The 72,089-nt window shown below is 33.8% G+C and overlaps 3 protein-coding genes across 6 annotated transcripts; all 3 read right to left on the bottom strand.

The window, feature by feature from the left end:
• Positions 1-52,339: 52,339 nt before the first annotated feature.
• LOC112292452 (uncharacterized) lies at positions 52,340-57,570 on the bottom strand. Its single transcript, XM_024540951.3, has 13 exons — positions 57,492-57,570; positions 56,647-56,725; positions 56,336-56,456; positions 55,939-56,053; positions 55,636-55,738; positions 55,308-55,371; positions 55,092-55,182; positions 54,838-54,918; positions 54,473-54,550; positions 54,003-54,206; positions 53,609-53,716; positions 53,201-53,371; positions 52,340-52,904 (listed from the first exon to the last, which is right to left on the bottom strand). Exons 3-13 carry the CDS (start codon positions 56,446-56,448, stop codon positions 52,644-52,646), a joined length of 1,389 nt encoding a protein of 462 aa, XP_024396719.1. The 5' UTR covers positions 56,449-56,456; positions 56,647-56,725; positions 57,492-57,570; the 3' UTR covers positions 52,340-52,643.
• A 277-nt stretch (positions 57,571-57,847) lies between these two features.
• LOC112292451 (N-glycosylase/DNA lyase OGG1) lies at positions 57,848-60,441 on the bottom strand. The gene is made up of 3 exons (XM_024540950.3): positions 58,887-60,441; positions 58,536-58,743; positions 57,848-58,375 (listed from the first exon to the last, which is right to left on the bottom strand). Exons 1-3 carry the CDS (start codon positions 59,813-59,815, stop codon positions 58,163-58,165), a joined length of 1,350 nt encoding a protein of 449 aa, XP_024396718.1. The 5' UTR covers positions 59,816-60,441; the 3' UTR covers positions 57,848-58,162.
• A 1,307-nt stretch (positions 60,442-61,748) lies between these two features.
• LOC112292215 (beta-galactosidase 9) lies at positions 61,749-68,852 on the bottom strand. Of its 4 annotated transcripts, none has more exons than XR_016506596.1 (19): positions 68,558-68,852; positions 68,078-68,173; positions 67,658-67,770; positions 67,343-67,409; positions 67,036-67,128; positions 66,760-66,903; positions 66,278-66,366; positions 65,989-66,103; positions 65,787-65,871; positions 65,498-65,622; positions 65,001-65,162; positions 64,651-64,820; positions 64,380-64,486; positions 64,026-64,123; positions 63,540-63,650; positions 63,271-63,381; positions 62,793-62,985; positions 62,348-62,690; positions 61,749-62,032 (listed from the first exon to the last, which is right to left on the bottom strand). XR_016506596.1 is itself a non-coding variant. In XM_024540487.3 (19 exons), exons 1-19 carry the CDS (start codon positions 68,726-68,728, stop codon positions 61,922-61,924), a joined length of 2,514 nt encoding a protein of 837 aa, XP_024396255.1. In that variant the 5' UTR covers positions 68,729-68,849; the 3' UTR covers positions 61,749-61,921. The 4 variants fall into 4 exon arrangements, 2 of the variants coding, with proteins under 2 accessions (XP_024396255.1, XP_073395154.1); XR_016506597.1 differs by having other exon boundaries at positions 65,989-66,094; XM_024540487.3 differs by having other exon boundaries at positions 62,793-63,004; positions 65,989-66,094; positions 68,558-68,849.
• Positions 68,853-72,089: the final 3,237 nt, after the last annotated feature.

Below are 72,089 nucleotides of genomic sequence, written 5' to 3'. Positions count from 1 at the left end.
AAATGTAAACTATAATATTGAATTTAAATTATAAAATTACATGATTTCACATAAATAATAAAACCTTGCATAATTTATAAAATCTCTATCTATTGTGGTTACTAATTAGATGAGATATCACTATATATATATATATATATATATATATATATATATATGTATTTATTGAAGTGCATAATATCTTACTAGATAATTTAAGAATATTAAACTTTGTAAATACAATTAATTTGAGCTTAAAATATAATCTTGAAAGCAAGTTGGTACATATGAGAGCTAACAACTTTGCAAGAATGTTTTGTGTATCCTAGCAAGTTAAAATATTTAGATATGTGTAAGTTATTAGCTTAGGAAGAATTGCATCTCAAGCCCCTTGCAACTAGAAATAATATACAAGCACTTCTAATACTAACTTGAAAACAAGAATTTTTAGTTGATACAACCATTTTTTTTAATATTTTATCAATAAAACTACAAGAGATAAGGAATTAGAAAATATGAATATTGTCTATTTGATATCCATTGAAAAATCCATTCCATAGAGGCAATTAAGATCTTGCAACAATCTACCATTTAACAAAGTAGTCAATACATTATTGCAGCTTTATTAAACATCTTTATAGAAAACTAATCATGAATTTTTTCTCATTGAAAAAAACTTATGGTACACTATATAAATAGTAATGGTGATGATTCATAAGCTTTTCATATATATCAAAATTTGAAGCAATTACTTTTTATGTATTTGTACAAAATATTAAGACCAAAACAAATACCTTTGTTTATCTCTTATAAGACCAAAGTTGTCAATAAACTAGTTGGAGTTTTAAGTGAATGAATTATTCATAAAACATTAGAATGTATATAGTTGAATAAAATTAACATTGCAATAATTCTACTTATTTATGTTGTAAAAAGCAAAAAAAAATATTTTTATAATGCAAACTAAAGTTTTTGAATATTAGAATCAAGATTATATTCTTTATTTAATATATATAAATTATCAAAAATATAAAAAATTTAAAATCAAATTATAATTTAAAAATAAATTCTATTTTAACTAGTATTATTAATTAAATAAAGAATATTAATTAAGAAAGATACTATTATATATATATATATAAATATATGTAAATATTTTATAATAAAAAAATATTTTTAGCATATATAAAAATATTTTTAAAAAATTTGATAGAACCTATTTACATTATAATTTTCAAGGATAAGAATTCAATAAAAAAAAATAAATAAATGAGACCTTTTGAAAGCAAGATGAAAAAATAGAAATAAGAAAGTATGTATATTAAAAAGAAATTAAAATGGCTATGGCCAAAAGATAAGATAATTAGAGACTCTTGAAATTAAGCTAAAAGCATATATACTATCTAATTAAGAGCTATGTAACAACGTTTCATAGGACCTTTGATACATGTTCAATTTGTAAGACACATGTCTTAACTTGTAAAGCAAGTTTTTTATACATACACTACATGATCAGGTTGAATCTTAAGCTACCAATACATAGAATACATGGCTAATTTGTCGGCCAAATATTCAACCTATTAATCACCTTTCGACACATATAAAGATAAAAGTGCATCTATAAAGCTTCTAAGAATCTTATCTATAAAATATTATTATATTTATCTATTTTTAATTATTTCTACTTATTTATATTATCTATATAACTATTGGCATAAATATGTATATATGTAGACAAGTTCCACAAAGAGCAGTGATCACATGTTGATGAAGTCCAAGATGCAATAAATTATATTTGCCATATATTCTAATTTTTGTTCTCTTTAAAAGTAGTTGATAGATCTTTTTAGCCACCAATAATGTCTCATTCTAGGGTAGGAGGACCACCTTGTTATTTGATTATTGTTAAGGCCTTTATAACTTTTTTTAAACATCACATTTGTAATACCATTAAGAGCCGTTTCTATCTCTAATAAAATCACCAAACATTGAAAGTTCCTTCAAAGATCATGATATCAAACATGTTGTAATTCACCATCTATTTAAAAAACAATATGTCATGCTTGAAGGACTTTGTTTCTATTATGTCATCTTGAAGATTGTGACAATCGTAATTTTTTATCTAATAAGTCAAAAATAATAGTTCTTAAATAGAATTTTTTGGTTGTTGATTTTCTATCTTCTTAATACCACAAATTCACAAAAACTATAAACAAGGATAGAAAGTAGAATGCAATCTTTTTTGAACCATGTTTCTTTTATGGCAAAGATTTTTTTGACTCTATATTTCAAATAAATAATTTGTTAAATTATCTACAATAAAATTATCAATTTTTAAAAAGCCAAAAGCATCAAGTCATAGATAATAACCATAATTATGAAAGAAAAGTATTTGTTAATAAGAAAAATATACTATGTTATTATAAGCAAACTTTGCTAATGATGAAAGAGTTGTCTAATCATTGTATTGGTAGTTGATGGTATATTTCAAATACTACTTTGAAACATGATTTATAAACTTTATTTGTCCATTAATTTGAAGATAGAAAGCCAAAGATAGTTTTATGTCCACCTTTAAAATCTTAAAAAGGATTTTCTAAAACCTTGATACAAATTGAATCCTCCTATTTGATATAATATCTTTGGACAATCTATAATAACAATAGATGTTGTCAAGAAAAAATTTAGCTATTTTTTCATCTTTGATACATATTATACATGGTATAAAATGTGCTATCTTAATGAAATAATCTATTATTATAAATATAGAGTCATAAAAACTTGAGACTAAAAGATCCATGTTAAAATCCATAGAAAAAAAAGACCATAATTATTTATAAATAGATATGGCTTAAAAAAATCCATAAGATTAATGACGAGGAGTTTTTCATTTACAACAAATGACATATAATTATATAAAGTCTTTGACTGTCTTGCACATTTGAGGCCACCAAAAATCTCTAGATATTAGCTCTAAAATCTTATTGTATCTAAAATGTCATAGTACTAAAAAGTTGTAATGACCTTGGCATATAGTGTTATAGTTCTAAATTTTTCTAATATATAACAAATATAAAGTTCATGATCTTTTGTACCTTTAGAATAGATTAAAATATCATCTAGATAATAAAAAACAAAATCATCTAAAAACTCTTAAAAGACATCATTCAATAGATGTTGAAAAGCTATTGATACATTTGTAAGTAAAAAAAGCATGACATTGTATTCAAAAATACCAATATATGTTTCAAAATATAATTTTTCATTCATCTACTTTTTTGATACATACTAAATTGTATGCTCTTTATAGATTTATTTTAGTATAGATCTCACCTTGATTCAATTGATTAAAAAGTTTAAATATCAAGAGTAGAAGATACCTATTTTTGATGGTAATCTTGTTGAGCCGTAAATAATTGACACACATTTGCAATGATCCATCTTTTTTCTTCACAAACAAGATTGGTGTTCCTATTAGAGATTTTAAATGACATATAAATTTTTTGGCTAAATTCTCTTCTATACATTCTTTGAGTTCATTCAACTTATTTTGTAATAAACTATAAATTGGTCATAATGGCAATTGAATCTCCTCTTGAAGATCAATTGAGCAATGATAAGGACAATGTTTAGAAAGAATATTTATATTTCTTTTTCAAAGATATCTTGATATTTTGGATATTGGCTTAGAATGCCACTTAATATCTTTTTACCATTAAAAATAAATGTGGCATAAATAATACAAGTTGATCTTTCTATTATAGCATTTAAGAAAGCTTTTGCTTGTATAAATAAGAAATTAATTGCATTAGACTTTTTAATATGTACTTGGTTGACAAATTCTTAGTTTTACTTTGAAAAAAGTTAAAACTATGATTATTCCAATTTATTTGAGGGTTATACTTTTCTAACCATGATAAACATAAAATAAATAGATTAAAGAGAATTTTAATTATATTAAATATAAAAAAGCTATTATAACAACTAATTTCTATTTTCATAAAAAATATTTTATGAGTAATATCTCTAAAAGATAATAGACGACTATCTATGACTTCTCATGAATAGGTATAATTTTTTTTACTAAGAGTATGATATATCTTTTAACAAACTTTTTATTTAAAAATCAAGTTGAAGCTTTTGAATCAAACAAGGCAAAGGCTTTGTAATGTTTAGGTTCTAAACTAACATCTATTTAAAAGAATGAGAGATTTTTGAGGAAAACATAAGATCTTTACTAGATGTTACACAAGGTTCCAATCACATAATTTCTATTGTAGCTAAAGAAAGTTATTTTTTGACATATTTTTTCTTTTGATAGCCATACTTCTTACTTTGAAATTGTGTTGCTTCTTTAGACAATATTGAGCAATATGCTTAGGTTTTCCAAAATACAAGCACAATCTTTTTTGATGATATCAAGTCTTTTCTTGTTTAATAAGAGATTTAAAATGTACCATATTAATTTGCATGTCTTTTACTTCCAAATGTATATGTTAAGAAGGCAATGGTATTGCTATTGAATTATAAAGATGTTAAGGTTTACTTGTATAATTCTCAAATCAAAATTCAAGAAGTTGATTATCACACTTTACAACAAAGTCAATGGTTGTTAAGAATAAGAACTCAATAAAAGCAAATAAAAAAATGAAATTCTTTCAAAGAAATAGGACAAAGTAGAAATAAAAAAATATGTATATTAAAAAAAAACTTGAATGGCTATTGTCAAAAGACAAAAAAACTAAATACTCTTGAAACTAGATTAAAAGCAAGAAAGAAGTTGAAAAGAGTGAAGCAAACTTCACTCTTGCCTCTATATATACTATCTACCTAAGATCTATATGACAACGTTCTATAAGACCTCCAAAAATGTGTTGACTATACATGATACATATTTTAATTTGTAAGGTATATTTTCTATATGGACGCCATATAGTTAACTTATTCTGTAAGCTACCATTACATGTGGCACATGGTTAGCTGCTTGATCAAGTTTCTAACCTATCAATTAACTACAAACACAAGTAAAGTCAAAAAATCATTTAAGAAGTTTTTAAAAATCTTTTTTAGGAGATATTATGAAATTAATATATTTTTATATACTTCTATATATTTATATTATCTAGATACTAATTATAGTAGATATATATATATATATATATATATATATATATATATATATATATCTATGATATTACCTCCCCTTTTAAGGACAAGTCCCACAAGGAGCAATGATCACATATTGAAGAAGTCTAACATGCAGCAAATTATATTTGCCACATATTCTAAGTTTTGTTTCCTTCAAAGATAGTTAATAGGTCTCCTTAGCCATCAATAATATTCCATTGTAGAGCAAGAAGATCACCATGTTATTTAATCATTGTTGAAACTTTCATAATTTCTTTCAAATAAAAAAATTATAATACCATCATGAGTTATTCCTACATCCAATAAAATCACTAAACATTGAAAGTCTCTTCCCAAGTCATGATACCAAATGCATTGTATCTTGCCATCTATTCAAGAAAGAATATGTTGTCTTTAAAGGCCTTCATTTCTATTACATTGTCTTAAAGGTTGTAATAATCGTAATGTCTTATCCAATAAGTTAGCAAATGATGGTTCCTGAGTTGAATCTATTGGCTATTGATTCTCTATGTCTTTAACATCATAATTATATAGATACTATAAATAAGAATAGAAGGTAGAATATAATTTTTTTAAAATTTTGTTTCTTTTATAGCAAAGGTTTTTTATTCTTCATCTTGGTTTTGATAGATGTTGATAATAAAAAAATTTGACCTTCTCTGCTGTATTTATAATTTTTTTTACTTACTTCTATATACATTTGATAATATTATATTTATACCAATGAATAAGATATTTCAACCTATGTCACTACTCCTTTGAATCTAAGCCTTCTTCTACCTCAAGTTCTTAATTTTTATCCACTTCTATAGGAAATAATGGTATTTATCTTTTTCTTAGGATATTCATTGTCTTATATGGCTCTAAAAGAGACATGTATAATAAAAGATGGATTTTCATAGACTCTAATGGATGTAATCGATAAGCATTTAGATTCACTTATTCACAAATAAGAAATCATCTAAGTCTATGATAATTCAATTTTTCACAAAAATGAATTATTTTAATATTATAACAAAGTAACTATATCTTATCACCAACGTAGAAATGAGATTGTTCCTTATAATAAGCATCTGCATTGCCCTTTTGGGTGCACCTTCATTGTTGTATGTAGCTCAAATAAATGATTTGCCAAATCTTTTGCTATAAGATTATCTACTTTTGAAAGTCAAAAATATCAAGTTATGGATGATAACCATAATTAACAAAGAAAGGCATTTATTCTGTAGAAAAATGTACCATATTATTATAAGCAATATTTTCTAATGGCAAAAGAATTGTCCAATCATCTTCTTGGTAGTTAATGGTACACCTCAAATACTGCTTTAAAACTTGATTTACATCCTTTATTTATCCATCATTTTGAGAATGGAAAGCTAAAAATAGTTTTATATCTACTTTTAGAATCTTGAAAAGTATTCTTTAAAATCTTCATACAAATTGAATTTTCCTATTTGATATAATATCCTTTCGCAATCTATAATAAGAATAGATATTATCAAGGAAAAACTTAGCTATTTCTTCACATATGATAGCTTTTATACATGGTACAAAATGTATAATTTTGGTGAAAAAATCTACTATTACAAACATAGAATCATAAGAATTTGAAATTTGAAGATCGATGATAAAATCCATAGAAATAGAAGACCATGGTTGTTCTGGAATAGGTCATGGTTGAAGAAGTTCATAGGATAGATGAGGAGGAGTTTTTGACCTTGATCAAAGATCTTATGACTAGATAAAGTCTTTCATTGCCTTCTACATTTGTGGCCACCAAAAATCTTTGGATTTAAGTTCTAAAGTTTTAATGTATTTAAAATATCCGATTGTTGGAAAATCATGACATGATTGAAGAACACTTTGTTTGACAAGGATTGAATCAAAATTCAATGTTGATTTTATTGTTTAAAGATGAAAATACTTTGGCTTTAAGAAAATCATTCTTTGTTGATCAAAAGTTATGTCTCTTTCTTTTTGTACAAGATAAGAATGTTGAAAATGGGCGTTTGATAAAATTTATTATTTTTTGAATCAATAAGTGATCTTAAAACCAAATCTTAATATAAACATGCTCCAATGGTGTCACAATATAAAATAAATAATAGGTGAAAAGGATAAAGAAATTATTATATTATAAAAGATCTCACTTCAAATATTGTAGCAAATATCTTAAAAAATAGACAATAGTTTTAAAAAATAAAATGAAGATGTAAATACTATTTTTTATACAATAGGCTTTTATTTACTTTGTAAGGCCATAAATAAGACAAAATAAGATAGAATAGAAAACTAAAAGATATGAGCATATGTAAGAAGAAGTAAAAAGTTGGTTTCAACAAAAATTAATTCAAAAAGGCAAATTTTGATACATGGAGAAGATTGATTATCAACCTAGGTCAAAATCAAATCCTAAGATACAAAACTGGGCACCTATAGCAACTCTAGTATTTATTTGCAAGTCGAAGAGTGGTTTTTGAGAGCAAACTTGATAAGTTTTATATAAGCATTAATTTTGGGTGATTTGAGTGTATAATGACTTTATAAAAGCTTTGTAAAGTCATAGTTGTTTTGGATGATTTTAGAAATTGTGAAATAAAATGGATATTAGATTTTAGAAAATTTTGTGAGTTTGGTAGTAGATCTATGGCTTAAATTTTGAAGACTTATAAGAATAGTTGTTTGAAATATATATTATAAATTTAAGCTTGATCGAACTGTTGAATTGAAGGTTATTGAATTTTAAAAAGATTGAGGTCTCAAAAATTAGATTTTGAGAGGTAATTAGGATTTCTAATATTTTTAGCAATTCTTTAGTTGGATTGGAGTGAAATTTGTGTATAAAGATAATAGAATTAATTTTATATATACATGTAAAATTTTAAAATAATTAAATAATTTTAAAAGAAGATATTTGTATTTGAAGTTCAATATTTAGATTGGAGTAGGAGGCCGGTCAATATCCAAGTGGATTTTAGGGGTTTTAGGGTTTTAGGGTTTTAGGGTTTTTTTTTTTTTTTTTTTCCATTTGATAAGTGCAATAATCTTTAAATTTATTTCACTATTTTTTAATTAAGAGATTGAGAGGTGTATAAATTTTCAAGCAAGATCAATGCTTTAATCAATATATATTAGAGTTCTAATCTACCTTAGGATTTGGTTTAGGATTAAAGATTTGTTTAGAGTTTGGTTTAGGATTTAGAATTTTTTTAAGATTTGGTTTAGGATTTAGAATTTTTTTAGGATTTAATTTAGAATTTATGATTTATCTAAGATTTTAGTTAAGATTTAGAATTTATCTAGGAATTGGTTTCAGATTTGGCTAGAATTTAGTTTAGGATTTAGTATTTGTCTAGGATTTGAATTGAGGTTTAGGATTTGTTTAGAATTTGGTTTAGGATTTAGGATTTTTCTAGGATTTGATTTAAAATTTAGGATTTTTCTAAAATTTGATTTAGGCTTTAAAATTTATCTAGGATTTGGTTTAGGATTTAGAATTTATTTAAAATTTAAGTTTTGGCTTAGGGTTTGATTGAAGTCCATTAGGATTTTAATTTATATTAAATTAAGATTTTATTGAGATTTATTTAAGATATATTGATGATTATTCTAATATTTCTTTAGGATTTCTTTGAAATTCTTTTAAGGTTTATTGTAGATTTCTTTTGAACTCTTTTAAGATTTTTTATTATTTCTTTTGTAATTCTTTTAAGGTTTCTTTTGAATTTTATTAGAGCTTACTTAATATTATTAAGTATTTAATTAGATTTATTTAATATTCTATTAGAATTAAAATTTTGTTGTTTCGATTTTCATTCTACCTTCTATAACTAGGTGCCTAATATATTCTTAAGCTAGAGTTCATGTAATACGACAACAAACTTGGTGACAATTCAAAATACATTTTGATATAAAATATTAAAGATTCTTGTAGTCAAATTAAATAGTGATTAGATTAAAAGCTCCTTATAGATAATAGTACTATTCTTAAAACAAATCCACAATTACAAGAAGTTTTTTGTCATGAATCTTGTAGTTGATTTAGACTATTGAATTTTTTTTTGAATAAAAAGTTATTAGATGAATTTTATCATTTGTTCCCATTTGTGATAATACAATATCTAAAGAAAAGTTTGATGCCTCTATTTTTATTAAAAATAACTTAAAAAAGGTGATGTGATATAAGATTGGTGCAAAAATAAAAGTTGTCTTCAAAGCTTGAAATACTACTTCCGCTTCTTGATTCTATTGAAGTTTGTCTTTATAAGTCAAATGTATAAGTGGAGTTGCAACTTTAGAAAAGTTCTTGATAAAGATCTAGTAGTAGTTGGCAAATCTCAAAAAATATTGGATATCTTTTACTGTTTTTGAGAACTTCCAATCCATAATAATTTGAACTTTTTTAGGATCCATCATAAGTCCATCATTTGAAATGATGTATCCTAAGAAGTCGACCTGAGTAGAATAGAATATACACTTTTCTATCTTAGCATAGAATACTACATTTCTTAATTTTTGTAATACACAACAAACATAAAGTTTATGTTCTTTTGTATATTTAAAATAGATTAAGATGTCATGTAGGTAACAAATAGTAAATTCATCTAAATTTTTTAAAAAAACATCGTTCATTAAATATTGAAAAGTTTTCAATACATTTATAAGTTTAAAAGGCATGACATTGTATTTAAAATATCCATAGCTTGTTTGAAAAACAATCTTTCGTTCATCTCTTTTTTTGATGCATACCAGATTGTATGTTCTTTATAGGTCTATTTTTGTATAGATTGTAGCTTAATTCAATTAATTAAGAAGTCTTGATATCAAAAGTAATAGATATCTATTTTTGATGGTATTTTTATTGAATCTTTAATAATCAATACACATCCACAATGATCTATCTTTTTTCTTCATAAATAAAATTAAAGTTCTTGCTGAAGTTTTGAAATGGCGTATGAAATTCTCTGCCAAATTTTCTTCAATATACTGTTTGAGTTCAACTAATTCATTTTGTGATAAACTATATATTGGTCCAAATGGTGATCAAATTCTTTCTTGAAGGTCAATTGAGTAGTTATAGGGACAATATTTTAATAGAATATTTATATTCTTCTTTTCAAATATAACTTGAAATCTTGATATTGGCTTTAAATGCCACTTGAAGTCTTTCTACCATTAGAAACATGTACAATATAAATGATACAAAGTAATCATTCTTTTGTAGCATGCAAAAAAGCTCTTGCACCTACAAATACATGTTTAATTGCACTAAATTTATGACTTTCTACTTGATCAACTATACTCTTAGTTATACTTTCAGAAAAGTCAAGACTATGAAAGATTTAATCTATGTTTGGATTATATTTTTTTAGTTATGATAAATTTATAATAATTGGATTAGAAAGAGATCTAATAATATTAAATATTACAAAGCTACTATGACTATTATTTGTTACTTTTATGGGAAGAGTTTCATCAGTAATATTTTTTGAAGGTAATGGATGACCATCTATGACTCCTATGTGAATAGCTTTAGTTTTCTTTACTTAAAGTATGCTATGTCATTTATCAAATTCTTCATCTAAGAAATATATTGAGATTTTTGAATCTAATAAGGTAGAGGTTTTGTGATATTTAGGTCTTAAAGCAATATTTATTGTAAAACAAAGAAAGGATTTTGGAAAGAGAATAGGACTTTCATTATTTGATATACAAGATTATAATTACACGGTTCCAATTATAGCTAGAAAAACTTATATTTTGTCATAATATCTTTTTTGATGGATGTATTCTTCATTTTATGGTTGTATTGCTGTCAAGGACAAGAACTCGATGAAAAAGTAATTCACACAAGTGAGTCTTCATTCAAAGAAATATAAAAAAATATAAATAAAAAAGTATGTATATTGAAAGAGAAACTAGAATGGCTATTGCCGAAAGACAAGAAAACTAGAGACCCTTGAAACTAAACTAGAAGCAAGAAAGGAGTTGACAAGAGTGAAGAAGGCTTCATTCTTGTCTCTATATATACTATCTAACTAGAGGCTACGTGGCAACGTTCTATAGGACCTCCAATATGTGTTGACTTTGTAGGACACATGCCTTGACTTACAAGGCAAGTTTTTCTATGTGTGGGCCACATAGTTAACTTGGTCTTCAAGCTAACAACATGTGTGGCACATGGCCAACTTTTTGACCACGTTTCTAATCCAAAAAGTCAATTAAAGACACCTATGAAGTCAAAGCAACATCTATGAAGCTTCTAAGAAGCTTTTATATCAAATACTATAGAATTAACTTATTTTTACCTACTTTTACTTACTTCTACGTATTCATACATGTAATTATTGGCTTACATGCATATGTCCGTGACATTACTCACCCTTCTAGGGACGAGTTCTATGAGGAGCGATCATCATATATTGAGAAAATCTATGATGCGACAAATTGTATTCACCATATACTCTAATCTTTGTTCTCTTCGAACATGATTGATAGGACCTCTCAACCATCGGTAGTGTCCCATACTAAGGCAGAAAGACCACCCAGTTATTTGATCATTGTTGAGGCCTTTATAACTTCCTTCAAATAAAACATTTGGAACACCATTAGGAGTTCTTCCTACCTCTAGTAAAATCACCAAACATCGGAGTCCCTTCCCAAGTCGTGATATCAAACGCGTTGTATCTCGCCATCTATTCGAGGAAAAACATGTCATTTTTGAAGATCTTCATCTCGATTGTGTAGTCTTAAAGATTGTGATAATTGTAATGTCTTGTCTAGTAGATTAGCAAATGAAGGCTCTTGAGTCAAATCTGCTCGTTGTTGGTTCTCCATCTCCTGAGCGTCACAACTACAAAGAAGCTACGAACAAGAATTGAAAGTAGAATGTTATCTTGCTTAGATGTTGTCTCTTTTATAAAGAAGGTTTTCATCTTCATTTTGATAGATGTCGTCGATGAAAAGCCTCCATCACCTTTAGTGCATTTGTAAGATTCTTTACTGGCTCCCATGTGTGTTCACTAATATCATATCCGTGCTAATGGATAAGATATTCCAATTTATTTCAGCACCGCCTTGAATCTAAGACTTCTTCTACTTCAAACTCTTCATTATTGTCCACTTCTATAGGAGGAGGTGGAGCTTGTCGTCTTCTTGGTATGTCCATTATTTTATATGTTTCAAGAAGAGACACATGGAATACTGGATGGATTTTCATTGACTTTGATAGATGTAAACGATATGCAACTGGATTGATTTGTGTAGAAATAGAAAATGGTCCAAGCCTTTGATAATCCAACTTGTCACAAGGACGAGTGGTCTTGATATTATGATGAAGTAGCTATACTTTATCACCCAAATGGAATGGTGGTTGTTCCTTTCGATAGACATCTGCATTGACCTTTTATTGTTCTTGAGCCTCTTTTAACTGCGCCTTCATCGTTGGATGTAGCTCTGATAAATGAATCGCAAAATCTTTCTCAACAAGATTATCAACTTTTGAAAAGTCAAAAGTATCAAGTCGTGGATGATAACCATAATTAGTAAAGAAAGGTATTTGTTTTGTAGAAGAATGTACTGTATTATTGTAAGCAAACTGTGCCAATGGCAAAAGAGTTGTCCAATCATCTTGTTGATAGTTAATGATACATCTTAAATATTACTCCAAAACTTAATTAAAACTCTCCGTTTGTCCATCAGTTTGAGGATGGAATGCCGAAGATAATTTTATATCCACTTTTAGAATCTTGAAAAGAGTCCGCCAAAATCTTGATACAAATTGAGTTCTCCTATCTGATATAATATCCTTAGATAATCCATGATAGCGATAGATATTATCAAGAAAGAGCTTAGCTATTTCTTCACCTGTGATAGATTTTATACATGGTACAAAATGTACCATTTTGGTAAAATGATCTACTATCACGAATATAGAGTCATAAAAACCTGAGATTGGAAGAACTGTGATGAAGTCCATAGAAATAGAAGACTATACTTGTTCTGGAATGGATAATGGCTGAAGAAATCCAAAAGGTCGATGACGAGGAGTTTTTGATCTTGAGCAAACATCACATGATTGTACAAAATCTTTGACTTCTTTCCACATTTGAGGCTACCAAAAATCCCTAGATATCAGCTCCAAAGTCTTATTGTATCCAAAATGTCTTGTTGCTGGGAAGTCATGACGAGCTTGAAAAATACGTAAATGTGCTTCTCTTTGTGGAACATATAGGCATCTTTCAAAATAGAGTAGGTTGTTTTTGAACTCGAATTTAGAGAGATCATAAGATTTAGAAGAATTATTCTTAATATCATGAACAAGAGGGTCTGAAGACATACTTAACTAGACTTGCTTAAAAAAAATTAAATCAATAGTCAATGTTGATTTTATTGCTCAAAGATGAAATTACTCCGGCTTCAATAGAACTATTCTTTATTGCTCAAAAGCTACATCTCCTTCTTTTGGTACAAGATAAGAACATCTAGACAAGGCATCAGACAAACCTTGTTATTTTCTTTGCCAAAAAGTGATGATGAACTCGAATCTTGATAAAGACATGCTCCAACGAGCTTGACGACAATTTAATACGCATGTTGATATGAAATACTTGAAGTTCTTGTGATCCATATACACGGTGACTGGACTAGAAGTGCCTTCTAGATAATGACGCCATTTTTGAAAAGAATCTATAATTGCAAGAAGTTCTTTGTCATGGATCTCATAATTAATTTCTGCTGCTGAGAATTTTCTTGAATGAAAGGCTACTGGATGAAGTTTGTCATCTGTTCCCATTTGTTACAAAATCACACCTAGAGCAAAGTCTGATGCATTTGTTTCCATAAAGAACGCTTTGGAAAAATCAACACGATAGAAGATTGGTGCAGCAACAAATGCTATCTTCAAAGATTCAAAAGCAACTTTTGTTTCTTGATTCCATAGGATTTTGTCTTTATAAGTCAAACATGTAAGTGGAGCTACAACTCGAGAGAAGTCTTTGATGAAGATCCGATAGTAGTTGGCAAATCCCAAAAAGCATTGGACATCTCTTACCGTTTTTGGGATCTTCCAATCTATAATAGTTTGAATTTTCTTAGGATCCATCTTAAGTCCATCATTTGAAATGATGTAACCTAAGAAATTGACTTGAATAGTGTGGAGTACACATTTTTCTATCTTGGCATAGAGTCCTGCATCTCTAAATTTTTATAAAACATGACGAACATGAAGTTCATGTTCTTCTAGATTCTTACAATAAATCAAGATGTCATCTAGATAATAGACCACAAAATCGTCCAAAAACTTTCAAAAAATATCATTCATTAGATGTTGAAAAGCTATTGGTGTATTTGCAAGTCCAAAAGGCATGACGTTGTATTCAAAATGTCCATACCTAGTTTGAAACGTAGTCTTCCATTCATCTCCTTCTTTGATGCGTACTAGATTGTATGCTCCTCAGAGATCTATTTTTGTATAGATCTTAGCTTGATTCAACTGATCAAGAAGTGTAAATATTAAAGGTAGTGGATACCTATTGTTGATGGTAATCTTGTTGAATCCTCGATAATCAACACACATCCGCAATGATCCATCTTTTTTTTGTACAAACAGAATTGGAGCTCCTTCCGGAGATTTAGAATGGCATATGAAATTCTTGGCTAGATTTTCTTCAATATACTCTTTGAGTTCAGTCAACTCATTTTGTGATAAACTGTAGATTGATCAGAATGGCAATTGTGCTCCTTCTTGAAGGTCAATTGAGTAATCATAGGGACAATGTTCCGAGAGTGTATCCACATTATTTTTTCAAATACATCTTGAAATTCTTGATATTGGCTTGGAATGCCACTTGAAGTCTTTCCACCAGTAGAAATAGGTGTGGCATCAATAATATATGGTGATTCTTTCATAGCAGCATGCAAAAAAGCTTTTGTACCTTTAAACGCGGATTTAATTGAACTGGACTTATGACTCTCTACTTGATTAACTACTTGGTTAGTTATACTTTTAGAGAAAGTAAGAATTGAAGAAATCCAATCTATTTGAGGGTTGTATTTTTTTAACCACGATAAACCTAAAATGACTAGATTAGAGGGAGTTCTAATGATATTAAATACTACAAAGCTATTATGACCATTGATTATTATTTCTATAGGAAGGATTTCGTAAGTAATATCTCCAGAAGACAATGGACGACCATCTATAACTTCTACATGAACAGGTTTAGTTTTCTTTACTAAAGATATGCTATGTCTTTTAGTAAATTCTTCATCTAAGAAACACATCGAGGCTCCTGAATCTAACAAGGCAGAGGCTTTGTAATGTTTAGGTCCTAAAATAATATTTAATGTAAAAGAAGGAGAGGGCTCTGAGGAGAAAATAGGACCTTTATTAGATATTGTGCAAGGTTCCAGCTGCACGGTCCCTATGGTAGCTAGACAAACTCGTTTTCTGACATATTGTCTTCTTTCACAGCCATACTCCTCATTTTGTGGTTGCATCGTTTCTTTGGACAATGTTGAGCAATGTATTTTGATTCTCCATAATATAAACATAATCCTTCTTGACGACGACAAGTCTTTTTTTACTCAGTAAGAGGTTTGAAACGTACTGCATCAATTTACATATCCTCTACTTCCGAATGTATATGTTGAAGAGGTGTTGGTATTGCCATTGAATTATAGTAACGTTGAGGTCCACTTGTACGGTTCTTAGATCGAAATTCAAAAAAGTGTTAATCACACTTCATAGCAAAGTTAATTGCTTGACTCAATGTTTGAGGATCAGGTAAGTTGAGCATTAATTTTTTTTACCTCATATTGTAATCCGTAGAGAAATTGGCTAATAAGTGTAATATCATCCCATTTGATATCAGTTGCAAGTTGTTGAAATTATGAAGCATATTGTCAAGGACAAGAACTCGATGAAAAAAGTAATTCAGATAAGTGAGCCTTCACTCAAAGAAAGGTAACAAAATATAAATAAACAAGTATATATATTGAAAGAGAAATTAGAATGGCTATTGCCAAAAGACAAGAAAACTAGAGACCCTTGAAACTAAACTAGAAGCAAGAAAGGAGTTGACAAGAGTGAAGAAGGCTTCATTCTTGTCTCTATATATACTATCTAACTAGGGGCTACGTGGCGATGTTCTATAGGACCTCTAATATGTCTTGACTTTGTAGGACACATGCCTTGACTTATAAGGCAAGTTTTTCTATGTGTGGGCCACATAGTTAGCTTGGTCTTCAAGCTAACAACATATGTGGCACATGGCCAACTTATTGACCACGTTTCTAATCCAAAAAGCCAATTAAAGACACCTGTGAAGTCAAAGTAGCATCTATGAAGCTTTTAAGAAGCTTCCATATTAAATACTATAGAATTATCTTACTTTTATCTATTTAACTTACTTCTACCTATTTGTGTATGTAATTACTCACTTACATGAGTATGTCCGTGACACATACAACATTACTGATCGATTGCCTTGTCATAAAATATGGATCTTATTGGTTGCAATACGAATTACATCATATTCTCCATACATGGATCGAAACTCTGTCAGAAAAGCCTCTAGATTATCCTATATTGGTTCTCGTCGTTCAAGAAAAGATAAAAATCACGATAGTGCTGAACCTGAAAGAAGCGTATCAATGAATCTAACTTGCGATCCTGGAGTTGGATAGCTATGGGATTGAAGTTTAATCACAAGTTACACTTGATTGATAAATCCTCGAAATTTGGATCTGGTGCCATCAAACTTCTAGGGTAGGACAATTCTTGGTTCTCTAATACTGGAAGGACGTTCCACCATAGGAAAAAAGAAATGATTTGGTGCAGATATTGGAGCAACTCCAACCATTTCTATATCTTCACTTCCTGTGAATCTTGTTGTTCCTTGTGGTGGTAAATTGAATTGATGCATCGCAAGCATTAACTCTCTCAATCGTTCTTGCATTTGTGCCATTCCATTCTTCATTTCAACAAGTTCTGCCATGATAACTCTTAGAAAAAAAAAGATGTCTAATATTGCTCAAGACAAATAGAAGAGAGGACTTGAGAATAAAGAAAATACTAAAGACAATATCAGTTTAGAAGAGGGTAATCCGTAACTTCTAATATGCTTATATCTTATCAAGAAAAATGGGTAATCCACTCTTAATCAAGATTAGACAAAGCTCTGATATTGTAGATATACTCTTGTCAATCTGTCAAGGACAAAAACTCGATGAAAAAATAATTCACACAAGTGAGCCTTCACTCAAAGAAAGGTAACAAAATATAAATAAATAAGTATATATATTGAAAGAAAAACTGGAATGGCTATTGCCAAAAGATAAGAAAATTAGAGACCCTTGAAACTAGACTAGAAGCAAGAAAAGAGTTGTTAAGAGTGAAGAAGGCTTCACTCTTGTCTCTACATATACTATCTAACTAGGAACTACATGGTGATGTTCTATAGGACCTCCAATATGTGTTGACTTTGTAGGATACATGCCTTGACTTACAAGATAAGTTTTTCTATCTGTGGGCCACATAGTTAGCTTGGTCTTCAAGCTAACAACATGTGTGGCACATGGCCAACTTGTTGACTACGTTTTTAATCCAAAAAGTCATTTAAAGATACCTATGAAGTCAAAGCAGTGTCTATGAAGCTTCTAGAAAGCTTTCATATCAAATACTATAGAATTTACTTATTTTTATCTACTTTTACTTAGTTCTACCTATTTGTATATATAATTACTGGCTTACATGAGTATGTCTATGATAGCTGCTTCTTTGGATAATATTGAGCAATGTGCTTAGGTTCTCAATAATACAAGAATAATTCTTCCTGACAAAAATGACTCTTTACTTACTCAATAAGTGGTTTGAAATATATTGAATCAATTTACATATCTTCTACTTCCAAATGCATGTGTTGAAAAAATATTAATGTTATTATTGAATCATAATAATATTAAGATGTACTTGTGCAATTCTTAGATCAAAATTCAAAAAGTGGATTGTCACACCTCACAGCAAAATCAATTGCTTGACTCAATGTTTGAAGATTAGATAAGTTGAGTATCAATTTTTTTTACCTCATATTGTAATCTATAAAAAAATTGGCTAACAAGTACAATATTATTCTATTTAATATCAATTGCAAGTTGTCAAAATTGTGAAGTATATAATATTATTGATTAATTGTCTTGTTACAAAATATAGATCTTATTGATTGCAATACAAATTGTATCATATTCTATATACATAGATCAAAACTTTTCGAAAAAAGCCTCTAGATTTTCTAGTATTAGATCTCATCATTCAAAAAAAGAAAAAAATCATGATCGTGGTGAATCTGAAAAGAATGTACCAATGAATCTTGCCATTCTAGAGTTGGATAGCTTTGAGGTTGAAGTTAATTCACAAGTTGTGCTTGATTGATAAATCCTCAAAACTTTGACCTTGTGCCATCAAATTTGTCAAGTAGTGCAACCCTTGGTTTTCTAACATTGGAAGAGTACTCCACTAGAGGAGAAGAGACATGATTTGGTACAAATGTTGAAGTAGCTGTAGTCATCTCTATATCTTTGCTCCTTGCTATACTTCTTGCTCCAAGTGGTGGTAAATTGAATTGATGCATTGTAAGCATTAACTCCTTCAATTACTGTTACATTTGTGCCATTGCACTTTTTATTTCAAGAAGCTCTGTCATAATAATACTTAAAGAATAAAAGATGTCTAATAATTTTCAAGGCAAATAGAAGAAAAGACTTGAAAATAAAGAAAAAATACTAAGAATAATATCAATTTAGAAGAGGATAATCTGCAACTCTTAATATGCTTAAGTCTTATAAAAAAAAAGAATAATCTATTTTTAATAAAAAAAAGATAAAATTCTCATATTATAAGTATATACTTGTCAATTTGTCAAAGATAAAAACTTGATGAAAGTAAATAAATGAATAAAATTCTCTCAAAGAAATATGATAAAGTAGAATTAAAGAAGTATGTATATTAAAAATAAAATTAAAATGACTATTTTTAAAAGACAAAAAAATTAGATACACTTGAAACTACATTAGAAGCACGAAAGGAATTAACAAGAGTGAATCAAGCTTCACTCTTACCTCTATATATACTATCTACTTAAGATCTATGTGGCAACATTCTATAAAACCTCCAAAAATGTGTTGACTTTGCATGACACGTATCTTAACTTGCAAGGTATATTTTTTATATGGATGCCATATAATTAGCTTATTTTGCAAGCTACCAACACATATGGCATGTAGTTAGCTTGTTGATCAAGTTTCTAATCTATAAATTAATTATAAATTCATACAAAGTCAAAATAGCATCCAAAAAGCTTCTAAGAATCTTTTTTAGGAGGTATTATGAAATTAATCTATTTTTACTTACTTCTACCTATTCATATTATCAAGATAATAATTGTAATAGATATATATTTGTGATAATTGCTTAATTCAATATTTAAGGATTAGATAAGTTGAGTATCAATTTTTTTAGCTTCTATTGTAATTCATAAAGAAATTGGTTAATGATGGCAATATCATTCCTCTTGACATCAATTACAAGTTGTCAAAACTTTAAAGCATATAACATTAGAGATTGATTGTTTTATTACAAGATATAAAATTTATTGATTGTAATACAAATTACATCATATTTCCTATACATGAATCAAATCTCGACAAAAATGGCATTTAAATTATCTAATATTGGATCTTGCTATTTAAAAAAAAATAAAATCATGATAATATAGAACTTAAAAGTAATATTCCAATAAACCTAACTTATGATCTTGGAGTTGGATAGTTTTGGAATTGAAGTTCAATTACCACTTGTACTTGATTAATAAATCTTCAAAACTTTGATCTTGTGCCATTAAACTTTTCAAATAAGATAATTTTTGATTTTTTTATGCTAGAACAATGTTCCACTATAAAAAAATTATATAATTTGATGCAGATGTTAAAGCAGCTCCAATCATCTCTATATCTTCTAATTAATCATGTTGCTTTTTGTTGTGATAAATTGAGTTGATATATTACAAGTATTAATTCTCTCAATTGCTCTTGCATTTGTGCCATTGTATTCTTTATTTTAACAATCTTTGCCATACTAATACTAAGTAAATAAAGATGTCTAATATTACTTAAAATAAGTAAAAAAAAGACTTAAAAATAAAAAAAAAATTCTAATAATAATATCAATTTAAAAGAAAGTAATCATTAACTTCTAATATACTTATGACTCATGAAGAAAAAATAATTTTTTACTCTTAATTAAAAAAAGATAAAGCTCTAATATTATAAGTATACTTAAAATAGAATCAGATATTCTAAGGTCTAAAACCTTATCAAATCTATAATAATAAAGACCTCAATACAATATAAGATTAAAGACACTAGAAAAAATTTGAAAGTAACTAAATAGAAAGAAACATGAAAGATATGACTCAGTGAAAGAGAATAGAACTAGATAGAATGAAACAAAATCAAATAGAATAGAACAAGAAAACCAAACTTTATTGAGAGAAAGAGTCTAAAGCCATACTTGACAAAATGTCCTAAATGGCCTTAGTTAGTCCTATTTATACTTTGTTCAAGTATCTTGGATTTTTTTAGAATATTCTTAATGGTAGATCCAATCAAGATAATTACTTTTCTAGAAGATTCTAGAGGTGGTCTCCACCATGATAACTATTGTCATACTATAATTACTTATAATATATAAAAATTAATTAAAACATATACTATATTTGTAAATCTTGATGTAGATTAGAATGGTTAGTAAGTAAATTTAAAGAGAATTAATATAAGAAAATTTATTTAGAGATTTATCTATTTTGATTATAGTATTTATATTATGTAGGATTTAGATATTTAGTATAAAGCTTAAGAGAAGGTTGGAGTCAAAAGATGAAAGTTTAAACTATTAAGAGGCTTATTAGAAAGGATGAAAATAAAGTATGGTTGGATGAAGGCAAGGAGTGATGATCTTCATCTCTAGTGGTCAAATGTCATGCCCAATAGACTTCAAGGAGACTGCCCGAGGCCTTATTAGAGATTAAGATTTTTTTGAGGTCATTTGAGCTTTAGAGGCTAAGATCAACAATTTTAGGTTTTTGGATATGATTTGAGGGCAAATTTTGTATGATTTGGAGTCTTTATGAAGGAGTTATAGGTGCTCAAAGTTCAATTTCATATCTATTGTCACTCTTTAGGACATAATATATGCTTACGGAGAGAAACAAAGGATTGGTGACTAGGATTGAAGAAAACACTTTCTCAGTTACATATTTCATATACTATTTGATGAATTCTAAGTCTAGATGAAGGAGTTATAGGGCATTGAAGATAGCACATGTAGTTCAAAGAGAGTAAGTGAGTCATTTTATTGATAGTAATGGTTGGAGCCATATCTTGAGTTTCTAGACGAATTTTTGGTTCAAAATTCTATAAGTATGTGTTATTAAGTTGAAAAGATATAAATAAAAGATTCATAGTATTTTAATACTTAGTTTGTGATATATGAAGAAAATTACACACATGTATATATAAGCAAGGATTTGAAGCTATTGTTAGGATTTTGGTAATATCTCAAAATTTATAACAAATTTATAGTTAAAATTTGTTTCGGTAGTTGTTGAAATTATATTAGTACTTCATGTAAAATTTTAGTTTGTTTGGATTTTTCAATCGTGAAATATGAATTGGTAAAATTTGGAATTTTTTTTTAATGATATATAAGGTTTTATGATATTTTATCATATATTTAAATAACTTTTTTTTATACTTAGGCTAATGTATTGATATAATTGCCCTAAAAGAAAAAATAATATATATATATATATTTGGAACTTTAATATCTTAGACTTAATTGAGGAATTAGTGGCAGCCAAAAGTTCAACACTTTCTTAAAGTAAACTCTTTCTACCCTGACATATTAGTGCTTCTATTAAAAAAGCCTTAAGTCACTAAATTTTTTAATAAGTTAAGATGGGAGATCAAATATCAAAATTTGTATTACTAAGTTGAATAGATGCCCATGATTTTTTCAAGGGATTTGCTCAATTTATGGAAAAAAGGCAACATGTGCATGGAGAGGATAGGAATACCACCAAAGCTTTACAAGTAGTAGTGGATAAGATTGGATGGTTTGATGGGATGAATATCACTAAGTTCCTCAAAATTTATACATATGAAATAAAGGTGCATCAAGTTTAAAAAATGAAGATGATTACCACCTTTGATTTGGCAATGGTACCAGAAATCAAAGAAAGGATGCAAGAATTGCATACTCAGACTATATCATGGAAGAAATTTGAAGAACATTTGAAAGATGAATTTTTTTAAGAAGACTTAGAAAGAATGACAAAACAGATTTTTTTGGAGTAGATTGAGCAAAGGTCAAGGAATCAAATGGCTCCAAATGAATTAATGAAGGAAATTTGAGACTAAGTTTGGACAATTACCACGACAAGAAAAGTAGCTCTTGGAAACAAGAAAAATTAGGTTATTCTTACAATGAATTAATAAATAATTAGAAGACAAGCTGCTCTTTTATCTAGCAAATAAGGCATCTAAGAGTGGTTTTGTCAATAATTAGAGGCTAGTAAAGGAGATAGTGGGACTTTTGATTAATCAACAAAAAATTAAGTGTTGTGATTTAATATCAAGGTTGAAACCAATGCCTATATTTCAAAATTAAGTGCCACCTCAAAAGGTGATTAAGACTATTAAGGATAGTACTTTTAAAGAATTGATCAAGGACATATAAGATTTGAAGGTAGAAATGACTAAATTGAAGAAATCCCATATGGCAAATTCATCAAAGACAATTGAAGGCTCAAAGAGATTTATAGAGAGATGTATGTGGTGTGACAATCCAAATGACAAGTGTGTTGAGTGTAACAGTGATAAGGTTTCAATCAAGTATGGTATTATTTATTTCAAAGAAGGCAAGATAAGATTCAAAGGATCAGATGAGCCTTTTAATAACTAATTTTGGAAAAGGTGGCATAAAAAAATTGATAGAGGAATAAACATCAAAGAATAATGCTAAATAAGGAGAGAGAGCTGAGTCTTATTCTATTATAATAGAACAAAAAGTAGTTAAGACTAATTCCTTACCAACTACAGAAGTCATAATCAAAGAAGCTAAAGCTATCAAAAACATGATTGAATAGAATGATCTAGTTGATGCTATTAATATTAAATTATATTTATGTAGAGACAAACATAATGATGATCTATATGATATTATGGTTGACAAAAAAAGAGATAGAGCTATTCATAAAGAAGATGTTATTGAGCCTAAAATTAAGAGGAGCTCTCCAAGAAATAAAGAAGCTTCTAAGGAGCAAAAATCAGAGAAGATTCCTTCTTCTACTCATCTTGGTGGTGCACCATTATCAAAAGAATGGTAGAAGGAGAACAAAGAAAAGGAGAAAGATGATACAAGAAAACCTAAATATAAGAATCATGCTTATAAGCTTTAATTAGATATTGAATCATCTACAGATATGAAGAATATTTTAGATGAAAAGATCTTAGATACAATAATTCAATTCATTCTAAGACAAGTTCTTAATATAGGCAAGAAAGATTTCCATGAATTGATCATCAATATGATAAAGAGGAAGAAATAGATGGAAATTGAAGCTATTATGGTGGGAGTATTAGATACATGGATAACTATGGATGAGGAAAAAGAGATAGAGTAGATATTTGCATAATTTGCATTGTCAAAAATTAGAATTAAAGTTGATATGGAAAATGAGGCTTTATAATAACATGTTGGAGCTATAGAAGAGTATCAAATAGAATGCATATCTTTGAAATTTATCGAGATAAAGAAGAATGTATGAGAAGCTTGTGTAAATACTTACTCTAAATATAGTAATGATGAAATGAGAAGTAGTAGCTATTTAGTTCTTTATTAATTTAGAGCTACTACGGAGATATATGTGACGTTGGGAGACTCTAAAGATCCAATTTTGGCCTTAGCTAATCATGGATTTGAAATCATCATATCAAGACAGATATATGAGAAGAAAAAGTGGTCAATTGATATCAATCATGGTTAGATAGTTAGAGCTACAAACAACCAATAAGGCGATTTATATGGAACTTGTTTAGCTGTAAAGATTAGGATTGGAGATGTAGAAGTGGAGCAAAACTCTGCTACATATCTAGTAATACTTGGTCAGTATTATATTACAACTGCTAGAATAGAAACTAGAGTCTTAGATGATGGTTCATATAATACCAAGATTCATAATTGAGATGGAAGAAAAGCTATGCAATTTATTATTGTAAAATCTATCCATAAGAGGTATAAAAAAAAAATTAAGAGATGCTTTTGGAGCTAAGAAATAACTATGTGGATTTCTAAAAAGCATCTATAACACAATATTCATTATTTTGAGAGGTTTGGTATCTCTCAAAATAAAACAATCAAATAGAAGTAACAAAAATTGGATTATATGTATAGTCAAATAAGGTCAATGAGGTAGCAATTCAGTACTTGTGATAAGTAATTTCCTTTAAAATGAGAGTTTTTATTGTTTTGCAAGGTGTCAAATACAGATGTGATTGAAAATAACAATGCTCTAACTTAATCAAATATTTTGATATAACTTTATACAAGTAATTTTTGTATACATATAAAACTATAGTTAAGGAATATCTACAATAGTTATCTATAAAACTAAATCAAACTAAAACCACTTATTATACACTACGAGTTCTACTACCTTTGTCACAATACTATAAAATTTTAAAAACTATGTTACCAAAATATGAATATTCAAATCACAATGACAAATTTGTATATTTCATTCATACATTTTTAATATACGATGCAAGACTCTGCTTGATTATTTCAATTTGTGGAGCCGGAATTTTGATCACGCATTCACTTGTGTCCTTTCTGATTCGTGGTGACCACGCTGTCATAAGAGCATTCGTTTCTTCCCAAACAGGAGGTTCATTCTCTTCGATCTTCCAATGCAAACCTCTCTCGCTATCCCAACCTGTATAGAACTGTTGTACATCCACACTTCTTAAGGTCGGATGAAAATACTGAATGAGAATGTAGTTTGGCTTCTCAGGATTACAATCTGGGTTCGACAAAGCCCTAGCTATCCACACTGGTTGTATTTCACCTTCTGCAGGTCGAATTGCAACAAAATATCCTTCTTGAACATCTCGACCTACCCTAAAAGATGGTTGTGGGCGACCTCTCAGAGGACCAACATATGGATCATCTTCTCCAAATTCCTCATGATCCTCACCATCATCTGATAATTGATCTGCAAGATTTTCTCTCACACGGGTAATTGGCCAAAAACCTTCTCTCAGAACATTACAAGGAATGATTGGTTCATACAATGCATCCTTCACGTTACGCCAATACACCACCAAATGCTCATACCGTCTTCGATACTCTCCAGTGACATCAACATTGCACAAATCCTCCCAATATTTCACAAACCCTGATATTCCTTTCTCAATATCCTCCACACCTGTCATTGTACATTGTGGAACAGGCGATGGCTCACCACGAGGCCACAAACTACATCCCTGTGCATCCTCTTTCCAAATTTTAATGCCTGCTCCTTCCTCTCCTAGCCACTCTACATCGGTATAAAACAATTTGTATTTCATTTTTGGACACCCTGTTGCATCCAAGTAAAATTTGACTTATTGTGGTTTTGTGTGACCTACAAGAACTTCACTTTTGTCTAAAATAGATCCAAGTATAAAATTTTTAAAATCCGACACCTCCTCGATAAGATGAGGGATAGTGGGAATAGATTCTACGTCCATGAACGACTTCATAAGTGCAGGGATAGTAGGGAAGTTCTCTTTCTTCAGAAGCATGCTCCATCTTCCAAATAAGGCGTCGATGTCATCATGTGTATGTCCTACTATCATGAAATTTACATACACTTCGCGAAAGATTCGCTTTGCCACAAGTAGGGACCAAAAAGCAAAAATATATCTATTTTTGTTCTTCCCTGTGGCATTATCCATTTGCACATTCAAAATGGGTGGCAATGGTGTTGCTCCTACTAATCTCTCAGGTTGTGGATCTAGTGATGTTTTGCACATCTCCGCACCCTTGAGAATGCTACGAAATAGAGCTGTAGATCCAGAGCCCAAAAATAATTCTCGGGAAGATGATTTTGGAGGTTCCTCCAAATCACGCAACAACTTTGTCATCGATCCAATAGTATAATTTGAATCATGGGGAAAGATATCCAATCCATAATGAGCATAACGCACGTCACCGTGTCCATGAGCAATTATGCCTGTCACAGATACAGGTAGCTTCACCAAAGCATCCAATTCTTTGTTCTTATGTGAAAATACCGGAGATGTAGTTTTGGCATGATCCATCTTGTCATGCATGATTGTCACGCATTCATCGGGATAAGTTTGCGAGTAGTATCGCTTAGCATAATAGTACTCCCTATGAGCACGAGCAATACCAAGATGTTTCTCCAACTTCATCATCCACTTCATAGCCTGTTCAAATCCTCCAATGGCACCCTTCCTTAGTTCTTTGTACTTGTCGCAGGTACCACATCGTGCAAAATTATCTCCGGGTCTTTTGACATCGAATTCTGGAAACCTAGATGCTCTGATCTTGCTCAAGTTTGAAGAAGAGACCTCCCTCAATCCAAAAGCAGTATTAACTTCATTGATTTTTGGAATTTGATCTTTCCATTGAAAGGTAGCTAGGAGAATCATCGAAACCATCTTCTCCCCAGATTTTGTACTGCAAGTACGATGTGGCATGTGATCTGTCTCCTTCTCGAGGATACACTTCAACGTAGCTGTCGCTTGTTCAGTGTGCTTCCTTGGCTTCGGTAATCCAGTGTTGCCATGGTCCCTCGCCTCCCGATTAGCTTTTACATATGCTTGGTAGCAGTAGAATGTTGCTTCTGATACCCCAGAAATATGCATCCATGCACGCAAGCACACGGTGATCCCCTCCACTGTCACCATCTTCCGCCCGCTTGCATCTCTATGAACCGCCCTATGCACATCTAACTTCATATGGGCTCTGAACTGGAATGTAGATCCATTATACATTCGCTCGCGGAATGATTTAATCATCTCTCTTGGAAAAGGCTGCACGCAGTTCCTCATACAGCACACTTTACATGACACCAAGTTGATAGACTCTTCGCTGAGGAGTTTTTTGTACTTTAGAGGTGACTCTTGAGAGGAATTTCGGATACCATTCATATATGGCCTTTTGGACTTTGAGAGCGTCCAGTTTGCCCGAGCTGCGTGCAATTGATTGAAGTTATCCTTAGCCTCGTGGTCGTGGAGACTAGCACCATGGCAATGGACTAACTTTGTAGGCCACGCCACAAATGCGTACACAAGATCTTGGAGGATATCATCTTGGGAATGAGTTTTGCAAATGTGGACTGCAACCTGAGTGTCACCAAGAGGACCATTAGCGCTAAGCACAAGATCAGAATTAACACTATGGCATGTACCCTTGCCTACCAATTTTCCATGTGCATTATAGAGGGTCACACACTTTGTAATCCACAGACGCCGAGGAAGTCCTTCGCACTCGGGAATTGCAGGACTGATGGATTCAGCGTCCTCAAAATCATCCCCTGATGAATGAGCCATGTACACTTTGTATTCCGAAGCATTTACGAGTCCTCTGAACAAAAACAACCACTTCATCAAAACGATGAAAGAAACCTTACGCCAACATCCAGACACAAGAGGCAGTATTCATACTTATCAGATCGAGTCGATCTGATTAGCGGACATGTATGGATGAGAAAAAATTGTACAAAGCAAAACGATGAACCACATTTCAGTGAATGCCAATTTTCGAATGGCAGCGCACATCTCCGCACTGATAAGAATACGTGACACGTACATCAGCTCGAGTCGAGCTGATAATGGATGTTAGAATTCACTCACAAGGACGTACCTGACGTCTAATTAAACTAGCTCAACTGAAGTTGATTATGGACATTGGTTCTCCAATACGAGGGCGTAATAGAGCACTCAGAAAATCAGCTCCACTCGAGCTGATTCAGATTGTCAGTTATTTAAAGGAGGACGAACTGGACCTCACACAGAATCAGCTCGATTCGACTTGATTCTGGATACTGGTCTTCAATAACGAGGACAAACTGGACCTGTCATTGAATCAGCTCGAATGAAGCTGATTCTAGCTGTTAGTTTTCTTTAACGAGGATGTTCTGGACCTCTCAGAGAATCAGCTCGACTCGATCTGATTCTAAACGTTTGTTTTCAGTATCGACGACGTAATACACCTCTCAGACAATCAGCTCGACTCAAGCTCATTGTTGACATTAATACTTTTGAATGAAGACGTAATGGACGTCTCAGAGAATTAGCTCAACTCGAGCTGATTTTAGATTTTTGAAAACAATAAAAATGACGAACTGGACCATTCATAGAATCATCTCAACTTAAGCTCATTCTATACAAAAAAATTTAATAACAAGGACGCATGGGACCTTTCAGAAAATATGGACTTCTTAAAGAATCAGCTCGGCTCGATCTGATTCTGAACGATTGTTTTTAGTACTGAGGACGTAAATTACCTCTCATAGAATCAGCTCGACTCGAGCTGATTGTTGACCTTAATACTATTCAATGAAGACGCACTCGACGTCTCAGAGAATCAGCTCGACTCGAGCTGATTCTAGACAACAGTTTTCAATAACAAGGACGTATTGGACCAATCAAAAATTTTGGACCTCTCATAGAATCAGCTCGACTCGATCTGATTCTGAACGTTTGTTTTCAATATCGACGACGTAATACACCTCTCAGAGAATCAGCTCGACTCGAGCTGATTGTTGACATTAATACCTTTGAATGAAGACTTACTGGACGTCTCAGAGAATCAGCTCGACTCGAGCTAATTTTAGGTGATTGTATTCAATAACAATGACGCAGTCGACCTTTCATAGAATCAGTTCTACTCCAACTGATTCTTGACAATAGTTTTGAACAACGAGGACGTATTGGACCTTTCAGAAAATCAGCTCGAGTCGAGCTAATTTCCATAGGACATATTATAAATTATCAGAGAGACATAGTTATAAAGCGAGTCATCTGCACTATTGCGGAATTGTATGGGTACGTGTTACTGTAGCAGGACAAGATTGTACCGAATTCTGGATGAACAGTACTATATTGAAAAAAAATGCCCCTCCGCATCATTAGGTCATTGCAGGACCTCACTCGCCGAAAATATAATAAACGAGAGCACAAAGAGAAGACTAATCCATACATTACTCTTGCTGGGGGATGACCGCAACAGTCCAAACGGCTGGACATGAAGACGTACAAAACATAAGAAGAAAACCAACACAATGGGCAACATCGGAACCCGCTTCAATTCAGACATGGAAGCTCACCTAAAAATTGGAAATTGCAAGAACAGAGAATGAGAGCAAAATTAATTCTAGCGCTCGTGCGTTATCAATCGTAAGTAGACAAACGAAGGGACGTTCGGAGGGCATACCACTTGGACACTGGAGGTCGACTAAGCCGCCAAATCGAAGAATGTAGCTAGAGTGCGAGCAAAGAGGAATGCAAAACACAGGATTGACATTGGCAGAACTGACTCTGCGGGAATGCAGTCAACGCAGCCCACCTACCCTGGGCACGACGTTATCCACCGTCGATCCTCCATAGTAGATCTGAACCGTCCATCGCAATAGACAGGGGCAATGCCAAGGATCCAGGCACGGTTCGATACTTGGGTGTCGAGGGTATGTTGCTGCAGGGCAGGACTCCGTGGAGAATTGATGCTGACAGGACATCAATCGGGATGTGGGATGCGGATTTCTAAAACGTTCATATTTCAAGTTCAATTTTGTATGCTACTTCATATATCAATTATCTTGCTATGACATTTTATTCTTTGATAAGTGATAAAATGATTATATGAAAGAAGGACAAGTGAATTACTTGTTTGTTTAATCCTTCATTGCAAATGTGTGCATACCTCTAAAAGTAAATATGCTTCAGATATTTTATGTGTCGATATGTAATCATCTTAAATGCATAGCATTGACTATATTTATACGATTATGTGGTAAAAGAAAAACTAAAATAAAACATATTAAGTAATAGTCCTTGTATTATGCATATCTTGTATAAATTATTGCGCATGTCAATAATATCAACATTCGTTAAATTGAGTCTTTTCATAGTCTTAATTTAATACTGATCTTATATCTGTAATTGATTTTTTGATTGATCTTATATTTTTAATTGAAATTTTTATTATAGATGGAAAAGTTATCCTCGACTTGAGATTAATTTATAAAAAGAAAGAATAATTTAAAATAATAAAGGTTAATTTATAAACATGATATGAATATATTATGGAATTTTGAAGTTTGTAGGTTAATGTGAGTAGTATAAGTAATCCGTTGTCGTGGGATTAGTCACATTAGTCACATTAGTCACATTTGATTTGGGAACTTCAAAATTCCTTATTTTATTCATGTACTAAAAGTAAACTATTCATTAGACGTTCAAAATGAATGAATGTCTTGAATGTGATACTTGAGTAATTAATTAGTATTTTTTTATTCACATTGATTCAAGTTTTGAGAATGAAATGGAAGAAAAGGTAGTATTTGCAATGACATGAATGGTTTTTTGATTAAGAAATTGGAGTAGATGAAAAAAGTTGGGAAATTTAAAATAATCATGTAAATTAAAATTATTCTTTTTAAAAAACTTTACATATACAACCAAATGCAATCCACTGATTGTATTAGTTCGACCTGCTAGTGTGAAGAATTGGTTTTATTTAAAGGCATGTTTTGTTTTCAATCATTTGGATTTTGTTGTGAAATGTCAGAAAACGGTCATTATACACTTTCTGTACACACATTATAGGAATGATTTGAAACTGAGATTTTATAGAAAAGAACGTCGTTTCTCATCCTGTTCCCCAGCAAGTTCCCATCCTGTAAGTGCCAACTTGTATTTGTCTACGGTGTCGAATTCTTGGGTCTCTTCCTCTTCGTTTTCAATCACATTTGTGTTTGACGTTGCATTTCATTTATTGGTTGTGAAATTGACCTCCTTTACTGCCTGGTGTTGTTTTGGATCTGTAGTGTCACGGTGCGCGGTTTTTGTATTCGTACGATAACGAATAGGGTAGAATAAGAGGACGTCCGCGGCCGGGCGCACATCGCGTGAGGAATCACAGTTGCGCCTTTACGTCATCAGTATCTCGCAGATCTAGTTTCCACAGGTAATTCTCTACAAAATCAGTGTCGTTTCATTCGAGCCGAGCTGATTCAGGAGTTTCTTATTATCATACACATGGCAATAGAAACTCTGACGTGGACGAAGATCAGCTCGACTCGGGCTGATTCGTGCGATCGCTCTGACCTGCCATCAGCTCGACTCGAGCTGATTCGTGCGATCGCTCTGACCTGCCATCAGCTCGACTCGAGCTGATTCATGCAATCTCCCTTACCTGCAATCAGCTCGACTCGAGCTGATTCATACAATCTTCCTTACCTGCCATCAGCTCGACTCGAGCTGATTCATGCAATCTCCCTTACCAGCCATCAGCTGCACAAACTCTGAATCTTGCAATCGTTCGACCTACCATGAGCTAAACTCTAACTATATCTTGCGATAGCCCCGACATGTCATCAGCTCGATTCGAGCTGATTCTTACGATAGCTTCGACATACTATCAGCTCGAATCGAGCTGATCTACGAGCTTCATTTCAATGAACGCGTAAAAGGAGGAATTCAGTCTTCAAATAAGATCAGCTCGATTCGAGCTGATTCGTTCAATCGCATGAAGCTACATTCTCCTTCAAATATTCTGATTTAGTTTATGCACCGAAATATTATTGAGGCCAGAATAATTAGTCATAATCCAAACAAATTAAGTTAACTTCTCTTAAAAATTGCTGAATGCATATCCATTACTACATTCACATAGGAATATAAAATGAAGTATAATATTAGCATAAAAAATGACACCATTTTAATTAAATCTAATGTAGAAAACTTATAATTCTAGCGTCATCGTTGACGCATAAACTCCATGTACCCCGAGTTCACTCTTTCCTCCGGTACAGAATCCTTTACAAAATTACTACGCATAACACCAAAGAATCAGATCGAGTCGATCTGATTTGACGTAAAGAATATATAGTAGATTTCCATATTTCGGCATTAAAAATACATTAAGATGAATCATACAATTGGAAAACCTGACTAAAATCATAAATTCGTAATCGTTGTTTTCCAAAATACTAACATTGGCCTACATAGAACACCCTACGCAATACGAGGACCATAAATCAGCTCGAGTCGATCTGATTTCATATATAAGATTATTGTTCTTGTGTCCAATAATACATTTGATATAGTAAGAAGAGTTTAAAACGTTCATTGGAGTAACTATGTCATTAAGTCGATGGGACATAATCTGACATGTTTGCTTCTACGTCTGTTGCAAATGGAGGACATCAAGGCATTATTGTCCATGTACTTGGATAAGCTCGACCGGCGTGCCGATGACGATGACGAGACCGACCCGCGGTTGATTTATGGAACCTCGTGGAAGTTTTTTGACCCAGAGGAGCTCGAGGCATGGAGTCTAGCTATGATTCCATTCACGCACGACATCCAGTTTTTGTTCAAATTCAAGAAAAGCCAAGCATTCTTGAAGCTCACGACAGCAGAGCGGGTAAAGGATGTTGAGTACTTAGACGGCGACATGATCCTGGTGAAGTGCGTAACTACCGGAGTTTTGAGAGATCCCACAGATGAATATCACTTCACAGTTCTCATACCCTCGAAGCGGATCCCCTTCACAATGTCTCCCTTCCTCGAAAGCCTCGAGCCCACTGAATACAGCGGAGAGGTGAAGCAACTCGAGGCAAAAATCGACAGGGGGGACTACAACGAGAAGGACGGGTCTCCAGCTTTTGGCAAGCGGCTCTGCACCAAGATAAATTCACTTCTGCAAGATTTCTCCGTCATCAAAGGTAAACTAGAGGCGCAGAAACTATTAGTTGTCCCGCGGTCTGTCCGGAGAGAAGTTCGAGCAGTAGGTGGAAGTCAAGCTTCGGTCGATACAGCAGCTCCTGCGCCTTTAAACAGCCGGGGAAAAGCGAAGCCACGGTCCAGCTCTGCAGGGCGAGGATCGACGAGAAGTAGCCCCATTGCGTCTTGTGGAGATCGTTGAGCGGCTTCGGGTAGCTCCCAGGTGTCGGAGGTTCAACATCTGACCCTTGCCGATGCGATGACCGACGTTCCATCGTCGTATGAACCCCAGAGTAAGCCCGACTTCAAGCACATCACCGCAGTGTACAAGAAGTTCTGGTCAGAGTGCGAAGATGCATACATCTTCGCGGTCAATACAAAGAAGGGCATCTCCATAGATAAATTCATTGATGTACCTACGGAGTTCAACATTCGATCGAAAGAGGACAAGCTCGTTGATGCAATGGTGGTGTATCTCATGAACCTGCCCGATCGAAAGGCCCGCAAACATTATGCGTAATGCCCACGAACAGAACCTCAAAGCCGACAACGTGGGAGGAGATCAAAGACGGAGAGTTTTTTGTCATTAACGGGCAGCACAGTGTTGCAGCCAGTAGGGTCATAACCGACGAGAGTAACGTGGTTGATGACGATGTGAAGAGCGACTTCCGCGTCTGAAGTTGCTTTATTGTATGGTCGAGCGATGCAGAGATACTGAGGTCCATATCAGCATACTACAATCGGATCAATCACTTTCAGATGATACAGCCGTCATAGGCGACCAACATCCTGGGAGCATGATCGGTTTGGGTGAGTATGGGATGCCCAGCGAATCCTTCCCAGATTATAGCCGCCGACACGACAGCTAAGAGAAGTGCTTCGGACATTCAATGTAGAACGAAGGGATTCAAGGTAAGAGAATCAGATCGAGTCGATCTGATTTGTATTATGTGAATATCTTGACTTGGGATCAAATCGAGTCGATCTGATCTGAACGGTTGTACTTTCCATCACAGTCGAATTATTTTTGATGTGACGACATTTCTCGAGTGACTTAATAGTCTGATATTATGAAGGCTTGTTCAGAGGATATCAGCTCAACTCGATCTGATTTGCTATTTTCCCTCTTTTGAATTGAATTCTTTGCTATGATTCAGAAAATAAATATTTAACTTCTTCTATTTGCTCGCAGGCATTCGAGAAAGCAATGACTTTGAGGTTCTCATTGATTGACGTCAACAAGTCATTGAGAATTTCGCGCACCAAGGGTGCAGAGGAGAAGCTTAAGCTCGTCATTGAGCTAAAGATCATCACTGCCCCGGAGCCCATCTACATCCTCTGGAGTGAGGTTATTTTCAGTGCTGCCCACGGGGAGCTCTACAACCCCGACACCTCTGCGAAGTTCAACGAGAAAGAGAACTGGAAGCAGGAGAGTTGCATGCTCAGGCGCGAGTACTTCAAGTGGCTCGGCAACTTGAGCCTGAATGATCTGGAGAGGCTCGCGAAACACCTTCTTAACCAATCTGGGGAGAAGCGAAAGTTCCCCTATCCAAAGGTGACGATTAAATCAATCTCGTCTGTGCTTGAGAGCTGCTATAGCACGAAGGACTGGGTGGAGAGGAGGAAGAGGAAGCAGCTAGTGAAGAAGGAACTCGACAACATAGACCCAAGCTTGGGATTAATCAATGCAGAGGGCGACCTCATTCATGAGAAGTGGAAGGCGTTCAAGACGGCTCGTAATATCACGAGTGCGTCAATAAACGTCCTCCTTGAGCGGCCTGGAGAATCCTACTTTGCTGAAGCGAAGCAACTGAAGTCCAAGAACAAGACCTGCGCACAGATTTCTCCGGCCGCAGCAGAGTTCTTCAAAGTTTTCTTGAATCATAAGAACGGGTTCCAGGTGCCATACGCGTGTGCCTATTACAAGACTTATGATGTGAGGACGAACACCTTTAGTAAGTAGAAAGACAACGCATGGAATAACGAGAGCGCTCGTGATATCGGGCTTGGAATCATCGACCTCCGAGAGCTTCCGGGGGTGGAGGATGATCTTATAGAACAAAACACCATCCCTTATTTCCATCAAGTTCTTGCTGCTCTGGAGAAGAATAGAAGTCCATACTTTGTAGATGGAAAGAGGTGGCTCTTCATATTCGGCTGCAAGAGCCATAGACTGCAGACAATGGACTTCATCAACTCGCACGGGGCCTTCAAAGGCCTGCACATCGACTTTGCAGACTATATTCCTGCAAAGTTCGAGCGTCTTGGAGATTTCTCAGTTGGGCGAGCGCCAAGGAAGGTAATTCTCACTTTCTTGCATGATGTAGACGCCCGTGACCGTGTCGAGATCCGACTGGAATTTCTTCCTCCCGACACACCAATGTCTACCAAGCCTCACGGCTACAACGAGTTGGAGTTTCGAGTATACAACACCGAACTACGAATGGAGTTCTATCTCTGGCTAGTGCGGAAGTTCTGCCGTCTAGGGGGGTCCATTTTTTCACTATGGGGGGGAGGCAAGATCACTTGCGTGGTAATGGTAGGTACTCAATCAGCTCGAGTCGAGCTGATTTGCTTCTCAATCAACTCGAGTGGATCTGATTTGCTTTTCAATCATCTTGAGTCGAGCTGATTTTCTTCTCAATGAACTCGAGTCGAGTTGATTTGCTTTTGAATCAGCTGGAGTCAAGCTGATTTTCTTCTAAATCAGCTCCAGTCGAGCTGATTTCCTTTTAAATCAGCTCGAGTCGAGCTGATTTTCTTCTCAATCAGCTCGAGTCGAGCTGGTTTTCTTCTAAATCAGCTCGAGTCGAGCTGACTTTCTGCTAAATCAGCTCGAGTCGAGCTGATTTGCTTCTCAATCAGCTCTAGTCGATCTGATTTGCTTCTCAATCACATTCATTTCTTTTTTTCATATCCACTAAGCTGTCCGCGTGCAATTTCATGCAGATGAGTTCCGTGGATGTGTTTGCGGTCGGAGGGACCGGAGAGTCGGATCGGTGGAAAGAGATCTCTGGGAAAGCACTCACTCTCGACAGAGATGACTTCCTTCCCAGTGGATACAAGGTGAGTGCGATATACAAGTCTATGGCCACTTCTCCCACACGGTCAAGAGTTGGAGCACGGCTCAGTGACCGCTTCGAGTCTTCTCCATCAAAGAAGCGGAGGACAACACCAGTTGACGATGTCCTCGTTATATCTGATGAAGACGACGACAAAGGGGACGACCACGACTATGATCCGGAGGAGGAGAAGGAAGTCGACGAGAAGGTTAAAATCGACGATGACGACCTTCAAGAGTTGGATCCCATTCAGCCCAACGCCACACTACCTGAGCGGCGATATCGGGTTATTCCGCAGTCAACCCAAGCATCTGATAATCCACCTTCCGGTGGAACTCCTGGTGCGTCATCTTCTGATGGGCGGAGGAGGAAGAGGAAGGACATGGACTCTGTGGCTACCGTCATGGAGTCCATTTTGGCGATTTTGGCAGACAGCCAGCGGAGGCACGAGCAGCAGATTGCAGAAATCAACGCTCGACAAGATCGTGATCGTGCCGAGAGCATGAGATTATTCGAGGAGTCCCGGAGGATGCACGAAGATACATCCCGCATGATGCTGCAGCAGCAGCAACAGACAAATCTTCTCCTCTCTGCATTCGTGAGGCTTAATCCCCAACTGCCAGACGTCCTTCCCGCCCCTCCTTCTCAGCCTCCGTCGCTGATGCTTGGGAATGCGCCATCTCGATTTGTCATGAGCGGATCCAGTAGTGGACATGCGAAAGCCGCCAATCTTCCGCATTCAAGTGCTGTCAATGTCTCGGGCGAAGTGGCTCCTACTACATCTCAACAACACAGTCCGACGTCTCCGGCAATCAATTTTTCAATCGGTGAAGTTTCCAGAGTGGAGGCAGCGTCAGTAGAACCACATTCCATGGAGCGCCCTACAAATCTAGAGGACGATACTCTAGAGATAGCGGTTGGCAGTGATCAATTAGCCTTTCCGGATCCAGATGCAAGTTTTGACACATAATCACTTGCTGTCAATTTTTTTTAGCTCGACTCGAGGTGATTTGTGTTATTGGCTAGTGCGTCTAGAGTATAGTTGAATAGGCAAATTATTTTTGATACAGAGTTCCTAATGGAACCAACCAGGGAGCTCAATACTTTTGATATGAATTTTGTACATTTTTACTCAGTCGATGAGTTTCAAATACTTGAGGGGCTCATTTGCTTCTACATTGAATCACAGGTGATGAAATCCTTGCAACTTTGTCAGCTCCTTCTGCTTCTCCATCTCCGCTATTTTATCCCACCTCGGTGGCATTCGTTGTTTCTGCCAAGTCGTTGCTTGAGTCGTGGACCGTGATCTCTGACAGTCGGTCCGAATCATTCGCCTCTTCAAAGCAAAAGGTATGTTTCATTATCCCGTGTTCTAGGCTCCTCTGGTATGTATGTCTTCCATGGTGCGCTTCTTTGTCTATGGCATGTAATTGTATGGTGCATTTCGTGATCGTCGCGCTCATTTGTAGTTAGTGAAAGGCATAATTGGCTCCTTCGTGGGCCGTTTGTCTTAGCAGGTATCCGATCCTCCAGTTCGTAGTGAGGGGCCGTTGGAAGACCTTGGTCGTCCATTGAGGTCCACGGCGGTTGACAAGTGGCTGAACGTCATTCTAGACCTCAATGGAATTCTCTGTGTTTGCGAGGATTGGAAGTCTAATCGAAGCACAAAGCAATATAGCAACTCTTCGGCGCCGCACTCAGCCACGATTGGCGCCATTGTGGGATGAAAGCTGTCTACGTGCGGCCGAATTGTTTGAATTTTTTGGCGGAGCTAGGAAAAATAGCCAGGATTAGTGTATGGAGCTCTATGAAAAGTTCGAACATCCAAGGCGTTGTAAATTACCTTTTTCCAAAAGAGATGTTGCCAGGCCTCGTACTAGGGCAGGATTCGTGTACGACAATTTGGTTCCGAGACTCCTCAGGATGATTGACCACCTTCATGGTTCCTGGAACGCGTAAAGAGTTGTTCTTGAAAAATTTAGACACTCTATTCTCTGGTTATAAGAGAATCTTCAATTCAGAAAACACAATCATAGTGGACGACAATCCTCTAAAGCACATCATGAACGATTCAAAAAATGTCTTGCTTCCAAACTCTTGGTCTAATGATGGGAACGGGAACCGAGACACATTCCTCCTCCGCACCTTGCTTCCTTGGTTTCAACGACTGCACCTTACTTGTGACCAAGGGATAAAGTTATTCCGAGAACATGGGCCAAACAGGATTGGGCAAAAAATGTTGTGCGATGAACGGAATCACACTGAATATAACAAGGTCATGGAGCTAGTTCGAGGGTCTTCTCCTAATTATAATTAGGACAGCCATGCACGTATGTATTGTAAGAGTACGTATCTCCGCAGAGGACTGTGATTCAGATCGAGTCGAGCTGATTTGTCAATATATTGGATCAATGGACTTTTGTTTACTTGTCATGGATGTGGAAATAGGAGTTGGAGGTCATGTGCAATTCTCTGATGGATAGTGTTGTATAGTGTTTCATGCAACATGGTCGTGATGTACCATGTATCTTATTGCAACTGTATTTCCAGTTCTTGATTTATGTGTTTACATCCATGTCAGTACTTCACGATAGTATGAGAATGTTGTGGATGATAAGTATAAGTGTTTGTATGGATAGGTAATCGGATTTTTCGTTTCAAATTGTATTGATCTGAAATTTTTGATGGATTGAAACAGGTCCATCGATTGCAATGCGAAGTGTCTGCAGATTCCATCATGGACTACAGCCAGAACGTTCTTCTCAGCACAGGAAACTTCCTTTGCTCTGCTCCTTCTGTCAATTCGACTATGGACTTCTCTAAGAAGCCTGTTGACGATGGGGTGGTGGATAGCCCTTTGGAGAAGAAAGTGCAGTTGTCTGACTTGGATAGGCCCTCTACACTGCGTGCAACGGAAGTTGAGGCTCCGACCATGTCCCTATTAACTATTGTAAGATTGATGCAAAAAAAAGTATATGGAGATGCTAATTATGACAAAGTGTTGCCGAAAGTACCGGATTATCTTCGAGATGACAACCATGAGATACTTCGTAATGCAGCAAAGTCTACATCAACACAACAAGACATAAAGTCCTTTCTACATTGCAATATTTGAAAAGGAAATGTGAGCCATGACATTGTTGTAGAAATAACTACTCCAATTCATTGTGCAATGCTATTGTGCTCAAATCTTGTAGAGCACAGCAACTTGACTACTAATACAAATCTCAATAAATTTCAATGGGGTGTAATCGCTGAGTACAACTGCGATAAGCCATTACAACTCTGAAGTGTACATTGCATGGCTGATAGTTGATTATTTCTGAGGTTGTAGATGAGGTTTTCTAAGTTTGCAAATTATTTAGTAAGTTCTACACTCACGACATGTATATTTGGTGATTATTTGAAATAAAATTCTCTACATTTCAATTTGAATTCATTGTACTCCACCAATTTTCAATGTTCCAGAAGGACCTCTACTTCATGCTTTTGGTTTTTAAACCTCCTCAACACTCTCAATTCACTGGAATTCTCTCAAAATAATGAATATTGGGTTCCATGTAGAATGGGAACACATGGGTACAAATAAATCATCTACAAATCTCAATGTAGATAATATGAATTTTGGATTTTTAAACTTGATTAGTAATAGATTTATGAATATTCAAAAGATTAGAGATTTTGATTCTATAAATAAAAGAAGGATAAAGAAACAAGTAAAAAACTTAAAAAGAATAGATTTAATTTGAAGTGATGAAGTCATAGTTGGAGTAATAGAAGAAATAGATTTAAAAGATGATTTAATAAAGGTTTTGGAGAATTTAACTATAAACATGGATAAAAATGCTATAGTAGAAATATATTCAAAAGCGACTTATAAAGAGTTAGAAAAGATAGTAGCAAATAGTAGACTTGCTATAAGCTATGGATTGAAATATGAGGCTAGAATACAAACTAAATATAAAACTATGGCAAGAAAAGAAAAGCCTATAGCTACCCAATTACCAGTTGATACTATAGAGCATATTAAATAAGCAGTTAAAGAGCCAAGTCTAAGAAAGAGGCATAGAATTGGACATCAATTTTCTGAAGAATTATTAGGTAAATTGAAGATTGGAAGGAGGATTTCTTGACATCAACACAAAAAAATATATTTCAAGAAATGCTTATTGGGCATGATAAGGCATTTGTCTTAATTCTTGATGAAATTAGATGTATGGATCGTAGTGTTGTAGTACCTATAGTAATCTTTATAGTACTGCATGTTCCATGGAATTTAAAGCCTATACCTGTGCCTAAAGCTTTGCTTTTGAAATTGATAGAATTATTAAAAGAAAAGGTGAAGATGGGTATTTTGGAACCTTCAATTATTTCCTGTTCTAATAAATGGTTCATAGTATGTAAGAAGTCATGGGCATTAAGATTTATTCAGGATATGCAACCTACAAACATAGTAACTATTTGAAATATGGGATCAAGTCTTGTAGTAGATGAAGTTGCTAAGCAATTTACAGGTCATGCAATTTATTCTATTGTAGACTTATATTCTACATATGACCAATTTCAATTGGCTAAAGAGAGTAGAGATTCAACTATTATGAAGATTCCTTTAGATTTAATGGAGATGTGTACCTTACCACAAGGTGCAAGTAACTCAATGGCTCATATGCAAAATGCTAGAACCAAAAATTAAAAGAATTCATACATGAAAAAATCATTCTGTTGTTGCATGATTTACCTATAAAAGGAGATAGAGAAGAAGACAAGGATAAAACTATGGAGGTTGAAGATTATAGAAGGTTTGTAAAGAGGTATATTGAAGATGTGGTTTAAATATTGGAGAGATTGGAGTCAGTTAATCTCACATTATCTTTGGAAAAATCAAGCTTTGGAATTGATGAGATTCTAGTGGTGGAACACATGTGAGGCAAGTATGATAGAAAACCAAACTCTGATAAAATTGATGCTGTATTTAGAATGAAAGCTTATAGGAATGTGACAGAAGCCAAAAGATTTTTAAGATCATGTGTGTTATATCACATTTAGGTGCGGCATTTTGCCTATATCTCAAAGCCACTATATAAGTTATTAAGGAAGGATAAGAGATTTTTTTGAAAAGAAGAAAAAAAGATAGCTATAAAAAATCTACAAAAGATGTTGAGTTCACCACCTATACTTAGACAAGGGAATTATTAATCTAAAAGACCAATGGTTGTAATAGTGGATACAAGATCCATAGCAATTAGATGGGCTATTGGACAAGATGTTGTAGAAGGGAGAAGATTTGCTATAACGCTTAGAGCCAAGGTTCTTGAAAAGTGGCAAACTTTTTCTACTTTAACACCACCTTGAGCCTTTTTAGAAGGTTCTATAGTGGATCTCACATGAACGACCATTTTAAACTCAATTTTAGAAGCTTCTCAAAAATGACTCCAACTACATATCTTTATGTGCAAATAATATAACCATCCTATGCATACTCTGTTATAGCTAATCCCTTGCCACTTAGGTGGAACATCATTGTTTTGCTACCAATGGTATTTTCAAATAGTTTCTTGATAATGAATGAGGTTTTGTGAAGATTTTTAAGTTGCATTGTGGATGGAATAATCTTTTTTAAAAACTTTATACTGAAATTGTGGACATCCATTGCCGCAGTAAAGATAACAATGCTCCAAATTAAACTCCTCCATTGTCAGATTATTGGTATTGATGGAACAATAGAGGGTTGCTAGCATAATTGAATATTGATCAATGTTAAAGAAGAATGGTGAATGATTGGTACTTACTTGAATACTATCATTATAGATAATTCTAAAACCATCAAATATTCATCCCAATTGTTATGTTCAATTACCACAAATAGCCATAAGATATCCTTTAGGATCCAATTTGTATACTTTGTTTGTCAATTTGTTTGAAGATAAAAGGTCGTAGGAGTGTACAAAAGCTCAAAAATTACAATCCAAACCTTCTCAAAACCATGTCCTTGAGATCCATTTTAGAGTTTTCTCTTATCCTAGATGTCAAGATATAAGGATGTTATGTCCCTCTTAAAATATGCATGTCCAAAGTATAATATTATTAAGTATATAAATCTTCTTTTTGAAATAGATCAAGCCATTATAAGACTGTAATCTTCATACTCTACATTGCCCATCTTTAGTTAATCGCTAATTATCTTGAAATAAGCATCTTGATGTATAGATTTCTCCTATTTTATTTTTTTGGTTAGGTTTGAGATGATACTATTAATAGTAGAATTTTTTTTTTGTTTTTTAATTTGGCATTCAAATCTGGTGTCTATGATAAGTTCTCTAGTATAATATGTTGTCATCCTTGCTTATACTCAAGTTGAATGTCAAAAAGATGCAACTATTCTTCCCAATGATAATATCATCATTTTATATTTTTTAGATATAAATCATGTAATAAGGGTCAAAGGTCGGTCCAAACAATCACTGGCTTTTCTAATAGATAGTGCCGCCACATCTTTGCAACATATACAATTACTAATTATTCTTGATCATATGTAAAATAATTGCATTCTATCCTTTTGAGCTTGTGTGATTCATACGCCACATGTTGAAGATTTCTACTAAAGTCTTGTTGAAGGATTGCTTCAATAGTAAAGTGAGAAGCATCAATGTCAAGTGTGTAAGAAAAGTTGGAATCATATGGCTGGAATATTAGTGCAATAATGAGTGCCTCTTTCTACCTATCAAAGGAGCTTTGCTGCTCTAGTTTCCATTCAAATAGGACATCCTTCTCCAACAAGCTTGTTAATGAGGCAGCAATATGTATAAATCACCAATCAAAACATTAATAATATCTAGCAAGGCCTAAAAATGAACAAAATTTAGAAGCATCCTTAGAAGTTGGCCAATCTTCCATTGCTTTCAACTTATCTTGTTCCATGCAGATGCCTTTGAAGGACACTACATGCCCCAAAAAGATGATTTCCAACTACTAAAGTTCATACTTTAATTTCTTGTAATAGAAGTGACTAACACATAGTTAACACAGTACTTTCTATAGATATTGTTTATGCTCTTCAAAGGTTTTATTATAGACCAGGATATCATCAATAAAAAAAATTACATATTTATCCAAAGAATTCCAAAATAATCTATTTATGTGACCTATAAAAAAAGCTAGAGTATTGGTGAGACCAAAAGATAATAAAAGCTATTCAAAATATCCATATCAATAACATATTATATGTTTTTTTGTTTGGGAATGCATTGGGCATCTGGTTGTAGAAGGTGAGGTTGTATTTTATAAATATCCAAGAATCCTAATATGTTTCATCCTTATTAGAAGAATGTAATTTGAATTTTAATTCAAAAGTACTTAAATCCAATATAAAGTATTCAAAAATACTCTTTCTATTAATTTGAACCATATATAAACTCTAATTATCTTATTACTTTCATAATTAAACAAATTTGATTCTTTTTTGCAAGTCCTAATTCTAATAAGAAAACTTTAGTGAATTATAGCTCTTAATCTAACCGTCTACTTAGAGCAAAATTTAGCTCATAAATGCCATTATAAGTCTTCTATACGCTCAAAAAGAATTCACTCCAATCCAACTTACAAATTGTAAGAAAATGCTCAAAAACCACACTGATGTTATGTGGCTGCCAACTTGAAAGTTGAAGCAAATGTTCCAAAAATGATTTCTCCTTCCTTAACTATTAACTTCAATTCAAAATTGATATATAGCTTGATCTTTAAGTCTTCTAAAACTATGCCAAATTTCACTTTGGTCCAATTGATAGGTCTTCAAATATCATAGAAATCCTACTTTATTCCAAACTACCAACTTTTGATACCTTCTTGTATCAAATCCTAGATATCTCTCAACCGCACCATTAGATTATTACAAAATTTTATATACATTTAGTGCACTTAATTAACCAAGCATTACCAAATTTTGAATAATAGATGTAATACCAAATTTACAAACTAATTAAGAAAGCTAGTGCTAATTATATTGCATAAATTCCAAGTTGCCATTACAAACCCTAACTTTGAACCACAATTGCAAAGTCAAATCAAATCCTACAAAAACAAGCCTTATGTCTTTGGAACAAGATTTAAGCTAGCTTTACAATTCTAATTAATTATCTCCAAATTTCTCCTATTTTGCCCTAAGCAATCATTTTAGTGGCTAGAGGTCTGATTTTGACCTTGCTTCACAAATGGTCGATCTCCTAATATCAATCTAATCTATCTTAGGGATTTTTTAAACCAATCCTACCATCAACTTAATTTTAATATAAATCATGATAATTATTTATCTCTTTTAATTTACTTTTACTAATTTATGGTCTTTTTGAAGTAATAAAAGAGTCTCTATAGCCTAGAAGGAAAAATTACTAACCAACCTTTAACCTACTAACTATTAAGACAAGAAAATAAACTAAGGGACTTTTATAAAATCCATGTTTAAATATCTTGAATTATTATTGAATTAAGATAATTAGATATTAATTAAAAATTTAGTTTTGATTATATTTTAATCATATAATTATATTATAACATGATAGCATACAAAATGCCATCTTTTCTATATCCTCTTTGGTAATAGAAATTTGCCAATAACTACTTTAAAGGTCTAATTTACTAAAGATGGTTGCACCTATAAGTTGGTTAAAAAGATCATCTACAAGTAGAAGTGGATATGTATTCTTGACAATATGTTTATTGAAGCCCCAATAATTGATGCAAAGTCAAAATCCACCATCTTTTTTAGATGCAAAAAGTACAAGTATTCCCCATCGTAATATGCTTTCTTAAATGAGGCCTTTTTTTAATAGCTCATTCAAAAACTTTCACAATTCTTTAAGTTAATTTGGTGCTAGTCAATAAATTGGCAGGCTAGTTAATTTGGCCCCGAGCACTAATTCTATTTGAAAGAAGGTACCTTGATTAGGTGGTACGCCATCAGGTAAGTTGGTTGGAAAGACATCTCAATATTCATGTATGAATTGCTCTATCCCTTTTGCTCCTTTGATTGTCTTTTCCATCACTGAGGCAAGATTCAAAACCACCACATATATTGATTGCTTATGCCCTATTTGTTTCTTTATAAAGATCATTTTTATGTGTAAGCTCTTAGCCACAAATCATTTTACTATCTCACTTGATACAAAGATACAAATATTTATTATGCATCTTCCATCTTTGAAAGAAATTGTCCTTGTTAATTAATCAACCTATTTATTTTCCACCTCTAGCTATGACATACCAAAGATAATATCATATTTAAGCTTTTTTATTCTAAACTTCTCTCTCAAGGCATAGATGTTATTTAGTCTTAAGTTTTCTTCTTTGCTTGCCTTGCTGAAGACATTCTCTCAATCATCTACTAGATATATACTCCCTCTTTTAATCACCTTTGTTTTAATTCCAAATTAGTTAGAAATTGCAATAAAGATATAATTTTTTATAGAGCTGTAATCCACAAGCACTTGATATGGTTGTCTTCTTAGTCAACCCATTAGACATATTAGTCAATTCTTTTGATAGTTATTTGATGCTATGTTATTTTTTTTCTTTAAAATAGTAACTATTTCTAATATTGGTCCTCGGTACTTTTATTGAAGACCCTTGTTTTCTTGCTCCACTTCTTTATCAATTTTTTAGCCCTTGAGATTCTAAATCCATTGTAATTTGTTGATGCTTAAACTTTGATATTTTCGATAGTCTCTGACTTGATGGTCTAGCTCTCAAAAATAAAAGCACAATCCCTTTTGTATCAATAATTGTCATCTTTGTAGTGTCAATAGTCCTTGTAGAGCATCAATTTCCATTGACATTAATTGTTGTGCCATAGTATTGGCTAATAGGATAGAACTCTATACTATAGATTGTACTCCACAATTTTTAAAATCTATAGTATCAATCTTCTCTTCAATCCTAACTGCCTCCTCAAAAGTTTGTAGATCCTTTAATTCTACTTCTCGCTAGAATACAAGTTTTAATCCTTGTACAAACCAATTCATCATCTTTGCCTTTGAAATATTGTCAATTTGGAGATATTGGGACTTAAATCGAGATATTGGGACTTAAATCTTATATTGACTTTGATTGTGTAAGATTAGCCAACTGATTGCATGCTAATTTCTCTACATTGATGGGCCAAAATTGATTCCTAAGCTTGGTCTCAAATTCTTCCTAGGCACCAAATATTAGAATAAAATTGAAAGTAAAAAAATAGAATGGAACATAAAAGATATGACTTAATAAAAGAAAATAGAACCAAATAGAACCAAAGAGAACAAAACAAGAAAACCAAACTCTACTGAGAGAAAGAATCTAAAGCCATATCTAACCAAATGCCCCAAATGGCCTCAATTAGTCCTATTTATACTTTATTCAACTATCCAAGAACTTTTTAGAATATCTTTAATGGAAGGCCAAATCAAAATAACTGCCCTTCTAGAAGATTCTAGAGGTGGTTTCTACTATGATAACTGCCTTAAGGCTTTCTAGAAGGTTCTATAGTCAATCTTACATGAACCACCATCTTAACTTCAATTCTAGAAGCTTCCTAAAAATGACTCCAAGTATATATCTTTATGTATGAATAATACAACCATCCTATCTATATCCTATTACAATACTTATAAGTTTGAATAATAGATCTAAATTAATAGATTTGTTTAAAAAATTTAATTTTAATTATTAAAATATATAAATATTATTATTAAAAAGTCTTTTTGATGATTTAAATATTCATTAGAATTTAAAGATATTTATAAAATATAAGATTCTTATAAAAAAATAAAATTATAAAAATAAAATCTTAGTAAATCTTAGAGGTAATTATTTTAATTAATTTAATATTTTTAATTATTATTAAATATTAAAAATTAATATTAAGACCAATTTCTACATTAGCCTTATATATATATATATATATATATATATATACTTATTAAAAACCTATAAGTATTAATCAATAGTTAGAAGAAATATGAAAACAAACCTCATGTTTTTTTAATTATATTAGAAATAAGATTTTTAGTAGATTTAAATTAGATTTATTACTGTAAAAAATTAATAAGGTATAAAAATTAGGCTTTGATTTTATAGTAGTATTATAAAAATATTATAAGAACTTTTAGAATTTATTTTGAATTATTTGAAAAATTTTAGAATTATTTTTAAGATTTTGATGAAATTAAATTTTTACCACTTTAGGAGCTTTTATGAAGAAATGGAGCAAGATTTAAAGGCCATTTATAATTTTCAGATTAATTGTATGTTTTTAAATACCTTGGTATAGTAAAAAATACAAAAATATTAGTTTTACTAGGAAAAAATATGACACCAGTAGCTAGCCTAGTTCTTATAAGAATAAAGGTACATAAGTCCCATATGGGTTGTAGCACCTTAAATAGAGTTAGGAGGATAAAACCAAGGCCTTGTAGCATCTCTTAAAAACTTTTATACACTACATGTTAACCTTGGTGAGGCTCAAATCCTTGATCTATAAGCAAGTTACCTTGAAGTAAAATATTTTTAATTAATTTTATAATTATTTACTTCTTATTATTAAACCTTCATAACTTATTTGTAATAAATTGGATTTAAAAATTTCTTATGTCATTGAAAAGATAATAAAACTAATTATCTTAAAATTTAATTTTTTAATTTTTATTGAATAAAAATCTAGTAAAAAAATTATGACTAAGTTTTGAAGTGTGTATTTGCTTAAACACATTTCTTTCACTTGTTTTGTATTTGTTCTTTTCTTTGTTCTTATTATTTGTTTATCTCACTTCACACCACCAATTACAAGCAATTCTTAATTGAGGCCTTCTTGTAATTTGAATTAAGAGGTGAATTTTATTTTCATAGTATTCACGTTAATCAATCAAGGACAAAAATTCAATGAAAGACTTTTTTCAAAGAAAGATGACAAAATAGAAATAAGAAAGTATGTACATTAAAAAAAAAAACTAGAATGGCTATTGTCAAAAAATAAAAAAACTAAAGATCCTTAAAACTAGAGTAGAAGAAAAAAAGGAGTTGACAAAAATAATAAAAAAAAAAAATCACTCTTATCTCCATATATACTATCTAACTAAGAGCTATGTGACAACATTCTATAGGATCTTTGACACATGCTTAATTTGTAAGACACATATTTTAACTTGCAAAACAAGTTTCTTATGCATGTATCATATGGTTAAGTTGAATTTCAAGCTACTAAAATGTACAATACGTGGCTAATTTGTTAGCCAAATATTCAACCCATCAATCATCTTTAGACACATATAAAGGTGAAATTGCATCTATGAAGCTTTTAGAAAGCTTTTCTATAAGATATTATCAAACTTATCTATTTTTAATTACTTCTAACTATTTATATTATCCACGTAAATATTGGCATAAATATATATGTCTATGACATTAATATTGAATAATGTAGTTTCATTTGAATTATTTAATTAATTATTAAATAGATTGAATGACAAGATAAGTAATTTATTTTTATAAAAAAAATAGAAAATAATAATATTATAATTTATTTTATGCATCAATGTTTTTTAATTAAAAAACATATTGATTTATTTAGATTTTTATTTAAATATTAATATGAATTTTGGCTTTATAAGTTTTTGTATATATATATATATATATATATATATATATACTCATTAATTTATTATCATATTATTTAATATAAAAATACTTTTTAATAATAATATTAGCTTTTTAAATCCAAATATTTGATATTAAGTAAAAAATATTATTATTTATAATTACATTAATTTTTTTTATTAAATTATATAACCAAGCCACAATAGATATAAGGTTTTGAAGGTTGATAATGATTGATAAATAAATCTCAAAATTTATGTAATTTATTTAATTTAACTTTTTTAATTTGATATAAATATTTTACTTAATTTGATAAAATAATAAAAATGAGACTTATATTATATATTTAGAAAGATCTTTATATCATAAATCCTTTCAAAGTATAGTGTAAAAGCATTATTTGTTAACAATAAAAAAATATATGTGATTTATATATAAAATTATATATTTATTTTTTGATTATAAATAAATATCAAATATTTTTATATTTCAAAATTAATCATGAACTTAATAGATACTTTGGTATCTTATTTAGAATTATATGATATTTTTAATTTTTTAAATAACTATTATAATTTATTTATTTTTATATGATAAGTATAAGATGGTTGTAATTAAATTAATCTTGATTGTAGACACAATTTGATACATTTTCAAGATATTTTCAATCATTGTGTTGTATATAAAAATTTAATAGTGATATATATTTGATGGATAATAGATTGAATGCTCAAATTATAAGCATTCTCCAAATTATTGCATAGATATTCTAAATTGCTATACATGCATCCAAAGAAAATAAAGGCCTTTGATTGGTTGGTTTTTGTTGTGTAGAGCTTGACACCTACAGCAATTGTGAAGATTAGAGAAGGACAACAACTTCATGTATGAATAAATGGATTTGGATGTCTTTGAGTAGCTCTTCTTATGAGTTGTATATTATTTTTGAGTCTAGTAGAAGAAGGCTTATTATGCAAAACAAAGAAAGAAAGCAAAAAAGAGAAAGAAGAAGGAAACAAAGAAAAAAAACAAAGAAGAGAGTTGGAATAGAGAAGAATTAAAAAAAATGTAGAGAGAGTGAGACACAAAATTTGCAAATTTAGGATTCTAGAGAAGAACATTGAGATTACAAAATCATCTAGTCCATATAAAGTTTAAATTTTTTATTTTTCTTTTAGGAACTCCACTCTAAGAAATTCTTGCAAATATGTTGTTTTTTGATCTTGCTTGTTGATTGGCCAATATGACCACTATAAAGAGGGCAGCCCTCCTCCCTTGACCTTCTGTAGTTGTTGCAAGTATCAAGCTTCACATAACAAGAACCAACCAATTAGAGGCCTTCATTTTCTTGGATGTGCATATAGCAATTTGAAGTGTGCTTGTAGCCTAAGCTTAAATTTCATGTTCTACTTAAACTTGTAAGATATTTTTTTAATAAGATTATAAATACATCTTTTCTTAAAACAAAACTAAGTATTAAAATGTGTGATCTTTAGAGATTTTTCATTAGATATAAATACTTCAAATGAAAGAAAAATTAAGTAACTTAAAGATACAAATGTGATTATCTACCATCAAATTTTTAATAATTTAAATTTACTTATATAAAAATAAAACTACAACATAGTATGTTAGAATTATCATTAATTACTTAATTTATCATACAAAAGTACATACCATATTATTTTTCAGAGAATTTTCATAAAATAATTATTGAACACTATATTTACTTTGAACTCAAATAATTATTGCACACTATATTAGTTTTTATAATTTTTTTTACAAATTTATACAAAAAATAACTAAATAACTAAAAAAATATAAATTTGGAATGATATCTAAAATTATACCAAAAAACATACATGATTTTTGTATTAATGGATTGATACAAAAAAGGAAAAAGAAATCAAAATGAAAATTTCAAAATTTTGAGTTCCATGGTATGAGTAAGTACTGCCATGAATTTGGTGTGAAATTTCAAAATTCTTTTCCAGCCTTTTTCATTTTATAAATTGTAATGTTTTTTAATAGTGAGAAATATATATTTATGTATTTTTTACAGTTAAAGCTCTGAAATTTTAATTTAGAATTCAAACATTTGCTTATAATGCTTGATTATAAAATTTTAGTAAATTCTGTTTTTGTGCAAATGAACCACTTTGAATACATTTTAATATCTTTTAAAAAAATTAGAATTATTTTTTACTAATTAATTTTAGTATCAAATATGAACAAAGGTTAAGTAAATTATAACTATGGATTTTTTCAGATTTTGGAAAATAATGAGTTGTTATTACACAACACATTTTATTTTTTGCTTGAAATCATATTTACATGTACTTTTAATATTTAAAAATCTATCTCTTAGAAAATAATGCTTTAGGAGCTATTAAGCATTTCTAAGATAAAAAATGATCTTAAAAAATTCAAATAATTTTTAAAAAATGCAACAGCTACTTTGAATTTTTTGAATTGGAACATTTGGTTTAAAAATATAAGTTATTGCTTATTTATGATTAACTGAAAATTAAAAAGAAACATTTGCAAATTAAATAGTATGAACTTCTGAAAAGTTGAACGATTTAAAGATTAAGTGTAAAACAATACTAAATATTGTTTTGATACTATTATAATGCTTAATACTATGTATGTATTGTGTTTTTTGGTATGCAATCAAAAAAAATTGAGTTTTACATACACATGGTAGCTCATGCATAGGATTTTTGAGCTTTAATTGTAGTGCACAAAGAGTTCTTTATAGCATAATTTCATTTTAAAGTCATTGTATATATTTTACGAATGCATGCCTATATATATGTATACATATAAATATTCAAATATACACATAATAGGTTGAAAATGCTCAATTGCAAAGGTTGTTTTACATTGCTGCTTTGGTAATAGTATACTACTTTTTGTTTGAGAAAGTTGACTTAGGAATAATTATATTAAATTTATAATTTTTTTGATGTTGTTATTAAAATTAAAATCATAAAAAAAGGTCAAATGTGTAAACTGTCATTGATTCAAAATGAATACCTATAGACAAATATTTTATCCTAATCATGAATTCACTTATTACAGTTGTACAGTTGTAGTCGCAAGAACCAGTCAATTGGGAATTATTTGTTCAAAAGAGCTTTCATATGTTTTGAAATACAATGTGAATGTATTTTATTTAAGAATGGCATTGCACAAATGAGCTCTCATTAAATTTTTCTTACAAAATGCACAAGCAATATACTTCATCTATTTGTAAGAAATTATAATCTTCAGTTTAAGGGATAAATTTGTTCACATGTTTTGATGTTTTAAGAACATGTTTTGCGTTTTCTTGAATTTGTCTCAGAAGTCTCTCTGTCTCTCTCGCTCTGTATATATATATTTTTAAAAATACATACACAAAATAATTATGGAAGAAATCTAGAGAAACAGTCGACAGTATCGACAAGGAATTTGAGATAGAACAAACACTTATGAACTTGTTTTATGTGAAGTCTGTACAATTGGATGAGGTGCAACAACCTTAACTGCAAAAGCTTACTGAAAACAAGCTTAGAATTACATGAACTAAATGCTGCATAATGTAACCCAAGCCTAGACGCTCTAACACTGCTTTTTAAAATGCTTTTGCTCCGTTCAAAGTAAAATTGCTTTCACAAATTCTTTCCTTATTTTCCTCATGACAACCAATTGTGCGATGACCGCATTAGTATTTTGTAGGAGCATAATCAACTTGGGGGACGGAACAAGATATGCTCATATTATGTGGACTTGTGGACTTGTCTGATATCCTTTGGATATGATGTATGCAGTGGCGACGAAAATGAGAGCACCCATGCCAACAAACAATGGCCCTGCAATCAACTTAATCCACTTCAGTGATTCCTCGAGCTTATCTCTCAACGTAGAAAGCACTTCATCCAGAGATCTCCGCTGACGACCTTGCTGGACAAGCAGGAGCCCTGGAATAATGAAGATCACCATAACACCTCCTGTAGCTCCAACGATTGAAAATACCTGCAAGCGTAGTTGAAATTACCAGTGAAATGTAGACGTTAACTTAACGAAATGAAATGGAGAGTTCATACTGGCAGTCCAAACTATCGAGATAACTTCTCTTGAACTCTTCATGTCACATACTCAATATAGAAAATTATTATATTCCGAAAGTTGAGAACACAACAAAGTGACTAGCTGTTCCATGAAGATATTAAAATCCTACGCGTGAGTTACCATGTGCAGAAGTTGTAACCATAAAGACGATATTGGAAGAGAAACGCCAAAAAGAAGAAGCAGTAAATAACAAGACTTACTGTTCCAAGATCTGTGATCAGGAGGGCTGTCACAAGTGTTGACGTGAAGAGCAGAAGGGTCACAAAAACATGCAAGTGCTGTGAAGCTGGGTGATGAAGTAAATGCTTAATAGCATCCTCTACTATTGATCTTGCAGGATAACATTGCAGTGGATAACATGCTATTGCCACCTGAAATGGAGAGGAAAGGATCAAATAAAAGCTTCAGCAATCAATACTCAAGATTTTGTACTCGTCAATCAGAATATAGACTTCAGAACAACCAAGAAACACCTTGAAGATAAGAGTAAAAGCAAACTTAATTTGCTGTGTGTGTGCTACTTGGGCCTTGAGACACTGAAATTTTAGTTCTGCAATTTTATTTCAACTGTTACACACATTAATGACTGCGAGGGGAGCAGAATATACCAAAGCCATGCCTACGCGTGCAAAGTTCATGTACTTGTTATCGCTCCCGAAGCTCTTCAAGACGTCACTTTCAACATCTGGAAATAGTATGTATCCAAATTCTCCCACCTATGTACATATACAACACAAAAATGAGCGTTACTGAGAAGAGAAGCTCAGCTATGCCATTCAATAGGGACAAAGCTCACCAAAACGGCAAGGGCTATGCAGAAAAGGCTTGACGGAATCGGGAGCGAAAAATTGACTCAGCCAAACATAGTGCAAATGAAAAGACAGCATTCTTTCGTGACGTTTGAAGTTGACTATAACATTGAAAACTGTGACAAAGTTCAACGCCAACTGACAAAGTATACAATCAAACTTAAAAGGGAGACGGCACGACGAAGATACTTGCCAAACAGTAGCCGACGAAGCAAATGGTCATGGAAATGAAAATGATTCCATCCATCCGCCTGAGTCTTATTGATCTCACTCTTGATAGCGGTCTTCCAGTGTTAAGTCCCTCTGGAACAGGCAGCAAACGTTCTTCGAGCGGTTTACGCCCCTCCCGTATGAAGGGGTAAGGATGGTCTGAGAGCTCAGCAAATATGGGAATAACCTGGCACACCAACTCGAGTGATCATCAATCAGAATTGCGCAGCTAGAAAAACATCATTTGAAAATGAACTAACCAACAAACTCGCTCTTGCAACCAACATGATTGCATTTTAATTTCTGGTTCCCAACCCAACGCACTTGACTACACAGCACAAAGAGAATCCGTATTGGTGCAGTGTATACTATGGCTAATAACAAGAACCACGACCAGCATGCTAATAACACAGAAACGATAAGCAGAATTATCAAGTGATTCGAAGAATGAACCTGAATGTGCGATTGGAAAGCGAAAACCACAATGTCAATGGCAATAAAAGCAGGAAGACCGACAGCGAAATGTCTAATCTGTAAAACAATTTTCCAAGAGGCATCATAAGAGTTACAACGGCGTTCAGGCAGATGACAAAATTAGAAATATGAATTACTTGAACAAAAGATCTTCATTTAATGATCATACAAATTGAATACATGGCATATACTCTTGGCGATAATAGACGCTACTAGAAGAACTTCTCACAATATGACGAGACAGGTTTGCAGAATTGCGGCCATTCCACATATTACGGTAAAATAACAATGTGTCTTGACAAACTATGGGATGGCTGAAACGAATAGGTTGAGTATCTATTTACATTTTGAGGTAGCCCATCATCAACCAGATGGGCGATTCCAAGCGTGCTGAGGGCAACAGTCAAATATGTGAGCATTATCACCTGCATTTAGACCACTGGTGTCTTGTGCTCAGTTAAAGGAATATGAAACATTTCACATGAGGTGCTATTCATCTGCAGGGAAAACTCCTTCAAATTGCTGCAGGGGATCCTAGTCATGCAAACTTTAAAGTAATCAACATCAAAAATTGTGAAGAGAAATCCCGTAATCGCACCGAAATAGTACTGGTCCACTTCAGCTCTCTCAAACTTCGCTTAAGCGATAGTGGTAAGATAACTATTGCAGCAAAGATTACTATCACCAACCTGCCGGAACACAGGAATGAAGGATCACTAGCAACTTCATGATCAGCAAATCACACGCACTGATCAATAAAAGAGTAAAGGTCCTCCGTGACCAGTGGGCATTAAACTTTTGCAAACACAGGTACCTGCGATCTGCCAGTCCGCTGTTGTTCCCGAAAATATCAGCAAAGATAGGCTGAAATACATCACCTGCAATGAAAACCAGAAGATTACAATAAACTTACAGGAGACTGAAATGTTTTTGTAGATTAAGATCTTTCAAGTCTCATTACTCTACTGATATGGGATGGTGGTTATTTTCATATCAAGCAAATATCTAGCTAATGCAGAAACCTGCCGCAAACATTATGATTGGCAACCCAGTAGAATAGACCATCTCATGGTTAATTTGTTGCAATGGAAGAGATCCACGCTTTTTAGATTTGAGGTTTAGGGTAGAAGAGGATTTAATACCTGTGATAATCAGGAAAGAAATCATTGCACTGAGAACGAACAGCAGTATTGTTAAAGATGTCAAAGCGGCCATTCTGGGTCCTAGAGTTGAGGTGACTAGTTCCTGTGCATACACAGTCAATGGCTTCTACATCAGCTGGGCCAAGGTGTGACTACTTACTATGAACCAAATCAGGCACATGACAATATGTTTTACGTATGCTGACACAGGAGCACAGGATGGAGTTTTACAATCACCCCAAATTGCCTCTGAGCATTCTCCAGCTTGTATATGCCTCGAACTTGTACGCGAAAAACACATACCTGATAAGATCTGCTCTGGTTGGCCTCCGCCACCCGAATAAGGATGCATAATGCTCCTACTTCGATCAGCCAAATTATCCCAGTGTAAAAAATTCCTCCATATATACCAACTTCCCTGACATTGGAAAGGAGGAGTTCATACAAGTATTACAGAGCTGGAGTGAAGGCACAAGCGCTGGAAGTAGGTTTCAAGTAGGACGCTCGTTACAATAATAACAAAAACGATTCCCAACAGTGAAGCAAATTGTACTCTGTATTTGATTCAATTCTTCTAAAACACTAAACCCTTTTGTCAACAATTGAAGCAAAATGAGATTACAAATGTTGCTTCTGTCCAGTGTTACAAGTTTTCATCACCTTTCAAAAGGAAGAGAGTCAATACGGCAATAAGATTGACCTGAAAGCAAACGGGAATGACAGCACGCCAGCACCAACAACTGCGTTACAAAGATTGAACACTGATACCCAGGGCTGTTTGTTGCGCCCGTCAGGTGCTCTTGAAATATCCATCTGCAGCACTTTCCTCCAGTACGTTAAAAGGAAATTTTCTCAAACTGCAATCCAGAAACAATTAATTGCTAAAACATAGCCCTACTCGCAGCACAATTTGAATGATCTTGAATGCAACAATGTGCAAGGGTACAACGGTGAACTGAAAAATGATTCAATTGAAAGAAAATTTATAGGATTCAATAACAAGGTACTTACAATGATTTAGAGTCCTAACGGACCATTCAAAGCTAACGTCATAAACTAGCACGAGAAATTCGAAATGTTCAGAAAGTCCCTTCACAGCAAACACTTAACATAAGATGGACATTCCACTTGACCATCCATAAAACCGTCAGAGTCCGACAGACCAGAACTAAAACTGAATGTAGCAAATGCAGTTACACGAATTCGCAGAAGGAACAATAACAGCAAAGTGCGCGGAATAATAATCGAAATATTCGAAGACAACAACAGCTCACATGTCCATCAAAACGCGAAAAACTTCAACCGTCGAAGAATGTGTAACAAATTTTCTTCTTGTTTGGGAGAGAGAAACACAAACAACCACATCTACAGGGAAGCCACAGGAGAAAACATCAAGCAGGACAAGGTTTCAATCATGGCGCAAAAAATCAATAGAAACGTGTTAATCTTCGAAGGAAAAACCACTACAAACGACCCAACAACAATCGGAAATTGAAGGAATCCGAATTCGGAACACGACACTCAGACGCCGATGAAACAAGGTAAAAAACCGGCTCAGAGAACACACAAATCCTACACGCCGTCGAGTTGCGCGATTACTTCTACGGGTATTCAACGATTTCCCTCCCCTAACAATGCAAAACCAGTGCTGTCAAAGAGCTCACATGAAAATACTCTACTTCGCAATGTTTGAAAGTGGGTACTTTCAATTTTCCCACTGAACCCTACTCATCCTGTCAAAATCCTCACAGAACTCACCAACCAGGTAAAATTCGCCGGTAATGTCCTTGTTACTGCTACACTTTGATGATAAAACTAAGACGAAATCCGGAAACACAATTGGGGAAGACGAGTACATTTCGAATCGAGCGATGCAGCTGGAGCTCAGAGCGCACAAAAGCAAAGAGGTACAGATCAAAGGTATCGAAGATAGATTTATTGTGGGTGAGAATTACTCTCTTAGGATGGCATATTCAGGAGTGCTTAGCGTTGGAACACTGTTCCGTATGTTGATTGAATGCTATACATGGATCTGAGATGTGTAATGCGTGCTTTGTGTACCACATTGTTCTGCACACAAACAAATCCGGACACACTCTTCCATGATGTTTTCAACCTTGAAGTCGAGAACAATATTGTCAAAGTCAAGAACCAGTGTCACGGATAATTCTCATTCTTATGACATTACTTCCGAAGGGCTACCCTGCCGATAATCGAGGACCACGTTGATATCACATGCTATTACTTGAAGAATTACATGCGAAGGAGATTGCCTATAGAGAAACAATCTAACTAGCAATATCTTCAGGCTGGTTTGATGAAAAATACTACAATTCAGTTTCACGTTTTGTGAACTACATGTGAAAGACTTCTAGTGAATCGTTCCTGTGGAATTGTCCATATGTTCCTAGCAAATGATTGTTTGCTGAATTGCCCATAGGTATTTACATTGAAACAACACAAGATCCAGCAAAAGCTAGAGTGGAGGAGCTGGCGTTGTGGTGGTTCCATTCCTACGGCTCCTGTGCTATTTTGACGTCTTCGCATTCTGCTTTTTTTGAACTCGTAAATGAGCAGGAAGGAGGTTCTGTTGAGAAGAAAGTTCAGCAATGAAGAGCACTGTATGCGCCCAGCCGGCATACTTTCCGAACCTCTGAACAAAGGCTTCGGCAACTTCACGGTGCAGCTTGACAGTGAGTTTCCGTCCTTCTAGCTCGGGCAACAGATATTTCACTGCAATCTGCAAGTGCAGAGGGAGATGTGAGTAAATTAATCCTCATATGTGCTGGAGCCATGTAAAGCACCTAATCCAACCCACACGAAATGGCGAAAGACACGCACAAGAAGAATTGCATCTCAAGGTTCAAAGGGGCAACTCCACTTCTACGCTTTGAACACACCTGCCATACGTGAGTATCGACGGGAATGGCATGGTGCTGATCTAGGGAAAACAGTGCAATGCAAGCTGCCACTTTAGGGCCAATTCCAGGTAATGTACACAAGGAAGTGACAGCATCTTCAAGAGACAGCCTCCGCAACGACATTAACCATTGCTCTCCGCCTTCTTTCTGCCGCAGCATTTCAACCGCTCCAACAATGTATTTTGCCCTGTAAATGAAAAATAGAGCAGAATATTCAGAGGTGATAAAGTACGAGTCCTGTTTAAGAAAGTCTTCTCTGGCAACAGCCGAGATAGAATACAGAAGTAATAAAATGAAATAAAATAAACAACAAAAGATCAGTGAGCTTACCGATATCCAAATCCGTTTTCTCGAAGTTGTGATTCAGAGATGGGAGCCAGCTCTTCTAAAGATGGAAATTGATGAAAGCGAATCCCGTTTACCGATCCCAAGAAAGAGCCGTGGCTCGAAAGATAATCGACCATCGTTGTGATGCGTTGTATATGGTTATTAGAGGAACATATGAATTGGAACACGCATTCTAGAGGTGACTGCCGTAGCAAGCGAGCTCCAGCAATAAAGGGTGCCACAGCTGCAAACCGAGCATCCGCAACAGAAAATTCTGTGTACAGCACTACTAAACTTGTGTCCAGGTTTAAGTATTCCCGAATGTCCTTCTCGATGTCACTGCCTGAAGCATTCGCTTTGCACGACGATGCGTGATGGAAGAACTCAACATCGTCAGCTATTTGGCGGAGAGAGATGAGATGCGCGCCCAACACTCCCGTGTACTGGGATAAACCTGTCCTTCTCCATCTGAAGCTCTGCCCTGTGGGAAGAGTGAAATCCAAACACAGCTCCGCTCGCCCCACTCCAAGGCTACACCATTTCCAACCCTCTCCTCCAAACTTTGACTCGACTTCTTCTGAGTATGCTAACTTGGGATAAGCTTGGGCCAAATCCTCACTACATTGTGATGTACTTACCAGTCTCTTAGAGATACTGGTAACCTCCACTTTATTTTCTACAACTTTCTTGATTGTTGAACTTGACAAAGTGTCAACACTCGAACGAGAAGAGAAGAGCTTCTTGGCAGCAGAAGATTTCACATTAAATGGACCTAGGTCGTCTTCACATGGCTCTAGCACTCGCTTTCGACGTAGACTCCGCTGTGGGACAGCAACCGATGCCTTCATCGATCTCCCACATACCTGCGGAGCATTCCCTCCACCTGAAGGAAGCGGAACTGGGGCCGGAATCGGAGGAGCAGTTCGTATCATTCTAACAACACGAGCAATCCCGGAACAACAACCCCCAATCTGAAGCCCAAATGATACTCTCAGAGCCAGACTTGCTGTGCGTGAATCGAAATCCACTCCTCAGCTTCAAAAACTCGTTATTATGGTCCCTCCAATCTACAACTTTTACACTATAGCCACGCTTCAACTGCTTCTGTACCACAAAGGAATTACCTAGAGCCAAATTTCCTAGTAACGAGAAAAACGCAGCTCAGCCGTGAACTTACACTGACACCAAACCTTGAGACAAAAAATTCCTGAAAAATGATATGCTCAGTGGCGTCTCGAGCTGAAGTAGCTGGAGGATTACCACGTGCTCCATCTCTACGAGTTCCAAATCCAATCTAGCTTCCTTTAAACTACTTCAAACAAAGCTGCGCGAAAACCTCCCCTACCTCCCTTCCAGACACCAAATTCATTACACTCTCACACAAATTTCAAAACTGATTGCAATCCATTGAAAATGGGAAGAGGAGAATCGCTCTGCCGCGAAGTGCTCCTGCCGAGGATCCGAGAATGCTACGGAGACCTCATGACTGAAGTTGGGATTTCGAACTCTGTAGCTGGAATATCGAATTGTAAGGAATGCCAATTCTCGAGGAGGTAAAATGTGAAACCCTAGTTTGAGCTTTGTCTCGGCCAAAGTCAAAACAGGGCAGGAATATCGGAAACGAGGATGGATGGATGAATGGATGAAAACTTAGCTATCTTGTTCTTCTCTCCATTTTATAAACTAGACAATCACTTTCTCAAACTACTATGTTATTGTGGAAGTAAAAAAACAACAAGACTTCACATCACTTAATTCCACTAATTAGCAACAATAAAATCAATTAATTTATGTAAATATTAATAGTATTTTAAATTTAGATATAATCAAAGTTAGTTGTGTGATTAAAAGTTTTTACACATATTTTTAATATTTATAAAAGAATTATAGTTATTTTTTTATTAATTATTTATCTATTCAAATATAATCATACAAATATTTAATGGATATGTAAATGATGGTAATTAGCAACAAGTTTTTTTTAATTTATTAATTTATGGGTTTATTTTAAAGTTTGATTTGTAGTTGATATGTTTTGAAAGTTTTATTTCGTGTTTAGTTTAAAACAACAATAAATTTATTTGCACTCCAATATTTTGTCAATTATAGTTGTAATTATATAAAAAGGATTCAAATTATCAATCTATTTGATGAATTAGATGCAATTTATTTAAATTTTACTAAAGATTTGAAACCAAGTAATATTTTTAACTAGTTTACTGATGGTGGAAAATAAACCTTAATAAAAAAAAATTGATTAATATATATATATATATATATATATATATATAATTGGATTATAATTTTTTGATTAATATATATAATTGGATTATAATTTTTTTTTCCTATACTCAAAATTTTTGTTCTTTTTTGTAGAAAATCTTAGAAATCTTTATTCTTGAATTAATGATAAATGAATAAAAAATAAGTTAAGTATTGAATTCTCTTTTTTTAATTTAATTTATTCTTTAATATAAAATAAAAGAATATAGATTTAAATTGGTGAAAGAATTAATAGAAATTAATATAGTGAGAAGTTATATTAGTTATAATGCTATTCTTAATTATAAGATTTCATATTAAGAAATATCAAAAACTTAATATACAATTAGCAACCAAGTGGTTAATATAAAAATTAATATCATTTGACATGAACTTAACATTAAATTTAAATTAATTATTTTTTATGCTATCATTTAAAATATACATACTATTGAAAAAATTGAAGACAACTTTTATACTTAACATGCAAATGGGTATGTGTAATGTGAAAAAGCAACGAAATGAAAGTACGTAGAGTTTTCGTTCTATCCTCCAAATTCTCTCGAACATCGACTGTAATCAGACAAGAATTGTACGAATGGATTTCGGAAAGAAGATAATTAAAATGACATAGCGTTGCATTTTTTGAACATGGTCTTATCAAAGAACCAAGGTGAGAGGTGAGCTAGTTCCAATGGAACATAAGGTTGTCAACCTACATTACCTCTCACTAATTATTATATCAATCAGCGAACTTTATTGAGAGCCAACGAGGCCTATTGACATTCCGCTGTTGCTGCCAAACTCTTGATCATGCCAGGGCAAGGATCGCCGCCACAGATACTGCTCACAATAGGTACCAAACACTTTTGCCGCCCCACGCAGGCCTGAATCAATCATGTAAATTTGCTTCTTTAGATACAGAGGTACACGCACATATTTGTGTTAGTGCAGGTTCAATTTATTTAACCCAATTTCTGGGAACACAATAAAACTTGTCACAAGCAGATGTATTACTTCTTGAAGTGTCACCCTTCATGTCAAAGTTATCAAGATGTGAGTTAAACAGAACGTCTCTGGAAATACGGATTTTTATTTATTTCCTCTCCCATTACTAACATCTTCCAGCGAGTCATTAAATAAACTCGTCAATGTGAATGAGGATGCATTGGTTTAACAACCAGATGGATTGTGAGACATACCTTGCTCAGAACATCTTTGGAGGAGTTAGCATGGCATGAACTTAGCTTGAAATCTCCACAATCACCAGATGGAGTCCCGTAACTTGCGAAGCTTATCCGGGATATGTGTTGTCCGTCAGCACACTCGAGCGCTAATGGTGCTATTGGTGGTGTTGAGGTTTGGCTGCCTCTTTTCGTCGAGGATGATAGAGGTATGGGAAAAGGATGCGACTCAGACATACGAGAGCAAATATGTTGAGGAATGCGAGGGGCAATGGTGATGGCTTCTGGATTTCCTTCCTGTTCTTCAAACAGCACTAAAAGGTTTTGTTTAGAAAGCAACCACTCCCGTGGAACATGATACCTGCACATTCAGCTAATTCAGCTAATTAGCAATTGCACACACAGAAACAACATATTCAAGTGAATTGAAGTCGAGAAAGAGGATGGAGAGACTAATTAATACCAACTCTGTGATGGCTGACCACACTTGGTGAGACACTTGCTTTCGCTGTGAGAACCACGGTAGTCGCAATTGTCCACGCATCCATCTGTATGTGCAATACAAGATGACCAATACCGGCCTAGATTGATTCCATTCACCCACACCTGCCCCTTACCCATGCTGCTTAAATCTAGGGCAACAGTGCCGTTCCTCTCTGGCATATCAAATGTTGTCTGCACAGAATCAGCTATTTGAATACTGTTTGAATACTATTTGAATACTGATGTAGAATAGTTCAATGGTATTACAATACACTCTGTAAGCATAAACAAGAAGAGTCCACAGATTCCATCGAACGTGACTAGTAAAACATCTGCACGCATTTTGGATATGGATGATTTACTTTCCAAGAATGTGATTCATCAATCTAGGCTCCAAAAATAAACAGCAACATTACGCACAAATGATAGTAGCGGCATTATTCTCGAGGATCTCGGACCTTGAACCAAGACAAAGACATTTGGTTGCTCACGTCCGTTGATGTACTCCAAACGGCTGACAATGATCCGTTGCTTTCGAACAGCCGATTATTCTCACCTTGAAGTCCTACCTGAACACAGCACTCAACAACTTAAATTACGCTGGAATCCAAAAAAAATCAATGATCTGGGCTAGATCATTCAGTAAGTTGAGGGTAACAGGATTACAATGCCTTTCCACTTACAAGTGACATAAAAGATCGCTAGGATTATCGGTAAGGAAGCAAACCTGGTAGGTCCAAGTATTTCGTTGCATTATTATGGCACCGGAGGGCAAGCCCTCTACACGAATTCCAAATTGAATTCCTGCTTTCTCTTTCTCTAAAAATGGTCCAGTTCCCTGTAATTTAACCCACACAAAATATTTCAAGATTAATTACGTTATGTAAACCAGGTTATTTGCAAATAATGCGGAGGTTGAGGAAATTCTATGATCTATTGAAGCAACAAGAATGGCCATATAGTACTTGAAATCACGATGGTTGATTCTAGTGCTACGAAGGTCTTTATGGCCCCACTAGCCCATAGGTCAATTTTACTAACTAGAGAAAAACATGTAGGTCTGTATAGTTCCTTGTGTTTGACAATTGGTACAACTTTAACTTAAGTGCAAAATTATTGTCTGATATGGATGTTATGACCAACTACTTGGGCAGTAATAGAAGCATTAAGTATAGTCCATATTGCCACGGCACTTTGAAAAGATGATTCTTACCTGTAAGCCTGTTGTCATAGAGAGTACCTTAACGCTGTTAATTCCAGGTCGCAAGCTGATTGACTGACTAGCCTCGGAACCATGGGCGCTCTTTGTGCCTGTCAACCACTACCCATGTTCACTACCCATGCCCAACGTTTTTTTATTTGAAACTAACCAATTCTTTTTCGCTTGAATTTCCTTGAAGCTGTATCTATAGCAAGTGCAGTATTATTTACAGCTGTAAGAGATTTCTTAATACAAATTCAAACATCCGAGTCGAGTTCACCTTCAACAAATGCAATTACGATAGATCATTGCGAGAGAAAATCTCCACAGTGAGTTTGATATTCATGAAATGTTAGAAAGGGGTACCAGCGTATACTTTGTTCACAAATATATGAGCAGCATCACGAAGGTAGGACATCACTAGTGTCGCTTGAGCTAAACCATTAGGTGCATCACTCTCTGCAACCTCCACACTGCACACTCCAAGGCCTCCATGTCAAACAATGTTCAAGATAATATGGCACCAAGGGACATGTACTCGGGTAGAATACCTAATATATGACAGTTCAACTTTGGTATCTTATGTTGAAATATGAAATGTCAACAATTTGAGAGAACGTAACTCATGATTCCTTACTTTGTAGTGTACCACAAATAATCTGTGGTATCTTTGGTCGTGGCAATCTGTTCTACCAGCTCATTGGTGGAAAACGTACTTCCCCAGGGCTCCAAAGGCTCACGATAAGATACCCAGTTAGTTACAGGGATAGCACTTTGCATTGTCATTGTCATGCTTTGCACTCCCACCTATATGATGACCCACATACAAAATATTACACAATACGGGATTACTTCTTGTATGAGGGCATGTTGCTCCTCATAAACAAAATGAGATTTGATTTGCCTGCAAACATCAGTTACCAGATGCTTCCATTTTGCAACTATCATCTCATTCAAAATTGGAAAAAATAGGTGGGAATTATTTACCTTGGCAGTGTTAAACACAACTGATTTACAATCAGGTAATATACTGACAGACCATGCGGGCAGATCGTAGGATTGGCCTTGGAACAAAACCGTGGAGTCATCCGTGCCCCAACTTGCCAAGAAGGCCGCACAAGCACCAGTGGAGCTGTTGTACACATGAGCCTATAAGCAGTTCCAGCCCCGCCTCCACCTCAATGTTAGTGAAGGTTAATGTAACTCATGAACATTCTTAAAAAGAACTCGTGAGGCCATCCAGAGTGCATTAAGGCTTAAGGGTTGCAGAAGTTTCAGGGGTTACTTTAGAGTATTAAAAAAAATGAGGTAGCCATGTGCATCTATCAACAAATCATTAGATTCTACAGACAGCATAAGATAACTTTAAATAGATAACAAAGCAAAAGCTCAAGACACGCATAACGATCTTCAGCACAAAACTAAACCCAAAACCTGCAAAAGTCCTTTCTAACAGTCGCCCTAAGGTTGAGACAAGAAATCACCTCCTGGTAAGGTCCAAGAGATATTTCTGAGGGAACAGTGTCGACCCCCACCAAACAGAGCTCACATAATTTCAAAGCGGCATGCAAATCTTTCAAATGCCCCCACTTGGGCTGCCGAACATCTCCTGTAGACACAGCTCATGTTCAGATCAGCTTGTCATGTATAGTTGCATCAGTATTTTAAATTTCTCTCTCAACCTACACAGAATGTATTGTACACCTCGATGCTTAACAGAAACAGAAACGCATATGCTACCGTAGAGCTAGAAGGATGGAATGAAGACCTTACCATACTCATCAATAGGTGCATCGTAATCGTAGTTGGTTGTCACTCCTTCCATTGCACTGCGCTCAAAATTGGTTCCTCCATGATACTGCCAAAACCAATAAAGCAGGCTTGCTGAGTTCTTGCTATCTCAATCCATAAGCAGAAGCATGCACCCTTCACACTTACGGAAAATGATGGTTGTATTATAGTAGTGCTTTCATACCATGTAGTAATGCATAAAACTTCCCCCTTTTTGGAAGAACCTAGCCACAGCAAATGCAATGTCCTGCACTGGCCTAGTGGGTGCACCTTCTCCCCAGCTCTGAAACCTGCACAACCTTGTGCACATACCTACACGTAAATAACAGCTCAAGTATCGATTTCTTGAGGTGAGGAATTCTTTTCTCTAGTCTCCGATACCTTCACTAACTACATGTAGGAGAGAACCATTGGTAAGTAAAGTCACCTGAAATTCGCATCCATAAAAAATGTTCAAGAAAATAAATACTTACCACCCAGTCCAATTCTCGGTCCAAAGGGCAGGCTTCCCCTCCGAGTTCGGTCTAAATCCATCGCAGTAAAAGCCATTGCACGTATCGATCTACGCAGGTAGCAAGTTCACAAGCTTTGTCATGTCTTACAGAATACGACTAGCCTGCCGATTAGATGAAGATCTGACAGTGCCTGGAAAATGGCTATGCCATTTGGGCATTAAGATGGCTATTGTAAATATCTTCTAGGTAAACAAAACAACAGCAATCCTTAGAGTTTAAACATATTTACTCATGGCCTCGCGATTTGTTGTAAGGAAACCAGTTTCAATGCATGGTTTTCTCTAGTTACAGCCATAAACATTATGATGAGCTTCATTCACTTGCACAGATTTGGTAGATATGACTAGCTTTACTTGTTGAACGAATACCGTGGGATGTTAAATTGAATAGAAGTAAATTAGTAGGAGTGAGACAGTGATTCCAAGTAAAGACTATCATACAACAGATGGAGGTGCGTCTGGTTGATTGCACATTATCCAGGGCACGCTTATGTTCGTCGCCACTGCCATATTGGCTATCCAATTCAGATACTTTTGGCCTGCTTCACCATAAACGGCATCTATGGAGCCGTACTCATTTTCTATCTGCGCACAAATCACCAGCTGAATATTAACTGAACATTCAGATTGTGAATAACGAACGTTGCTTCTAGTAAACTCTTATTTCAACCATAATATGCGCCCTTGAAAAATACAGTAGTATTTGATAGGTCATGCCTGTGCTAAAATGATTGGGCCGTCTTGCCATGCAAAAAGGTTTTCACTCTTCAACATCTCCACCAGATAATTCACGAATCTCTGAGTCTCATTCTGTCATGCAAATCATAATGTAGTGAATTCCCTCAGTTGAGAAAGAAAGAGAGAATTAGGTAGCCCCACCCGCAGGGGTTCAGATACGACAACCCCCATCAAAAGAGCGCACCTAATTACTTAAGTGAATGCATCACAAACATTTTAATAGCCTTCAACAACTTCGAGAATACACAGATATCAAGGAAGAAGTGAAAGAATGACTTAAATGTACCTTGAAGGATTCGTTATCTGTACGGAACTCAATTCCAGGCAAAAAACGCAACCAACCGGGAAAGCCCCTGCCAATATCAAAATTTTGCCATCACAAGCACATAGAAGAAAACAAAATATCAAAATATCAAAAATTCTCTCTAAGGTCTCCATCACTACTATAATCAAATTGCAAATGGAAACCTTATCCTAGAACTTGAAGTGACGAACATCTCATTCGCAAGTTTGTCCTTTCGATCAGATCAAATGCAGCAAAAATGACCGCACATTCTCAATGACTGACAATTCCTATATATTTAGGTAGTTAGTTACTTACCCAAAATTCCACTCCGCACATACATACGGGCCGATTCGTAGGTTGACATACATGCCGGCTTCGTGAACAAGCCTCAAAAACTTGGGCAAGTCGTATCTCCCGGCAAAGTTATACTGAAATGCACAATTATGCACAACAAAAACAGTGTCCAAAATCTTGAACAACCAACACGACAAACCGATTCAACACCACAATGCGAGTTTGCAAGCAAGATTTGCCTGTCATCAACCAAAATCTACATCCGACCTCCGCTTACTATCATTAGAAGAAAGATTGCTTATGTTGATTCCAAGTGCACCTAAGAATGCGACGTTTTCAGGGATTTCTCATGCTGCGCAAGTGACTATAGTTTGAGAATTCTAAAGCAGCCTGCAATTAGACTTATATCGCTGCGGATCGTTAAGTTGTATGATTAAATACCACGCCTTGCGTAGGCTCGTGCCCACTCCAGAAAACATACGTTTGGATTACGTCAAGTCCTCCTTTCTTGGCCTTGGCAATAAGACCTGGCCACATCTGCAACAACCTTACTTTAGATATGGTTTATTGGTGCCGAAAAGGAGCTAGCTGGACAAAATGGATTGCGTGTACACCAAAAATCATCTAGTTCGGGCAATGTTGGGGAGGGTTTAATGGGAGGCTTTCATTCCTAGGTGCAATCTAGTAAAACCTGCCTCGGATGTCAGAACCAAAGTAGGCGATACAAGTTCTAGACCACAAATAAATACAAACCTTAAGTAAATTGTTCCCAAAAACCAGTGGCCAGAAGTGATACAAAGTGGATTATATGACAGGGCACTTCGAACACACTTACTACGTTCTGAGATGCCATTTTTGACAGCTGCATTGCATCATGGTATTACACTATCAAATGCACTGTTACTTAGGACACGCACTCACCGTTGGAGTGCTCCGTGGATAATGAATGGATCCTGACACAAGCATGCGGCGATTCCCGTCCAATTTCAAAGCCCTTTGATCATACGAGACAGTCACAGCCACACTTGTATGATTCTGGAGCAACGCTCCTAATGCGAAGTACCACCAGATCCAAACTCTCATTGCTGCCATTATTTTCCCAATAGCAAGATATGTTGTGAATTGCCACCACTGATGATCTTGTAACCTCTGCAGTGACAGTTCGCTGCAACTTCGTGTTCAACCGCTTCTTTAGTGAGTCACCACCATTCATAAACCTCGATGCAATGGCAGACCTTGGCAACTTACTCACAGCACCACAGCCGTTATTGTCTGGCCACTCCCCGTAAAGTTTATTAATCGTTCACTGGTTTTAACTAAACACTACATAGCTTGTAAAGCCCGCTCAAGGATTCATCTTGTCACGATATATTCTCAAGCCACCTCAACCTCCAACAAATTGAATGCATTCAATTCTGCCGATCAACTGTTATTAGTAAACTATGACCCCACCATCTCAGACCATGCATGAAGTATCAGGTAATATCAAGTAGTATGAGTTCTTTCTTTAAATTACCAAAATCAATGACAAAAACAAATGATGACAACATCGAGCTTAGTTTGAGAGCATTTGTCGAAACTTGAAACTTGTGTACTGCGATCAGCAATTCCTTTACGTACTTTCTTGTACCGAGGTCTATTTCCCCGCTTCATCGAAAATAAACTTAAGCTCAAAGCCGAAACCAGATAACGTTCTTCATGAAGACCTTCTTCCTATTAACATCGTCGAGATTGGACAATACAATATTCGAATGGAATTCAATTCCACACCGCCTCCCTCCTCGATAATTGTGCATTGCAGAGAAGAACTCCCCTTGCTAGAAACTTCAGTAATGGAGACTTCACATGAACATCGAACTTATAGACAAAATCGAAGCGAACATCGTGAGGACTCGAGAAAATACTTTAAAAATGGGAAGAAAATTATCAGCAAACGATATCTAAGTTACAGAAGGCTCAAGCAAACGCTCTTGTCATGACTTGAAGCTAATTGTAACACGAATGCTACACCACCACATTTCACCCCGTTCTCTATCAAACAAAATCAATTAGGACCACCATTTCATCAATGGCTACTATACCTCAAAAGTCTCTTGAACGAAATACTCTACATTAACGTTGAAATTCACATCCTCTCATACACATCACTCAATCACACCTTACAAGACAAGCCGCTAACAACAGACCTATTATCTCAGCTACGAATTCCACCCAACGTTCACAAAAACTCACAATCTCATGCTGCAACTACACATCGGATCCACTCCACCAAAACAAACAGCTCTAACACAACAGCAACTCCTTCAAACCTGAAGCGTTCGAAGCAAACTCTCACCTAGCTGAAAAACAACCTCCTTCACACTTCAACTCCCACGAAAAAAAATCATGTATCTCAAAATCTCCCCTCTTTGAAAGTCACCGCATCGTCATCTCACACTCATTGAACGCAGATCTCACCATAGAGTCCTGCGCTCAGTCTTCAAGCAAATTAGCATCCCTGGCTCCTTCACCAGGCGCCAAAAATAATACAAATATTGGAATTAAGAATGCGCTTGTTTCCGCTGCAAGTCCATTATAATCTTGGTTCCAGTAACTTTGGTATTGACAATCATTTTAAGGGGCAGGCGGGTACTGCCCATTCAGCCCGTTGTGAAGAGGGCAGCTGGTGAACAAAACATCTTCTGTTGACATGGATTTTGGGGGAGGCGCGGGCTGCCAGAGTTTTTCGAGCTGCCCTTCCTATACGAAGTGAAAAGAAAAAAGTAAAAAAAAAAAGCAAAAAATAAAGAGAAGTACACGTGATGGAATTGCTTCTCTGAGTGTGCATGTGAGTGGGTGACACCCTCTTCTCTTCTTGATTAATTACTAATAATTTATGTGATTTAGTTTAATTCACTTGGTTGTGTAGTTAGTTTTTAAAGCAGCGTGTGTGTTAAACATGATGAGTTTCATTTGTAGAGTTGGTTGGTTTTGTTTTCTGCATGGTTCTAATCATGGAAAGAATCATATATATTTATATATATACACACACACTGGTATAGGAGGTCCTTCAATATATAATGCAAATATGCAATTTAGAATCACTCATACAAATTTTTATCAATTTACTTGCTGGTGGTGCCATCTAAAATTCAGAAATATATTTTAAAAAATCACATTTGTATAATTTTTTAAGGAATAAATATAAAATGCAATGTATGTATAATTCAACCACATGAATCTCATAGTTTTGATTTGTGACATATTTTTGAAAAATTGTACGTTTCCTTAAAATAATCATGCATTTTTTTTTTTTCTTTTTTCTTTTGTTTTGTTTTTTTTTTTATTAAGATATTATTTGGTCTATTAAAAATAATTTGTCTGAAGATTGTTCTGAAATGAAGTTTGTGATGTGTTCTTTAAACTCGTATTAAAAAAGCCTAGCACTGAACTTCAAGCCTTTGTGTAAGCTATCTTTTCTCATCATGTTGTGCTAGTGTGAGTAAGGTTTTTGCTGAACTCAATAATTAAATTCTCTTCATAAATTATTTATGTATGTGGATAGCAAAGTAAGAAACCCTCGTCACAATTCACCAATCCATGAGCATTCAGCAATACATGAAAAAAAGAATAAGAATAAATAAATAAATAAATAATGTTTATACATGTTCTTTGTAAAGGGCTTCAGAATCAGTGCTAAATTCACAATCTAGCATTTAAAGTCTTCCATATTTATTGATAAAGGAATGTTGTTCACTTTCATTCCATGCAAAATAAGTCAAGAACAAGAAAAAATCAAACAAGTATGTAAATAATTAAAAAACAAAAAAAAAACGTTATTTGATGATGATACAAACAATAAGAAGTATTTTAATGTGTATAGGTATCCCTTTGTACATACAACGATGGTTATTTATGTATTTATGTTATCTAATTCATGTAATGAAAATAGTTTCTTTTTATTTTAAAATAAAGATAGTGAATATAATAACGAATTTAAAAAATTATTTCAATGAGCTTAAATACTTAATATTGCAACATTTTATTACACATAATCATTCTATATCTACCACAAGTATCACTTCTATGGGAGATTGATATAATTTGCAGAATAAAATTATACGAGCTAATTATGATAATGATATCAGCTATAAAAACTTTTGTTCTGAGTCAACTTTGATTATGGTATAACATATGCTTGTTTTATAATTTGAATTTGAATTTCCTACATATTATGGTTAGGAAGATGAGTTCACCTGAAAAACCATATTGAATTTGTCTTATTCAATATCTTTATATTTGAAAATCGACATTTAACTATGTCAAAGATAGTGTTTTAATTACATAAATTTATGCATCAAAACTATGTAAAATGTTTGTTATATAGTGTTTGGATATGTATATATATCTACAAACATTTTTTGAAGTACATTTAGTATTGCAAAAAAATTCAAATCTCACAAGTATTTATTAA

Source organism: Physcomitrium patens, chromosome 15 (assembly GCF_059467195.1).
Source record: "Physcomitrium patens ecotype Gransden chromosome 15, ASM5946719v1, whole genome shotgun sequence".
Classification (NCBI taxonomy): domain Eukaryota; kingdom Viridiplantae; phylum Streptophyta; class Bryopsida; order Funariales; family Funariaceae; genus Physcomitrium; species Physcomitrium patens.
This window is presented reverse-complemented; position numbering and strand designations above follow the sequence as displayed.

Coding starts and splice junctions, on each gene's coding strand:
- LOC112292215 (XM_073539053.2), bottom strand. CDS start 68,728: ATGGCAGCAATGAGAGTTTGGATCTGGTGGTACTTCGCATTAGGAGCG. Junction 67,410..67,657: donor TGTGCGGAGTGGAATTTTGG/GTAAGTAACTAA, acceptor TGATATTGGCAG/GGGCTTTCCCGGTTGGTTGC. Junction 65,163..65,497: donor CTCTTGGACCTTACCAGGAG/GTGATTTCTTGT, acceptor AACTGCTTATAG/GCTCATGTGTACAACAGCTC.
- LOC112292451 (XM_024540950.3), bottom strand. CDS start 59,815: ATGATACGAACTGCTCCTCCGATTCCGGCCCCAGTTCCGCTTCCTTCA. Junction 58,744..58,886: donor GAAAACGGATTTGGATATCG/GTAAGCTCACTG, acceptor TTTCATTTACAG/GGCAAAATACATTGTTGGAG. Junction 58,376..58,535: donor TCGATACTCACGTATGGCAG/GTGTGTTCAAAG, acceptor CTGCACTTGCAG/ATTGCAGTGAAATATCTGTT.
- LOC112292452 (XM_024540951.3), bottom strand. CDS start 56,448: ATGGATATTTCAAGAGCACCTGACGGGCGCAACAAACAGCCCTGGGTA. Junction 55,372..55,635: donor TTCTTTCCTGATTATCACAG/GTATTAAATCCT, acceptor TTTTCATTGCAG/GTGATGTATTTCAGCCTATC. Junction 54,207..54,472: donor CTTTCCAATCGCACATTCAG/GTTCATTCTTCG, acceptor TTGGTGTGCCAG/GTTATTCCCATATTTGCTGA.